The sequence below is a fragment of the Gobio gobio genome, assembly GCF_949357685.1.
Source record: "Gobio gobio genome assembly, chromosome: 13".
Classification (NCBI taxonomy): domain Eukaryota; kingdom Metazoa; phylum Chordata; class Actinopteri; order Cypriniformes; family Gobionidae; genus Gobio; species Gobio gobio.
This window is the reverse complement of record NC_137106.1, coordinates 7225211-7297299: the sequence shown is the minus strand read 5'-3', so window position 1 is coordinate 7297299 and position 72089 is coordinate 7225211. Positions and strand designations below refer to the sequence as shown.

Below are 72089 nucleotides of genomic sequence, written 5' to 3'. Positions count from 1 at the left end.
ATTAAACTGAATCACATTATTCACAAACAGCTTTTCTCTCCCGATGTTCATGTTCGTCAAACAAAATGCATTAGGCCTATTGTCAACTTGAAACAAACTGGTTGAACCGGTCTAAATTTTTAACCTACTTTGTGTTAACCGTGTGAAACCTGCTCAGGTGAAGCATTTTGTGCATTTTTTTAAATAGGTGTCCACATCAAATCTAAATACAAACGCAACTGGATGTTTACAGCAATGCTTTACTTTACCTGTGCTAAGATGACAACAACATGTCTTAAAACTAAGTTACAGCAAGAAAACGAGCTCTGCAGTAATGTATGAGATATGACAAACAACACGATTGTGATATTGCTTTTAAACAGCAGTCAAATAAACACGATATTACTAACTTACTTACATTTTAGACACGTCTATTTTTGTACCATTGACGAAAATATTTCCACATTTGCGCATCTCCGAGCAACACTCAGGTGTTTGTTTCGCGAATGAGTCAATATGGCTGAAAAAATCAGTTGAATCATTGAATCGATCAAATGGTTCATGACTCGCTCATCATGCAGTCACTTGTTACTGGAACACCAGAAAGGACGACTGAAACATTTCACTGACACACCGCGACACTATATAATATCAATATTATATTATTTACTCTCTAATTATGCACCAGAACATATTTTTAAAAATATTAAAAATGTTTTATAATTAAAATATTAAATTAATAATGTTATATATTTTTACAATATTTTGTAACCGCATAAAACATTCAGTTTACATCACCCGTCAGTTATAAACCATAACTTGATTTATTCATACAATTGTTCATCACGACTGGTGTACCTTGGAAAAGTAGCCTATAATGTGACAAAAGCACAATATTACCTAAATTGACCTCTTTATATGCAGTCAAACATGTTATTAATTTCAAAGCTTCTTCAAAAAGTACACCAGGACTAATGCAGATAGAGAGGAGTTATATCACTCATCACAACACAAATTATAATATAAACTATTTAGATCGGGTCTCTAACCTTTGAAACTCCAAGTAGCCTACTTTTCAGAAAAGAAAAGTTCTCTGTATTTATATAATTATAAACTGAAAAGATTAACACAGATATTGGTTCTCAGGACTATAACATTAGTTCACTAACAGTGATTGTGATGAACACAAGTTCACTAACAATCTTATTAAATAAATGTTAAATTATGTGAATATAAATTGTCACGTCCATTTCAATAAGTGGGTGACAGTGACCTCTGGTGGTGAGATGAATGGACTGTATGGACCCCAGCATTCCCACTTGATGGACAGTCACAGCAGTGGAGTCATTCAGGTTCCTTGGGCACCACCCCCTCTCAGGACCTGAAGCAGTGTTGCCAACTCTCGCGAGAAAAATAAGCAACCGCAGCTTCAAAAACAAGCCCAAAACAAGCCCAATATTATTATATTATTTATTATCATCAATATTATTTATAATAAATAATTTTTTAATCAATAAATGAGCCTGCAACATATTAAACTGAAACCTCTCAGAGTTTGAAAAGCAAAAACAGATGTGATTTTACAAAAATCATCAAATTGCAATAAAGGACAATATCCTCCGATCAGCTGTGAACAGAAGAGGTTTGAAGAGTGAAGAGTGACATGGAGGCCAATTATGTTAACCCATAGTCGGAGTTAGTGCACACATATTAGGGGCAGTAAGTGGTGAACACACACACTTGTCTTTGTCACAACCGTGAAAAAGACAAGCCCTGCATCTCATTGTGCACACTATCTGCCCTAAATAGTACTGAAAATTACTAATGTCACACTATTTAGGATGGATAGAGTGCACATTGGGACACAAGCACTAGAGCGCTGCAATATAGCCACATATTTAAAATTAAATAAATTCGAACCATACCAACTGTTATTATTAGTAGACTTGGTTTTTTATAGCCTGTAATTTTAAATACATTACAAAAATATTTTTTTAATTAAATTAGGTGCCTCTCCTCCCTCTTTCCTCTCCATCTCTGCTTGTGCTATTGTTTGTAAAAATGTATACGTCTATTTAAGTCTACTAACTATCATTACGTGCATTTATAACGTCACATTCCTGCACGTTGAACACGATTTTTCTTCAATGAAGGGGAGAAGGAGGCGGGATATAAAATGACGGATTACTACAGCACTTGTATCGTTGCACTGAATGCCTATTAGCTGTGAGAAGACAGTGTCAGTCAATGTATTGGACAAAACAGCGACCATAAATGTAAAGAAACAAAGTTGCTTATTATATTTTCCTAACAAGCAACCACATTTTTTAAAATAAGCCCAAAAAACCGCAACCCGCGACTCGTGATTTTTTAACGCGACTTGCCAAAAAAAGAAGCCCAAAGTTGCTTGTTATACGCGGACTTGGCAACTATGACCTGAAGTGGGAGTTCCACATATACTCCATTGTCAAAAAAGGCCCAGCAGTGACTGTATTTCCTTAGCCAGCTGAGGAAGTTCAACCTGCCACAGGAGCTGCTGATGCAGTTCTAGGGACTTTTGAGTGGTACTCAGTGTGTTTGGAACCAGGATCTAAATAAAGTTCAGGGTAAAGATTTCCCCCTCAAAATGGCCCTGTTTGTGAGGTAGTACTTTTTCAAAGCTCAGGAACTTTTGGGGGTGGGACTTGGGCGATGAACATGCTGATTGGTTGAGCTCACGCAGCATTTTATTTCAACATAAAAGTCTGTTGCGGTGCGTGCAGTAAGAATCATTTGCTATTCAAATCATCAATGGAGTTTAAAAAAACAACCGATGGACCAACGACAAGGTTCAGGCTTTATTACATTTGTTTGCAGAGGACGAAATCCAGTGGGCTCTGGAAAGTCGCGCACAGTTCTATGTTACCGGTAACCGGAATAATCTTCACTGTACTTTAGACCGCGATGAAAACGCAGACAGCAGCAGGTCTGGGGGAAAAAGAGTTCCTGGGACAAATTGTTCTGAGTAATTTTGGTGGAAACAGGGCTAAAGTTTGTTTCAGCTGTACAGCTGATCTAGTAGAAAATAGTGTCATTGTCTAGCTTAAAGGGGTGGTTGATTATGATTTCACTTTTTTTTTTTACTTTAGTTAGTGTGTAATGTTGCTGTTTGAGCATAAACAACATCTGCAATGTCACGACGCTCAAAGTTCAAAGCAAAGGGAGATATTTTGTTTTACAAAAATCGCTTTTTAAGGACTACAACAAACGGCTGGTATAGGGACTACAATGAGTGTAACTGTCAAAGGACATCCTTTTTTTGTTGAGATGGGTACTTATGTTTTTGTTATAAATTAATTTCAATTTTGAGTTTATTCAATTTAGAAACAAATTTATTTATAATGTATCCCCTTTGAAATGTTTGAAATTGGGGGTGGGATTTAGGAGACGTAACGTGTCACATGACCCGGTTGAGTTGAGAGCGGGTCTGCGTGATTTTGGCAAGGTCGAGCATGAACACAGAGAAATTACATGTAGCCTGAAGAGAATTGTTTTGTCTGCATGGTCTGAGAGGCGCACTCTATATACTTCATAATGTCTATGGTGTTGTTTTGTATCGTTTTATGTGCGCAATGTGATGTGTTAATGATGTTAATGGATCGTATTTCTGTTGTGACGTTCATTTAAATATCTAAAGACACTGGACGAAAGAAATGTATATTTTGAATATAATTGTTTTATTTCTTGTAGTTTTCACGGTGTCTACTGAAGAGAGAGAGACAAAAATAAAAAGAGAAGACATCTGTATGAAGCGTGGCCATTGTTTTATTAGACCAGTGCAGTTTGAGCTTCTTCCTGGGTTAGTGACATCACAAACCCTAAAATTTAACACACAACAAAGGGGGTGAGGCCATGTTGGGCTACTTTAGAGAAGAGGAAGAGTTATTGTAGTCGAGCACTTTTAGGAGTCTGCTCAAGCGGTCATCCGTCTTTTCACATTTATTGCAATACAGTACGAACACAAATGCAATAGCATGTCATAAAAACAAGATGACAACATAATACTATATATAATAATTAAACTAAACTTAGTCTCAGCCTCAGACGTCATGCCCATGGACCGTTGTATGATCTTTAGATATATCCAGCCAGATAATCTACAAACACACAGAGGAACAGTCAAGATCACATGATCTGTAGAATCAGAACTGATTAATCTTTTGTTTTACTATCTAATTTGACCTGCTGTTGAAGTTTATCTTAAAACTTTTGTTAGTGAGATGTTAGTGAGTTGTTAGTGAGATGTTTTGGTTATTATAAGCCTGTAGGATTGATGAATGCTATGTCAGCGCTGACGGTTAGTTTCATGGCAAAAACATGGAATCAATCAGCCAGTCAATAACCAAATCAATACATATAGATCAAATAAACCAGCCAGTAAAACATTGAAAATGACTGACAGTGCATTTGTGTCACTTGATATCATCCAGGAAAGCAGTCAAGCACTTTAAAAGAGACAGACTTAAGTGAACAAACAATATAAGTCAGTGCATGAAAGTGAATGAGAACGATTGGCTCATTTAAAAGATTTAAACAGCACTACAGGAGTAATAATTGTGTATTAGAAGGCTATCACCTTGGTTTGAATGGGGGAAAACTGTTCAGAACATGGTCTACAGTATTTATGATAGTGGGAAGTGATGCTCCCTGGGGGCGTTTTACCCCATAGACTAGGTCTGAAAAACAAAAAGTTATGTACATTCTGAAAATATAATTATATTTTCCTTAAATAACAAGTACTCACAAACTATAGGCCTTGCTCTTCCCATATCAATATTAAACTGTGATGAAATCCGTTTTCTCACTTCATCAGTGTAAGCTTCGCTGTAAAAACTTCTACATCACTCTGGTCAAAGTAGTACATAGCAACAACAAAAACTTATCTTGAGTTTATCTAGTGGTTATTTCCCCCCACTCAGTGTTCAAACATGGAGCCTATATTATGGAAGCCGTCATAATATAGGTCATAATATGGACGTATTCACTTCATTGAAAGGATTAGACAGACATTTCAGTTGAAATTAAAGTTATTCAATTAAATCTCCTCCTTCAGGTTGTGTTTATTCATCATTGGAGAAACCCTTGAGATGAACGGGAATGATCTCTGCTGTTATAGAGCTCATGAAGATGGTAAAACTATGTTTAAAATGGTTTTCTGAATTTAGGTCATGTATTTATCTGTTTAAATACACATCATTGTAATTATCAATCAGTGTTTTTAAATCCTGTATATCAGTGGTTCTCAAAGTGTGGTACGAGTAAAGTTTGAGAACCACTGCTGTATATTTTAGGTTAGTGCGTCCTCTGCTGGTCACTATGAAAGTCACGAGTAGATCTTTTTTGTTCCACTGAAGGAAGTCAGATCAAATTATTCATGGAGTCAGATTTAAAATTAGATAGCAATAAATTAAGTGAATTTAACAGAAATGCTGAAAAGTCTTACACGCAGAATTCCTTCGAACAAGCTGTTAGATTCCGTTTTTTGGGGGCTAACGGATGGAGTTTACATCCTGATATTGATGTTGTGGTGTGCTTGAACTTTACGTCTCTGAAGTATGAAGTCAAGTCAAGTCAAGTCAACTTTATTTATATAGCGCTTTTAACAATGCAGATTGTTTCAAAGCAGCTTTACAGTGTTAAACAGGAAAATAATGCAGCATAATTTTATTCAGCCGTCTAGCCATTCTGGAGAAAACGGTAATGTCATCAGTTAATTTAAATTATAATCATCAATATCATATCAAATCAAATCAATATCAAATCAATATCATATCAAAGATATGAAGACCCATATCTTTCAACCCTGAATGAGTTCCTGAAATCTGATCATTTTAAAGAGTTAGAAGAAAACATAAATGTGCTTTCTGATGCATCTGTCAGAAAATGGTTCAATGATCCTGATGTAATAAAAAAGATGAGAGAGAACTTATCTCGCTCCAGAGGTTTTTCAGAAGCCAATAAAGAATAAAAGAGAATCAACTTCATTATTTCTGCTTTCTCTGATGCCTCCCATTCAGGCTCCTCTATCTATTTGCACGAAAAAGGGTATCTGACAGACACACAGTTCCAGGCTGTGTCCAAGCCAGACCCACCGATTGTGAAGTATGCCCTTGACCAAACTGTGTCCCTGAAACTGCAGAAGTCTCCAAGTGGAGTAACCGTGTCGTACAGAGTAGAGTACAAGGAGGTAAAAGCAGATTCTGGAGCTGAGGAGAGTGAGTGGCTTGTCATAAACACAGCTGATGAAGACTTTACTCTGACTGGATTGAAATCTGGAATGCGGTACTTGATCCGCTACAGGATAGTGGGTGAAGTATGAGTGAGTGAAGCCAGTGATACTGTCAACATCGTACTGTCTTCAGATAAGTTTTATCTGCACATTTCATGAATAGTTGAATCTAGTTTGGCTAGATTCACACAGTCAGTGTGTATTTACAACTGTATTTAATAATAGGAGTGACTCTCAAACTGTTCCATTCACAGCCTATTTGTATTTGCCACACTTCCTGCTGGCGCTATGACTATAACTACATTTTGGTGTGTAGATGTCTTCAGGCCAGGGCACTTAACGAACACGTGAAGTTTGAGGCAGATTGGACATTGTATGCTTGAGTTACAATAGTTTCCTCTTTCATGACGATAATAGTATGCTTTAAGACTTAGCCAAGTGTTGCATGAATTAATGTGTTTCTAGCGTGTTTTTTACTTCATGGCATATTGTGTTTCAGCGAGTTAATTACAGTGTAAAGCATGCCATTTCCTGTTGCCAACAGGTCGCACTATGACTAAATTAATATAGGCATGTAGATGTCTTCAGGCCAGGACTCTTATCAAACATAATAGTCCCAAGTTTGGGGCACATGAAATTATTGTGTCTCCAGATGCCGAGAAGGCCTTTGATGGATTGAATTAATGGGATTACTCTTCTTTATTCTGGAAAAGTTTGGGTTCAATTCTAGATTTATTTCTTGGATTCGACTTCTTTACTCCTCTCCTAAGACACATGCAAACACTACAGGTGGGCCTCTCTGCCACAGGTCACATAAAATCTCAAAATATGCAGTAATTTCGTCAATTTGCCATGAGTGTGCTTGAGATAGCCTACACTGAAATGAATGGGGTTCAATGCTGGAACTATTATTGGTCACTCCATGACACGCTTTACTTACGCATTAAGTCTATGGGAGTGGTAACTCTGTTTTTCACCGGCTCTGGCCAAAACGTGATTGGTTGGAGCGAGAATGTGCTACGATTGGTCAGCACAATATGGCCGTTATCTGATTGGCTTAAGTAGACGGTGGGTGGAATCTACCTATTTGTGGATTTTTGTGAGTGTAGACTCTAGAAATGTATCAAAATCCATGCGCTGTGCTGCGATTTACAAATGTACAAGAAGAGATCCACCAATGCAGAGGAAGCCATCAACAAATGCACAGGAAGCGATTCATAAATGAATGCAAGGCAGAGTTGTTTGTGACATAAAAACATATGTGTGGATATTTTTTTTATTCACAAATGTCATTATATTTATTTGTGAATCTTATTCATTTTTGTAAAACTCCTGCATATATTTGTGGATCTCATTCTATTTATTTGTGAATTTATTACATTTTTGTGACTCTATTTACATTTATTTGTGGATAACAATCTATTTGTTTGGAATAACGCAACAAATCTACTCCCATACGAGTTCATCTGTCAAGTCTTAATTAATGGACATTGTCTTTAAATGCTTTTTACATTTGTACCTAAGTGTAGAGCTCAGTAAAAATAATGGTAAAGTCTCCAGTGGGAGACAGACACTGATCTAAAACTTTCGGATGAAAAACAGCTTATCTCTGTTTCTGCTGAACCCCTACATGACAACACACAGAGACACACATATGTGCAGTGTGGCTGTCTTGTTGTTTGACTTGACAGACAACTATACTTGTCCAAACAGCGCAGGTTTACCGAAAATGCAGTTGTGAGTCAGTTCAGTTATTGAATTCTGCTGTCACTCTCATTATTAACAGAACTATGTGTGAATTTTTACCATATTTACCACTCTAAAACAGGACGGACCACTGTATTCACTTCAATTACCGTCTGGTACAGCTCAGCTACCAGATCTGACCTCAGGAGGCTACAGAGGGTAGTGCGGTCTGCTGAGCGAATCACTGGTACAACCCTCCCCGTTATCCAGAGTACGTAAAAGGGCTGGCAAAATCACTCTGGACCCCACTCATCCAGCACAGTCCCTCTTCGAACTGTTGCCATCCGGTCGACGCTACAGAGCCCTGAGCACCAGAACGACCAGGCACAGGAGCAGTTTCTTCCCTCAGGCAATCCATCTCATGAACACTTCACAATAAACGAGAAACTCACACACGTACACACACACACACACACACACACACACACACACACACACACACACACACACACACACACACACACACACACACACACACACACACACACACACACACACACACACACACACACACAGAATTGTACATTACTTTTATTCACTTATTTTTAACACACTTATTTACATTTCTAATTTAAACCTAAAATACATGTACATAGTATGTTGCTTATTTAATTTATTTTTAATTTTTATATTGGGTCTATGCTATTTTGCACATTGTCTGTATATTTGTATATTGTAATTTTTATTTTTATTATCTGTCTTGTCACTGTCATTCTGTGCACTGTGGAGCTTCTGTCACTACAACAAATTCCTAGTATGTGTAAACATACCTGGCAATAAAGCTCATTCTCATTCTCTCATTCTCATTCTGCTGCTGTGTGAATGTAGTAATTTGTAGCAAAAAATGTTTTCCTTCTTAATTCCTTTCTCAGCACAAGATGTGGTTGTGGGTGGGAACGGAGGTGATGAATTCTCCTTCAAATCCATTTCCAGCAGCATTTCGAAGATCAGCATTACTTACAGTGAGGTGTGTGAAGATTGTTTTCATTCCATTTTATCTTATATTCCTACTATTTGAATCACCTTATTTTTTATTTAGTTACTTGACTTGAGTGCTTTTTAGATGACACTGAACACAATCCAGGTGATTTTCAATACTGCCCAGATGGTGAAAGTTGGTAATGTAGCAGGATCTAAGGAACAATCATTTGTACTTAACAAAAATGATAAAATTGTTGCTGCAACACTGTGGCCAAATATTGATCATAGCAGATGTGTGGGTTTGGAATTTGTGGTTGCCAAAAACAATGGTGAAAGAATGACATTATCTGTTAAGTGTGATCAACTGGGTGAGCCCGTGCGTGTTGATGTGAAGTCTGGAAAGTGTTACGGCATTAGCGGGAGAAGCGGAGATGAAATTGATGCTCTGGGTTTTTACTTCATTTAGCCTCCAGCTATACACATCTGTTGCTGACAGTATCTAAATATCTGAACATCTAAAAAAAAAGAGAGAGACATCTAAACAGCTATCATATACACATACACCCAGGTTATGATTGGATTGGTTATGATTAGTATTGGTTACGATTGAAGTATCACATTTGAATCAATAAGTAGTATTTAGTATTTAATATGTAATCAAGTGTCAATCAGACAATTAACATATCTTTTGAAATAAACGGAACCATAATAAACAAATAAATGACAAGTTAAAAGTATCAAATTTTGAGTTAGTCAATAAAAAGTGATTGTATTTGAGGATATTCTAGGAGAAAAATGTATTGAATCTTATTCTGTCCATCTTTATATTTCTGTTCTCTATCATCTGTTTGTACCTTTTGGAAGTATCTTGGTGTAATTGTAAAATTACAACGAAGAGTTTAACTTAATTTGGTCTGACACAAGCCTTTTTTTGCTGTTTTTATTTTTATTATTATCATTATTATTATTTTGTCTATTTCATGACCTTTTATTTCACAAATGCTCACAAATGTTATGTTCAAATGTACTAATTATATGTAACAGTGTGTATCAATGTGTGTCCAGGACAAAAGCCAAAGAAAATTATGATTAGAGAAAGAAAATTACCTTGGTCACTGTCATTTAACTTTATGTAATTGAGCAGCGAATGACAGCCAATAGGAGTGACAGCCAATCGCAAGCGACAGCCAATCGCAAGCGACAGCCAATTGAAGTGAAGACTATTAGTGGAGCTCACATCACCAACTCAAGTGCAGGCAAGACAGGACAGAGTTCTGGAGCGATTTCACTGTTTTATTTGATTTAACTGTAACCACATACATGGATATAATAAAATGATGCATGGAAAAGAAACTGACGGTAGTCTTAGTGAGTTTGATTCATACTTTGATAGTTTGTGTCGTTAATTAATTATATGATGCATGAGCGATTTAGCACTGTTGCAATTCAGTATTACGTTTCCCCTGCATTATGTTGATTATTAGGGACAAGAAAATGTATTATTTGTCAAATTTGAATGATGTTTTAGTAATTTTTGGCAATATGAGTTTAATTCATTGATTGATTGATTGTTAATCTTGTTAATGATTTAATGCACTGAGCACAGCTGTAGACACTGTTGGGGAAAGTTACTTTGAAAAGTAATGCATTACAATATTGCGTTACTCCCTTAAAAAGTAACTAATTGAGTTACTTAGTTACTTTTTAAGAAAAGTAATGCGTTACGTTACTTTTGCGTTACTTTTTCTCACCTGGGCTGGGCTTGTTTTTGTTTTTGTTTATAAAAAAAAAGTTATATTTTTGTGCAACGGTAAAGACCTCTTCATACCAAAATTGAAATAAGAAGCCCCAGGCTGAGGTAAAAATGCAAATTCACACATGAACAGTAGAGGGCGCAGCTCTGCTGTGCTGCCATTCTGGATAATGGTAGAATAGGATGCAGGAGAAAAATTTTTTACCAATAAAAACAAAAAATCTAGTAATTTTCATCATCAAAGGTCAGCAGCAAGACATTGGTAAATTAAATATAAAGGTAGATTATGCATAAAAATTGTTGTTTTATTTAACATTTAATTATTGGAGGTTTGCATAGTATTCTCATTTTGCATTTGACTGATTTTATTCATTTTGAGGAGTACAGAATCTTTATTGTGCATGTGAGATAAATAAATGCTCACATTTAGTCTAGAACTACAATAACCATCATGTTTACACACAACGCCTCTGCACTTATTTTTCTCAACATGGGGGCAGGAGAGCTGTCAGTCAAATTAATGTGAAAAAGTAACTTGCGTTACTTTTTTGAAAAAGTAACTCAGATATTTTGTTGTAAATTTGAAAAGTAATGCGTTACTTTACTAGTTACTTGGAAAAAGTAATATTATTACGTAACTCAAGTTACTTTTAATGCGTTACCCCCAACACTGGCTGTAGATTATATCACAACACTCTTCAACAGCAGAATGCTACTTTTAAAAATGATCATTAATTATTTTAAGTCAAATTAGAATGATACCTTAGTTTTACCTGCAGTAAATGTAATTTGTGATTGTGATTGGTTTCATGCATCAAAAAAATTTAAAGTTTAATACAGCTTAAAAAAACCTGTTCATTAGAATGTGTCCTGTTTGATTTTATATTTTCCTGAGCAAAAAATAATGACTATCATACATTTTTACCAGTGCTGTCAATCGGATTAATCACACTTTTGTTCTATGATTAATCACAATTAATCACACACTTATCATGAAATTAAGCCATTTATCTCTTTTAACACATTCATTTGGTCATAATTTGCTACATCTAGCAAAGTAAAAAATCAGATTGAAGAGCAATTCTGTTTGGAATTTGTGGTTGCCAAAAACAATGGTGAAAGAATGACATTATCTGTTAAGTGTGATCAACTGGGTGAGCCCGTGCGTGTTGATGTGAAGTCTGGAAAGTGTTACGGCATTAGCGGGAGAAGCGGAGATGAAATTGATGCTCTGGGTTTTTACTTCATTTAGCCTCCAGCTATACACATCTGTTGCTGACAGTATCTAAATATCTGAACATCTAAAAAAAAAGAGAGAGACATCTAAACAGCTATCATATACACATACACCCAGGTTATGATTGGATTGGTTATGATTAGTATTGGTTACGATTGAAGTATCACATTTGAATCAATAAGTAGTATTTAGTATTTAATATGTAATCAAGTGTCAATCAGACAATTAACATATCTTTTGAAATAAACGGAACCATAATAAACAAATAAATGACAAGTTAAAAGTATCAAATTTTGAGTTAGTCAATAAAAAGTGATTGTATTTGAGGATATTCTAGGAGAAAAATGTATTGAATCTTATTCTGTCCATCTTTATATTTCTGTTCTCTATCATCTGTTTGTACCTTTTGGAAGTATCTTGGTGTAATTGTAAAATTACAACGAAGAGTTTAACTTAATTTGGTCTGACACAAGCCTTTTTTTGCTGTTTTTATTTTTATTATTATCATTATTATTATTTTGTCTATTTCATGACCTTTTATTTCACAAATGCTCACAAATGTTATGTTCAAATGTACTAATTATATGTAACAGTGTGTATCAATGTGTGTCCAGGACAAAAGCCAAAGAAAATTATGATTAGAGAAAGAAAATTACCTTGGTCACTGTCATTTAACTTTATGTAATTGAGCAGCGAATGACAGCCAATAGGAGTGACAGCCAATCGCAAGCGACAGCCAATCGCAAGCGACAGCCAATTGAAGTGAAGACTATTAGTGGAGCTCACATCACCAACTCAAGTGCAGGCAAGACAGGACAGAGTTCTGGAGCGATTTCACTGTTTTATTTGATTTAACTGTAACCACATACATGGATATAATAAAATGATGCATGGAAAAGAAACTGACGGTAGTCTTAGTGAGCAATTCTCACAAAACTGTATTTTCTGCAAGCTTCAAGGATCCTTTAGACTACAAAAGGACCTCAAATAACCAAATATAAGGTGTCCATATAATTCTATTATATAATAAATGTATGCACACCTAAGCACCCATGAAAAAAAACATTAAAGAAACAAATTTTCTAGAGAATTCACAGTGTATAGTACACTCTATAAAATGCTGGGTTAAAAATAACCCAAGTTGGGTTGAAAATGGACTAACCCAGCAATTGGGTTGTTTTAACCCAGCATTTGGGTTGTTTTAACCCAGCGGTTGGATTAAATGTTTGCTTAAAACAACCCAATTGCTGAGTTAGTCCATTTTAAACCCAACTTGGGTTATTTTTAACCCAGCATTTTTTAGAGTGTATGTGAACAGAGCAAAAACAATGAGATTGTTTTTCATTTTAGACGAGTCAAGCTGCGATACCGAACAGGACTACTCAGAGACACGGAAAAAAAACCCTCCTAAATAATGATGAAGACGGGCTCGGTGTGACTGGGACTCATGTTTATTCAGAACTCTCAGATACAAACACAATAAACTCGCGCTGACAGACAGCGCTCTCACAAATCAGTAGTTACTATAAATAACTCTGTTAGCAATCGCTCCGTCTCTGGTACATTAGTGATGTCCGGTTCGCGAACTAATCATTCTTTTGAACCAGTTCTTTTTAGTGAACCGAATCAGTTCACCAAATCGGACCGAATTGTTCTTAAGGGTTCGCGTCTCGAGTCAGCGCTGATCCATAATTTACTAAAGTTACTAACTTTCTGACATGAGTGACAGCCCCTCCAAATAGAAATAAACGAATAACCTGAAGTATATTCTAGTAACTACAACAGTTCACTGAACTGAGACGTGCTGAGAACTGATGTGAAGTGAACTCAGGTCCATCCGTCTCTCTGGCAGCAGCTCGTGCCTGGTAGACCTCATTAAACCACGCCCCCTCCGCTCATTTCAAATGCAAAGATGTCAGCCAATTACAACAGTGGGCGTTTTTTACTGAAGTCTCACAGCTGACACGCCACTTGAAACAGGGCATTCAGCCACAGGGCAAACATCAGTATTGAAAAAATTCCTTTTATTTCTAAATTATGACATTTTATGATGTAAAAATCATACTAAAAATATAAGTACACCTCAGGAAACATTATAAAATAATAGAAAAATGCAATGCCATGGGACCTTTAAGAGAGCAAAAACTGGCCGTTTTTTTTTTTCACCTACACCGGGCATGATTTAAATAAACATTCAGTCTTTTCAGCTTGCCGCTATAAATCACAATTTTTCTGCACTACACAAGTGATTTTTGCCAAGATATTTTTAGAAATGATAGACAAGATGTTATAGAATAATAATTTAATGAAAACCCAATTTTGACAAAAAATGGACATTCAACCTATTCTTCGACTTTGCTGAAAACGTTCCAGCGCAACATCCGAGGGGTTTTCCCAGATCGCATCACATATGCGTTCTTGTCTGTACTTGTGTTCTCGTGGACTTGTGAATCGTCATCAGTCGCTGCCCAAGTACTGTTCCAATTCAAAGTTCACATCTAGCCAAGTACAGTTCAAATCCCCGGATGTGTCCTTGATCCGCCCTTTTTATCGAGGATGCATCGAGAGGTGACTTGAAAGACCCAGGTATCCCAGAATGCATCTCACACCCAATAGCGGATGAGAAAACCAGCATAATTTAAAAAATACTACTGTTATTGTGTCAAAAAATGTAGATTTAAGACTTTTTCAGGCAGGAATGTACTTGTTTAAAGCTCAAATCTGTGGTTTATTTATAAAGAGAGCGCCGATGTGAACATTTTATCTGGTGTTTTCGTAGTTGTGAGATCCAGTCGATCAGCGGGCGCTCAGCGCTCATTAACCACAGCGAGAGCAGCCTTTCCTCTGCTAGTTCTTCTGATGTCTGCCGCTGACTCTGACGTCTCTGTAGTGGTTAAACATGAGATATAATTAGTCTTGTGTAGATCTAACGGCCGATCTTTGGTCTCATGAATCTATAATTTGTTCCCTTGCAAATCGTTTCAGCTGAGGGCAAAGTGAAGTTTCATAATTTAATTTTTTTAGGCTATTTTTTACCTTTACCATTGTAGCCAACAAGCGCTGAATTTGTATGTATGACTGAATTTCTGCTTTATTTATTTTACTTGTAATTTTATAATGGCCATTATTGATAATTAAAACTAACATTTAACAAAAAGAGACTGGGTTGTGTTTTATGTCATATTTAATTTTATTACAGTGAAGATAATCATATATATATGAACCACATATTAATATGTTTAATATTTTTTAAAATGTAAACGAAGAGGCAGAGACGTTTTGACAAAAAAGGGAGAGATGTTGTCATTGTTCCCAAAATTGCAATGGTTTTAGTATTAGTCTGTATCATTAAATTAGTTTTAATTATATTTCTGAGTAAATGACGGCAGAAGCAGATATTGAAAAATAAGCATTTTTTTCCTAATGTTCTGATGCTCCCTACCATGCTTGCTTAGCTTGTCACTTGCCCCAAAAATTACTGCTTGCCGCTTTATTTATAAATACTTTTATTTATAATACTTATAAATAACTTGTGACCAGCACTGCTGCTCCCTAAATGCAGAGTGTGTAGTTTGCGTGGTGAACCAACTCCCTGGGGGGCATCATTATCATCGCTCAAAAAATCAGTTCATTCTATATTAATATTAACATAAATATAAAAAAAAAATGCATTTTACAGTGAATGCAGTAAGCACACACAACACAGCATTCATTCCAGCATACGCGCCTTTCCCCACCTCATCTTGGCTGACAAGTTGTGACATCTACGAAGAAGACAATGTTGCTGTCTGGCGCTAAGAAGTGAAAAAGAAAAAAAGTGCAAGATAAATCCTGTGCATCACTTTCAGGTAGCCTAGCTTGAAGTTAATGGTGAGATTAATTATATGTGTTTAACGCCACGTTAATAATTTGACCACCAGCAATGCATCTGTCTGATTTGATACTAATTCAATTTATGTCATATAATTTCAATTATTTTAATGTGTAATGCATTGCGTTTTAAACCATGGTAAAGATGACTGTAAGTCTGTCAATACCGGAAGTGGACGAGAATCCAATAACAGCATTACTAGACATTTTTGAGGCTGCACAATTTATTAAAAACATTTGAGGATGTTGAATGCTTGAATCTGATTGGTTGACGAACGTTCTAAGGTGTGCAATTATTTTTAGGGAAACGCACACGGCTACAGTTCGAGGCAGGTCTTGACCGCATTACAGTTCCATATCACTTCGCCAAACGATTTCAGTTATTTCAAAGGTCTTTACAGCCGACAACAGCAAAAGAATCAAAACCCACAACCACACTGAACAAGCAAATAAATATAGAAAACAATAGGACAAAAATGACAAATTATTTAAATGTTTTTTTTTGCCACCAAAGTATGTTTTATTAGTCTCCCACTCAAACGAGTGGTGACTTACAGTACGGACACACACTCACACAGAAACTTGTTGTTAGCGCTGCTCTGACAAATTTTATCAGTAAAATAGTTTAACAACTTAAAAGCTGCATGACATTTCTCACTAGCGAGGGAATAATGACGCTGTTCTTGAGTAGATAAACGTACAGTTTCGCTATTAGTAAAGACACTGCTGCCAAACAGTTGAGAGACGCACAGACTCACAAACACATACACTTCATCTCTCTCTCTCTCTCTCTCTCTCTCTCTCTCTCTCTCTCTCTCTCTCTCTCTCTAATAACTGCATTAATAACTACATTAGTCTACTATCAGTGGCTGAAGCCTCCATTATGAGCTCTAAAAATTACGTTTTGGAGTTAACAACAGAGCCTTGGGATGAGATGCAAAAGAAATTAGTCATATACATGTTTTAAGGACAAAACCCTGACAAATGTCTTTCAATACATCATCTGAACAATGTTTTGAAGTGTGGTAACCGTAGTATAAGCGGAATAATTGACTGGGGGATCTCTGTCCAGAAAGATCGGTACGCTATTATTCTGACAATAGCAATCCTCAATATTCTTGTTTCCTTACTAAAGGCCCGTTCACACTAAGTACAATAACTATAATGATAAATATATAGGCTAGTTCTAAAAACCATCCTGAATATAAAAAGAATAGAAGAGTCCACACCACAACTATAATGATAACAGCACAGGACTGTTGGAATGATTTTGAGGACTTTTATTTTCCAGTTGAAAATTAAAAACGTTGACAGCCAATCAAAATCCATCCTGCTTTAAAGAGCTTGAGCATTTAAAGCAGTTAGATGACAAAACTGCAGCGCATGCTTAGAATAAACAGAACATTATTGTTTGCTGGTGTGGATGCCAATATATTTTCTCTGTTCATGGGCATTTAAAATGAACCAATAACACAAATAACAATACAAAAATGCATTAAAATATTCAAGTTTATGAAAACAAAATGAAATGAAAATATTCATTTTTAAGTTTACCATGTATTTCTTGTCAGTGCTAAACATTCCCTATTTATCTGTAATATATTAATAGTCCTAATTAACCTCTTAACTTGCACCCCTAGTTTTGAGAATTTTCTGAAAACGACATACCCAAATAAAAATGTCTGCAGCTCTTAAACCCTATGGTCTATGTTCATAAATCTGGTCTTATTTCAAACTAGACACTTGAAATTCTGTTACCCAAGAGTCATAATAACTCAAAGTAGTATAGGAACAGAGTAAAACAAGGTAAAATATACATGTAAGTGACACATTTAAAAAAAAATTGAAATTCACTTAGGGAAAAATGGATGAGACTTTAATTTTAAAGGCCTGAAAATAACCCAAATATAAAACTGAATGTCTGATCATGTTTTGATTCAAAATCGAGGATGATACTCTCAAAAATGTAGCTTCTGTAAGCTTTTATGTCAAGAAAAGTCTAGGCTGCCTTTCAAAAAGGCCATTTATTTCAGAACATTTGTAATTGTAAAGAGTACTTTTTATTCAAATAAATCTGCAACAAACTGCTAATTATAATGAATATACAATTACTGAAAAACTAAAGCAACTATTTACAGAATTTACAAAGTGTAAAAAACTCATTTAGTTGATAAGAACTGTCTGTCATTCAGTCAGCGAGCTGCGCTAAGGTGTGTGCGTAAACTGATAGACGCGCCGGTGTGAATGGAAACATCAGCACTAGTAGTATTCACCAATGCTGCTTACATAACATTGCGCAAGATGACGCCTTTTGATTGGTTACTACGTCCATCCATCAAAACTTTGCTGGTAAGGCAATGACTGGCTTTATCCGACGAAAACCATGGGTGCTATGATTGACACCTCGCCAAGCCTGTCATGCACTTCCTGGATATATCGAGTCACCCAAGCGCCTGTGATTGAAGGAGAGAGACGAGGGAGGGCTCATATTTACATTTACATTTATGCATTTAGCAGACACTTTTATCCAAAGCGACTTACAACTTGGGAGTACACAAAGCGATTGGTCATGAAGAGTCGAGTAAGCGGAAGAGTCTAAGCTGCAGGGGAGATTATCAGTATACTGATTAGAATCGATATTTCATTGAAAATGGACATGCTTGATAACTCTAACTCAAAACGCTCAGGCAAACAAAGGAGGATTTTTTAGTTTTTTCCCTATTTTTTTCGTTGTTTTGAATCAAAAATTGGGATGCATTTTGAAGAGTGGACCCTTACATTAAAATGTATGCTGGTGTTTCTTGGATTCATCCAATCTGATCTGCACGATAGGAGATGAAAGATGACTACTGTGTTTATTTTGTTCATGCTTACATGGCCGTTCCTTCAGCATTTCATTTAACCCTTTCCTCTCTGGTGTATTTATTGCAAAAACAACATGAATCTTGAGTGTTTTAGCTTTCAAATGATGCATAGTTTGTGATAGTTAATTTAATATTTTTTATAAAACAAAAGTAAATAAAAGTACAAAGACGCCCGCCCCCGTCCACCCCTGCCCACGCACCATTGGCTAACAGGTTAAACATTTGTAACGAAGTGTGTTTAGAAGATGAGCTCTGACCTGACCCTTAGTTACCACAGTAACAGAGCAAGCGTTTGCTAAGAACTGTTTCCTATGAGCAAGACACTAAATCTTCCTCCAGGTAGCACTCAGAGACACAGAAAGACAAAACTGTTGAGACACATTCAAATGTCTTGATAAAAACACAATAGAAGTCTGAAGTGTGTCTCATTTAGACTGAACTGTGTGTTTCTATATACACACACACAGAAATTAAGATCAGAAGAGAGTGTTTCCAGCTGTGCGAGTTAAAGAGAGAGATAATGTGTGTTTCTTTCACTTAACTGTGTGTCTCAGTTGTTTTTTTACAGGAAGCACAGAGACACTGAGGAGCCATAATCAAAACCAAATCCAGCATAGAGGGGTTCAGTGAATGTGCTGTTGAACGTGTGTAAGTGTGTGAGTGTGAGTGTGTCAGAGACGCTGTAGAAGGACAGAGTGCCGGCCAGCCAGTTCAGATACACTCCTACTCTGTTAGAGCGACAAGAAGGGACAGATATGTCTGTGATCTTATTATTGTGCCTGACGTTGAAACTGTCATTAAAACAGTTCAGACTCCAGGACTTTTCACTGTATCCAAACCTACAGTCATTACTCCATACTTTCCTGTTGATTCCTTTATATGTCACTGATATACAAACATTCCCGCTCCATTCAGCCTCCCAGTAACAGCGTCCAGACAGACTCTCTCTACACAGAACCTGAAGACACTCATCAAATCTCTCTGGATGATCAGGATATGGCATCTTCTCTTTCACATATGTCACCTTTCTGTTCCTCTCAGACATAGTTAGTTTTGCGTTTGCTGTGTTTAAATCCAGTGTGAGATCACATGCATCTGAACACAAGAAGAGAGATTCTAACATTTATAACACAACAAAACAATGATTTGGTGTGTGTGAGAGAGAGAGAGAGAGAGAGAGAGAGAGAGACCTACATTTCTGTGGCCCTGTTGTAATCCTGATCTCTCCTGCATGATCCACACTATAAAAACAAAAATGTAATACTCAATTTACATATTTAAGAAAGTAAAAACAATCAAATCACATTATTACTTTTTTTAGTTGGCAAATTAGTGACTTTTGATTGTTGTTCAGAAACATTTGTTCATGCACATTTTCTGTTGATCTATTATATACAGTGGTTGAAGATCATCTGGGAGTTCGATCCAATTTATTTTCTAAAGCAGCAACAACCTCTGAATTTATGTTTTAAGATCAGAGACTTGAGTCTGTTTCTCAGAGTCACAAGCAGCTGTTGATCTGAATCAAGATCATCTTCAGTCACAGAGTTCAAGACATGTCCTTATTTTCCTGTGCAGTTTGTATGTGTGTATATGTGCTGTATGCAGAGATCTACTGTATGTACATATGAGTTTATAATAAACACATGTACAAACACACATGACAGGATGATTGTCAGAGTTGAACATACTTGAGTTTGTCCAGTCTGTAGTTTGGATCAGAGAGCAGCTTGACTAATGATTGTCCTGGGTTATTGTAGCTCAGATCCAGCTCTCTCAGGTGTGAGGGGTTTGAACTCAGAGCTGAAGCCAGATAACAACAGCCTTCCTCTGTCACCATACAGCCAGATAATCTACAAACACAGAGACAAACATTCAACATCATATCATCTGGGACTTGAGATCATCAGATAACTTCTTTAAACAAAATGATTAATTGATTCCATGTGTCATTTTTATTAACAGATCACTGATTACAGGTTCAGTTCAGCTAAAATAACTTTGGGTTCAGTGTTTTACTCAATGTTACAGTGTTGATGGAGCAGAATCTCAGTAACAGTTTCATCTCCACTCTTCACAAATATTAAATATTTTAAAAACAGACTGGAGCAAATACAAACCCCCATGAGATCAGGATCAGAGCAGAGAGCATATGTAATTTCATAATCAAGTGAACCTGTTTTTCTTACCTCAATATGTTGAGTTGACATTTTAGACTCTTCAGTCCATCAGAGAGCAGCTTCACTCCTGAATCCTGCAGGTCATTGTTACTCAGGTCCAGCTCTCTCAGTGAAGAGTTTGAAGATTGTAGAGATAAAGACAAACTTTCACAGCACGGACCAGTGAAATTACAATGTGTCAATCTAAATAGAACAAAGTAAAAATACCTTAATGTATCTTCCCTGAAAATGCAATTTCTAACTATTTTTCCACTTTGTCTCAAATTAGCCACTGCGACATAATACTGTATGAAAATAATTTCACTAACACTTAAATGTCGATTCATTGTCTGGAAAATTGTATTTATAGTAAACCCCAAACCTCAGTATTTTGAGTTGACAGTGTGAACTCTTCAGTCCATCAGAGAGCAGATTCACTCCGAAATGCTGTAGGTCATTGCTACTCAGGTCCAGCTCTCTCAGTGAGGAGTTTGATGATTGTAGACATGAAGACAAACTTTCACAGAGCTGACCAGTGAGATTACAGTCAGCAAATCTATAACAGAGGATGAAATATGGTTTAATAAAGAGATGGTAGGGCAAAATGTTTTCTGTGTTCTGCACATGGTATTGATAACATTGATCACATTACTAATATTGAATTAGTCTGAATATTGAATATCGACTGACAATAATCTTACACATTTCAAATAGTTTTTGACACTATGAAATTATCATACTGTATAACTGATTCAAGATCAGTTCAGTATTTGAGACATGACTGATACACTTTGATTTATATTCTACATCAACTGGTTCTACACAACAGTGCAGTAAAGTGTATAAATTAAATTTGATTAAATACATTAAATAAGAGAACACATAATTATTCTAATCATTTGTCTTCACAGTTTAACACTCTCTTTTTCTGCACTGGCACTATTCATGTTTTGTAAGTTCATGGTTTAGATTTTATTTACTTAATTCTAGCTGTTATTATTTGATTCCTGCCCAAGTAATTTCGATAACAAATTTGTTAGGACAGATACTATTGCCTAAACACCAAAAGAAGAAAATAAAAAACAATTACTTAGGACAATGTTATTCATCATAATTGATTTTTGGCTACCAACGATTATGAGAACAAGATAATAGAGGTAAAACTTTAAAATTGTGCCGCTGACGCATTCAGTCCCGCGCACCCTCCTTTCCTTCACATCGGTGTGCTTTCATTTCTCCCTAAAAGCCCAAACTTAACACCCAAATCAGCCAAATAAGCAAGTGTTGTAAAATGCAATGCATTGTTGCTAAACTTCCGGACATGTTTGATTTTAAACAGTGTTATTAAAAGAGCATTAAGCCACAAAAGAGACTGCACTCTGAGTCCGAGCCGAACATGGATAAGAAAACGGGCTTCGCAAATGCGCCAAAAAGCATACAAAATGCTTTTTGGATGCTTAAGTACACAGTTAAGAAAGAAAATGTGTGTGTAACAGTATATTGGATCCGTGCATTAGATGTTAAAGAAACAGCAGTCTAGTATAGCCTACCTGCTGCAGTCTGTCATTGATGGTAACCAAATGAAAAAGGAAAAATCACTGACTGATCTTGACTGATTAACTTAAGTAGCTTTAATAAGGATTAATCTACATTTATTGTGCACAGTAAGACTATGCAGTGTTATATGCAATGTTACTTTATTTTACATTAGTTATCCTAGAATTTGTTTTTGCTGAAGTATCGAAAATTGTGAAATTTCACTGATATTTAATATTTAATTTCCAAACGTTACTCATATCATGAAATGTCCAAACATTGTTCTATTTCTTACTGTGGTGTTGCACACGCGTGTCAGAATAACATTAGAAATGAGTGTCTAAAATTATATACAATAAAAATACTTGATCTCAATCAGATTTCATTCTGATGAGCTTTACAGTCTGTGTAACTCAGAAACGAGGGAGAGTAGGATCCAAAGGCAGTATTTTAATAATACACTGATCAGGCATTACATTATGAACTTATTAGTGAATAACACTGATTTTCTCTTCATCACAGCACCTGTTAGTGGGTGGGATATATTAGGCAGCAAGTGAAAATTTTTTCCAAGGGTCAGAGCATTTCCAAAACTGCAGCTCTTGTGGGGTGTTCCCAGTCTGCAGTGGTCAGTATCTATCAAAAGTGGTCCAAGAAAGGAACAGTGGAGAACAGGCGACAGGGTCATGGGCCGCCAAGGCTCATCAATGCACGTGGGGATCGAAGGCTGGCTGATGTGGTCCGATCAAACAGATGAGCTACTGAAGCTCAAATTGCTCAGAAGTTAATGCTGGTTCTGATAGAAAGGTGTCAGAATACACAGAGCATCGCAGTTTGTTGCGTATGGAGCTGCATACCCACAGACCAGTCAGGGTACCCATGCTGACCCATGTCCACTGCAGAAAGCTACAACACTGGCCACATGAGCATCAGAACTGGACCACGGAGCAATGGAAGAAAGTTTCTTTTACATCACATGGATGGTCGGGTGCGTGTGCGTCACTTACCTGGGGAACACATGGCACCAGGATGCACTATGGGAAGAAGGCAAGCCAGCAGAGGCTTTGGGCAATCTTCTGCAGGGAAACCTTGGGTCCTGCCATCCATGTGGATGTTACTTTGACACGTACCACCTACCTAAGCATTGTTGCAGACCATGTACACCCTTTCATGGAAACAGTATTCCCTGATGGCTGTGGCCTCTTTCAGTAGGATAATGCGCCCTGCCACCAGGGCCGGCCCTGGCCAATTTGCTGCCCTAGGCAAGATTTTACTTGGTGCCCCTTGTATCAAGGTTTAGCACTACATGTTTTCAGTCTAAGTTGCGGAAACACTGGTACTGTTTTATTTTTTTAATGCATTGATGTTTTTATATGTGTTGGAGTTTACCCCGGTGAACGTGAGGGTCGTTTCCCTGCGGCTTCGGCTCGGGGATAGGTCTCTCACTGTTGTGTGTGCCTACGGGCCGAACAGCAGTGCAGAGTACCCGACCTTCTTGGTGTCCCTGGGAGGGGTGCTGGAGAGTGCTCCGACTGGGGACTCCGTCGTTCTACTGGGGGACTTCAACGCCCACGTGGGCAATGACAGTGAAACCTGGAGGGGCGTGATTGGGAGGAACGGCCCCCCTGATCTGAACCCGAGTGGTGTTCAGTTATTGGACTTCTGTGCTAGTTACAGTTTGTCCATAACGAACACCATGTTCAAGCATAAGGGTGTCCATCAGTGCACATGGCACCAGGACACCCTAAGTCGTAGGTCATTGATCGACTTTGTGGTCGTTTCATCTGACCTGCGGCCGTATGTCTTGGACACTCGGGTGAAGAGAGGGGCGGAGCTGTCAACTGATCACCACCTGGTGGTGAGTTGGATCCGATGGCGGGGGAGGAAGCTGGATAGACTCGGTAGACCCAAACGTACTGTGAGGGTCTGCTGGGAACGTTTGGCCGAGTCTCCTGTCAGAGAGATCTTCAACTCCTGCCTCCGGCAGAGCTTCGACCAGATCCCGAGGGAGGCTGGAGATATTGAGTCCGAGTGGACCATGTTCTCCACCTCCATTGTCAAAGCGGCTGCTCGGAGCTGTGGACGCAAGGTCTCCGGTGCCTGTCGAGGCGGCAATCCCCGAACCCGGTGGTGGACACCGGAAGTAAGGGATGCCGTCAAGCTGAAGAAGGATTCCTATCGGGCCTGGCTGGCTTGTGGGACTCCTGAGGCAGCTGACAGGTACCGGCAGGCTAAACGGACTGTAGCCCGGGTGGTTGTGGAGGCAAAAACTCGGGCCTGGGAGGAGTTCGGTGAGGCCATGGAAAAGGACTATCGGCTGGCCTCGAAGAGATTCTGGCAAACCGTCCGGCGCCTCAGGAGGGGGAAGCAGTGCCCTACCAACGCTGTTTACAGTGGCGATGGGCGGCTGTTGACCTCAACTGGGGATGTTGTCAGACGGTGGAAAGAATACTTCGAGGATCTCCTCAATCCCGCCGTCACGTCTTCCATTGGGGAAGCAGAGGCTGGGGGCTCAGAGGAGGACTCGTCCATCACCCAAGCTGAAGTCACCGAGGTGGTCAAGAAACTCCTCGGTGGCAAGGCACCGGGGGTGGATGAGATCCGCCCTGAGTACCTCAAGTCTCTGGATGTTGTGGGGCTGTCTTGGCTGACACGCCTCTGCAGCATCGCGTGGCGGTCGGGGACAGTGCCTCTGGCATGGCAGACCGGGGTGGTGGTCCCTCTTTTTAAGAAGGGGGACCGGAGGGTGTGTTCCAACTATAGGGGGATCACACTTCTCAGCCTCCCCGGGAAAGTCTATGCCAGGGTACTGGAGAGGAGAATTCGGCCAATAGTGGAACCTCGGATTCAGGAGGAACAGTGTGGTTTTCGTCCTGGTCGTGGAACACTGGACCAGCTCTATACCCTCTACAGGGTGCTGGAGGGTTCATGGGAGTTTGCCCAACCAGTCCACATTTGTTTTGTGGATTTGGAGAAGGCATTCGACTGTGTCCCTCGCAGCATCCTGTGGAGGGTGCTGAGGGAATATGGGGTCCGGGGTCCTTTGCTGAGGGCTGTCCGGTCCCTGTATGACCGAAGCAGGAGTTTGGTCCGCATTGCCGGCAGTAAGTCAGACTTGTTCCCGGTGCATGTTGGACTCCGGCAGGGCTGCCCTTTGTCGCCGGTTCTGTTCATAATTTTTATGGACAGAATTTCTAGGCGCAGCCAAGGGCCGGAGGGTGTCAGGTTTGGGGACCACACGGTTTCGTCTCTGCTCTTTGCGGATGACGTTGTCGTGTTGGCCCCTTCTAACCAGGACCTTCAGCATGCACTGGGACGGTTTGCAGCCGAGTGTGAAGCGGCTGGGATGGGGATCAGCACCTCCAAATCCGAGGCCATGGTCCTCAGTCGGAAAAGGGTGGCTTGCCCACTTCAGGTTGGTGGAGAGTTCCTGCCCCAAGTGGAGGAGTTCAAGTATCTAGGGGTCTTGTTCACGAGTGAGGGGAGGATGGAACGGGAGATTGACAGACGGATCGGTGCAGCTTCTGCAGTAATGCGGTCGATGTACCGGTCTGTTGTGGTGAAGAAAGAGCTAAGCCGTAAGGCGAAGCTCTCGATTTACCGGTCAATCTACGTTCCTACTCTCACCTATGGTCATGAGCTTTGGGTCATGACCGAAAGGACAAGATCCCGGATACAGGCGGCCGAAATGAGCTTTCTCCGCAGGGTGGCTGGGCGCTCCCTTAGAGATAGGGTGAGAAGCTCAGTCACTCGGGAGGAACTCGGAGTAGAGCCGCTGCTCCTCCACATCGAGAGGGGACAGCTGAGGTGGCTCGGGCATCTGTTCCGGATGCCTCCTGAACGCCTTCCCGGGAAGGTGTTTCGGGCATGTCCAACCGGGAGGAGGCCCCGGGGAAGACCGAGGACACGCTGGAGGGACTATGTCTCCCGGCTGGCCTTGGAACGCCTCGGTGTCCCCCCGGAAGAGCTAGAGGAAGTGTCTAGGGAGAGGGAAGTCTGGGCATCTCTGCTTAGACTGCTGCCCCCGCGACCCGGCCCCAGATAAGCGGAAGAAGATGGATGGATGGATGGATGATGTTTTTATATTTTTATTGTTGTTGTTTTATATGATGTCCAATCCATTCTACCCCATCATTATGTTCATGATATTATTATTATTATTTTTTTTTAAAGTCTGGTGATAGTTAAACTATACAAAAATAGCACCTACGCCACATAACAGCCTAAACACAAATAACAAGTACAAGCACAAACTATTGAGAACTAGCAAAAGTGTTTGTTTTCCAGTAGATAGCAGCAAACTTCCACTAATATGCACATTCATGTTTTCACCATGAATTAAACTGAGAAATTTAGTGTTAGTTTAGATTTTTAGTTTAGATATTTAATGTGAAATTTACATAAAATGTTGCTATTTTAAATAAACCTGTATATAAATATCATTACTAATTTCGGCAAATACATTTTAAAATGTCCAAATGTCCCCTTAAAACTGCACAACTGTAGAGTAAAAACATTAGGCTATTAAAAAAGTGATATTACATGCGTTTAAAAAAACAGATATGATTTTTTTTGACAAAATACACTGTCTGTAGCCACTGGAGAACCCAGAACAGCTGCTTGCATATAGTTTAAGGTAAAACTGGAATTTATTAGCGTACATTAGTATTTTACTAATATGCAATTAAATAAACTGTTCATTCATTACATCACTTTACCTCTGTCTTTAAACTGCAAAAAATGCTCTTCTTATTTAGTAATTTTTTCTTGTGTCCAATCCAAACATCAAAAAACAAGATGTATTTACTAGTAAAATAACATTAGATAATTTTTTCCTTGTTTTCTGGGGGAAAAATCTAAATGAAGTGAGTTCTAGCTTAAAACTAGCACAATTATCTGCCAAATGGGGTGAGAAAAATTTTCTTATTTCTGTTTGGGACAGAAACAAGATTTCAATCAGAAACAAGATTATTTTCCTCACCCCTTTGGCAGATAATTTAGCTTGTTTTAAGCATAAACTCACTTAAGAAAATATATAATTTTACTTATCTAGTAAATGCATCTTGGTTTAAGAATGTTTAGATATTTAGACTAGAAACAAGACAAAAATACTAAATAAGAAGAGCATTTTTGCAGTGTTTCCCTTATCTTGCCTGCATCAGAGGGCTTCTGTTTTTTATGACACTACAATTCGGCCATCCGTCATACATTATCAGGCAACTTTCACCGTGTCTACACCTGGAGCGAGTGGCCAAGCACCATAAAAAATGAAAGCAATCCTGTCTACATTAGATGAGGCGAGAGGTGACACGACACAACAAATTCCCAACGTTAAACTGATTGCGCATTCAATTTCTGAGTCACTTCAAGTAGCTTGGCGGGGGAGATTGATGAGGCGGACCCGGAAAATGCGGGGGACTTAGTTAAGTTTTTTTGCGCTTTATTTGGTAATATTTCAAATGAATATGAATAAAACAATATTAGTAATGAATTTTGGCGCCCCTATGGATGAGTGGCGCCCCTAGCATTTGCCTATTCCGCCTATGCCACGGGCCGGCCCTGCCTGCCACAAAGCAAAAATGGTTCAGGAATGGTTTGAGGAGCACAACAACTTGGCCTCCAAATTCCCCAGATCTCAATCGAATTGAGCATCTGTGGGATGTGCTGAACAAAGTCCGATCCATGGAGGCCCCACCTCGCAACTTACAGGACTTAAAAGATCTGCTGCTAACATCTTGGTGCCAGATACCACAACACACCTTCAGGGGTCTAGTGGAGTCTATGCCTTGACAGGTCAAGGGACAAGAAAGAACTACAAACTGACACATGACAAAAGACCAAGTTGATCGATTTTCTATCACTCTCCTGTCCTCTTTCTGTTGTCAAGTTTCAGTTTCAGTTTATTCATTTAAAAAGCACTATTATTAACAACGGAGCTTTGACCAAAGTGCTGTACAGTAGTAGGCAAGGCAAGGCAAGGCAAGTTTATTTGTATAGCACATTTCATACACAGTGGCAATTCAAAGTGCTTTACACAGAAATGAAATAAAAATATTACAGTTATAATAGGAATTTAAAGAAATAAAAAATAAAGAAAATATTGAAAGATAAAAATAAAGAGTATAATTAAAAATAAAAATAAAAACAGGGTTAAATTTAAGCATATAAATTAAAATGCAAGCAGTTCGGACAAAGCACGTACAGTGGCACAGCTCATTCAGTAAATGCACAGCTAAACAGATGTGTTTTGAGTCTGGATTTGAAAGTGGCTACTGTTGGAGCACATCTGATCTGTTCAGGAAGCTGGTTCCAGCTACGGCTGGCATAATAGCTAAAAGCAGACTCTCCTTGCTTTGAGTGAACCCTTGGTATTTCTAATTGACTTGATCCTGATGATCTGAGTGATCTGTTGGGTTTGTATTTAATCAGCATATCTGCAATGTATTGAGGTCCTAGGTCATTGAGTGATTTATATACAAGTAATAGCACTTTAAAATCGATCCTAAATGTAACTGGAAGCCAGTGTAAAGATCTGAGGACTGGTGTGATATGGTCATATTTTCTGGTTCGGCTCAGGATCCTGGCAGCAGCGTTCTGTATGAGCTGCAGCTGTCTAATGGTCTTTTTGGGAAGGCCGGTGAGAAGACCATTACAATAGTCCACCCTACTGGTAATAAAAGCATGAACGAGTTTCTCTAAGTCTTGCCTGGAAACAAAGCATCTAATTCTTGATATATTTTTGAGATGATAGTAAGCGGATTTAGTTATTGCTTTGACATGACTATTGAAACTCAGGTCTGACTCCAAAATCACACCAAGATTCCTGACTTGATTTTTTGATTTCAGGCCTTTAGCCTCAAGATATGCATTCACCTTCAGAATTTCATCTTTGTTTCCAAATGTAGTAATTTCAGTTTTGTCTTTGTTTAACTGAAGAAAGTTTTGGCACATCCAACTGTTAACTTCATCAATGCATTTACATAGAGAGTCAATGGGGCTGTAGTCATTAGGTGATAGGGCTAAGTAGATCTGGGTGTCGTCAGCATAGCTGTGGTAAGCCATTTTGTTATTTTTCATTATTTGGCTGAGTGGCAGCATGTACAGGTTGAATAGGAGTGGTGCAAGAATTGACCCTTGTGGGACTCCGCATGTCATGGATGTCCACTCAGACTTATGGTCACCTATACTCACATAATAACCTCTCCCTTCTAAGTATGACCTGAACCATTTGAGGACCATTCCAGAAAGCCCAACCCAATTTTCTAGCCTGTCAAGAAGTATTTTGTGGTCAACAGTGTCGAATGCAGCACTGAGGTCCAGTAGTACCAGAATTGATGTTTTGCCTGTATCTGTATTGAGGCGAATATCATTTATTATCTTAATGAGGGCCGTCTCTGTGCTGTGATGCGGTCGGAAACCAGATTGAAAATTGTCAAAGTATCCGTTTGAGCTTAAGAATTTGTTCAGCTGACTGAAAACAACTTTTTCAATGATCTTGCCTATGAAGGGGAGATTTGAGATTGGTCTGTAGTTGCTCAATATGGAGTTATCCAGATTTCTCTTTTTCAGGAGAGGCTTAACTACTGCGGTTTTAAGGGAGTTTGGAAAAGTCCCAGAAAGAAGTGAGGCGTTTACCACTTCTAGGAGATCTGCTTCTAAACAGTTAAACACACTTTTGAAAAAAGAAGTGGGGAGTGTGTCAAGGGCGCAGGTTGATGTTTTAAGGTGCTGTACTGTTTCTTCTAAAATTTTACCATCAATTGCTTCGAAATCAGTCATAGTAACTTTCTGAGGCTGTGGTCTGATCTGATTCACCCCAGAGCAACTGAACGATGTGCTGATCGCATTTCTGATATTAATGATTTTCTCGGAGAAGAAGGAAGCAAACTCACTGCATTTGCTGTCTGAGAGCATTTCACTGGGAATGTGACTCGGGGGGTTTGTTAGTCTCTCTACAGTAGCAAAAAGAGTGCGCGTGTTGTTTATGTTTCTGTTTATAATATTTGAAAAGAAGGTCTGTCTAGCTTTGCCTAGTTCCACATTGAAAGCACGAAGACTGTCTTTATAGATCTTATAATGGACTACAAGTTTTGTCTTTCGCCACATGCGTTCCGATTTCCTGCATTGTCTTTTCATTAATTGCACTTCTGTTGAGTTTCTCCAAGGTGCTTTTTGTTTGCCACTCTTTTTCCTGGCTTTTACAGGAGCAATATCATCAATTACACCCTTAACTTTTGAGTTAAAAGAGTCAAGGAGAAAATCAACAGAGTCTGCAGATATGCTTGGTGTTAGAGATATAGCCTTCATAAACAGCACACTAGTGTTCTCATTTAAGCATCTCTTTTTGATAGAGACAGATCTGGTTTCAATGGCAGGAGAGATTGATATATCAAAGAAAATACAGAAATGATCAGACATTGCCACATCCTTAATAACTATTGATGAAATGTTTAGCCCCTTACTGATAAGTAAATCTAGAGTGTGTCCACGATCATGTGTGGGTCCGTGAACATGTTGTGTCAAATCAAAAGTGTTAAGAACAGTCATGAGATCTTTTGTTGTACTGGATTCAGCATTGTCAATGTGAATGTTAAAATCCCCAGCAATAGCAAAACAGTCATACTCAGATGAGATTGCTGATAACAGCTCTGTAAAGTCATCAATAAAGGCCGGAGAATATTTCGGAGGCCTATAAATAATGATAAGCAGGATGCGTGGAGCACCTTTTAGCACAATGCCCAGATATTCTAGAGACAAATAGTCACCAAACGATACTTGCTTACATTGATAGACATCTTTAAATAGTGCTGCGACCCCCCCGCCCCTTCTGACTGGTCTGCAGACACTCATAAAAGTAAAGTTAGGAGGGGCTGTTTCATTGAGGACTGTTGCACTGCAGCTGTCTTCTAGCCACGTTTCATTTAGCAGCAAAAAATCTAGGTTGTTTGTGGATATTAAGTCGTTGACTAGAAATGATTTGTTTTTAAGTGAACGGATGTTTAAGAGTGCTAACTTAACAGTATTAATTTTAATTTTTTCCCCCATAGTAATCTTAGTTTGACAATTAACAGGCAGCAGATTAGATGGGTTTGCCATACGGCCTGAGAAAGCCTTGGACTTTCTATCACGTAACAGAACAGAAATAGAGAAAGATAGAGGCACACTGGATTCACGCATGTTTTGTAAACATTTGATAAGATTGCTGTTGACGTTGCGAGGACCCAGACCACGTCACTGAGAGCTGGTATCAGTTGTTTTTGGTGCAGATGGAGGAGGGTGTGTGCCCTGGCGTTGTGACCGAAGAAATCTCACAGGAGGAGGGGCAGAGCGAGCTGGGCCCACAGTCTTTGGTGGTTGTGGGGCTCGACGCTCTTTGGTTGATATCTGGGGGCTCGCAGTGATCGAGTATGATTGTCTGTTTCCAGTATAAACAAAATCCATTTTCTCTGTGAAGCTCAGAGGCGGGGATGCTGTAGAGCGGGATAACATGTCTGGTGAGGGGGGCTGTTTCTCTGGTGTTACCGGAAACTGCAATATGTTATCGTCCGGTTCAAGGAGTGACATTTCTTCCAGCCTATTGCTTATATTACATATAAGTTTTAAAAGTTCACCAGTGTCACTCCTGATGGTCCCCATTTTTACCAGTGCCTCCACAGACTCCACAGTATGGGCTGAGATGTTACTGTTTAGTGGCTCAATCTGTGTCACTTCGAGCTGTTCTAATCCATCACAGTCTATCTGTGGTGAGCTCTGAGGGCGGGGTTCAGCTGGGAGTGTGTCCATGAGAAGTGGTTGTTGTGGCTGCGTGGTGTTATCATTGTCCTTGTGGGGTGTATCAACCGCATGTCCATTCAGATGCTGAAATGAAGTCCTGTGATCGTACTTTACTGGTGTGTGTGTGCTATCCAGGTTGAGTGGGTTAGCACACACAGCTGAAGGATGATGAAGGGAAAAATAAATATTGTCCTTTAGCACTCTTGCACCGAGTTTGTTTGGGTGGAGGCCATTTGATGTAAACAGTTGTCTCTGACTCCAGAAGAGATTAAAGTTGTCGATAAAGTTCACTCCCTTCATGTTGCAGGTTTTTTGCAGCCATGTATTAAGCCCAAGTAGCCGTGAGAACCTATTTGTTCCTCTTGCTGGAAGTGGTCCACTGATGAACGGCTGAACTTTCAGTTTTCTAAGTGTTTCAAAAAGTTCATTAAAATCCCTCTTTAGAAGTTCTGACTCCTCTCTCTGAATATCGTTCTTTCCCACATGAATGATAAGTCGATTTGCAGTCTTATGTTTCATCAGAATGTTCTTAAGTTCCCTGTTTACATCAGAGACTGTTGCTTGTGGAAGGCAGCATGTAGTTGTATCCCTGCTGCTAATGTTTCTGATTGTTGAGTCCCCCACTATGAGAGTCCTGGGCTCGGCTGCGCTCTGAGCTGAGGGCCGCTGTCTGCTTGACCTTGAGCGCCTGTTAGCAGTGTTAGCTGCGGGCTGATTCAATCTGTGTTCGGTCATATTCATCACATTTGGGGATTCCTCACCCACATTCATTAGCACTTCAAATCTGTTTTCAAGATGTATATTTGGTGGTAGAAAACTAGTGTTTGCAATCCTTGTGTCTGGGGTAGAGCATGCTACTGCGGCAATATGTGATGCTCGTGACAATCTGATGTCTCGAGTGCCTTTGGGTCTTGCTCCCTGTTTGTTCCATTGATTAGTGTGTTGATCAGTTACTTGTTTCTCTACATGTTGAGTAGCACTACATTTATGGGACTCACCGGCAGTGTGCAGAGGGCGATCATGATGAAGCTCTGCTGTGTGATTCGTCTGGTTGGATGGTTCCGCAAATAACTTTGTTTCAAGAACTGCAATCCTTTGTAAAAGTCTGTGGCAGTTTGTGCAGCAAGTAGATTCTAGAAGAGGCATTTTCTTATCCTTTTGAATGTAGGCAGCTGTGTTTTCCCTTCTCCGGAATGTAAGCTGAAGGCAGTGGGAGGCTGGTCGGTTGAAATATTCCGCTTTTTGTTTAGGAATTCAGTCACCAGAGTTTCTAATTTTATCATTGGAGTCAAGCTTTGTCAATGTGCTGATTTGCTGAAGTTGTAAAATATAGAAGCGATAGAGCAAAGCGCGGAGCAGTAAGCAAGAGCGTCCGAACAGTAGCGAAGCAGGAAGTAGAGTAAAATTATTGGTAACACTTTAGATTACAGCCCAGAAAGTACTGCGTAAGTAAAGCAAATTTACAGCGTAACGTTCTGTAATTATAGTGTAACAATAAAGTACGTACGTGTAGGTATAAGGGAACAATATGTAATATTTGGGGAATAAAGGGGTAACTATCAGAAAAAAATAACAAAACATTTATACATTTAAGTATTTTTAAAAGCCGCAGTAAGATCTAAAAGCATAAGAAGCACAGAATTGCCAGAATCACTTAATAATAAAATATAATTTTGTACTTTTAATAGCACAGACTCTGTACTTTAAAACCTGACTGAAAAATCTCAAACACCGCATTCTGGTCCGAAAAACTGCAGTTGGTTGAGGACAATTTTCTCTAAGACCTTAGATAAAAATGGAAGTTTTGAAATTGGTCTAAGATGAGAAACACTGACTCGTTGAACTATGCTGATAATGACGGAACTTGCGACCATAGTTGGCTAACGACGCTTTTGGGAAATGGACCCCAGGACAGCAAGCAACCTGGGGATAGTGTTTGACGACCAGCTGAGCTTCAACACCCACATTTCAACAACAGCCCGGTCGTGTAGCTTCTCACTTTACAACCCTCCAAAATCCTTCACCCTCTCAGCACCTCTCGGGTGTAATGAGCTCCCAAACTCCAACTGAACTGATGAGACCATCACAACTTTCAAGAAGCAGCTGATAATCACTCCACAACCTTAAACCAATACAATTAAACACAATTAAACTTTTTTCTTCTCTGCATTTCACTTCTGCTCTAGCTTGTTCCTTATCTAGTTTTCTAATAAACCTAGCATAGTCTACTATGAATACTGTTGACAAATGCTTATGCTCCTATAATGTAAGTCACTTTGGATAGATGCTAAATGCATAAGATGAAAATATAAAAAAAGTTGACAATTGGAAATTATGAAATTAACGTTGTTTGAATGTACGCATTTACAATAATAATTGTAATATAATTACTCTTTCTGTGAAGAAAGTAAAAGTAGCACTGGACCTGTGGGGAAAATCAAATACTAAACTAATTTTTTATAATTAATGCTCTTGATTCTCCTCCTGAGTCTGACTGGTAATACATGTTGTTTGGGAAGGACTAAACAATTCTGACATTAAAAGAGTTTTGTTCTCTTCAAACAGATTCTGATTTTCCTTTCAATTATTGTCATGTCAAAGAAAACAGTTTCATGATTTGATGGAGGAATTACAATGTTACTGTCTCAACAAAACAGACACATTGAGTTACATCTCCAATCACATAAATTAATACTCACAGAGCTTTTCTGCAGTTCAGCACAGATGGTATCAGTCTCCTTCTACCCTCCTCTGATGTGTTGTATTTCTTCAGATCAAACTCATCCAGCACCTCCTCTGATATCTGAAGCATGTAGGCGATTGTTGAGCAGTGAGATGGAGAGAGTCGATTCACTGAGTGTTTCTCTGACTTCACAAACTCCTGAATCTCTCTGTACAGAGTCTGATCCTTCATTTCCAGCAGACAGAGGAACAGATTGATACATCTTTCAGCTGAGTGACGTTCCTCACCTTTGATTTTGACTTTAATGTACTGTGTGATTCTCTTGATGATCTCTGAGCTGTTCACTGTGTGTGTCACTAGATCCTGTAAAAGTCTCTGATTGGACTCCAGTGAGATGCCCAGCAGAAACCGCAGGAAAAGATCCAGGTGTCCATTTTCACTCTGTAGGGACTTATCAACTGCTGCTTTAAGTAGCTCATACAGAGAGATATCCTGACTGTACAACTGATGTTCATGATCTTGAAACAACTTCTGTAATTTCATTTTCTTGACTATGTGGGAATAAAACTCATAGAAAGCAGCTAGAAACTCCTGAAAGCTCAGATGAATGAAGCAGTAGACTTTCCTCTGATGAATCACAGATTCCTCTTTAAAGATCTCAGTGCAAATCCCAGAATACACTGAGGCGTCAGCGACATCTATGTCACTCTCAATCAGGTCCTCCTCATAGAACATCACATTGCCCTTCATCAGCTGTTTGTAAGCCAGTTTAGCAAATTTCACAATCCCGTCTCTGATGGACTTCAGGAGTTTCTGTGGATTTCTCTCATCATATTTCTGATTCCTCATGTAGATCTGAGTCAGCAGGAAGTGGATGTACATTTCAGTCAGAGTTTGAGGGATTTCTGCACTGTTATCTTGTTTCAGGAGGTTTTCAAGCACAGTGGCTGAGATCCAGCAGAAGACGGGTATGTGACACATGATGTGGAGGCTTCTTGATCTTCTAATGTGTGAGATTATTCTGCTGGCTTGATGCTTATGGCTCATTCTCTTCCTGAAATATTCCTCCTTCTGAGGCTCATTGAATCCCTGAATTTCTGTCACACGGTTGATGTATCCTGAGGGGATCTGAATGGCTGCTGCTGGTCTGGAGGTGATCCAGATGAGAGCAGAGGGAAGCAGCTCTCCTCTGATGAGGTTTGAAATCAACACTTCCACTGATGAAAACTCATTCACATCACGAACTTTCTCATAATCTGAAAACATCAGTGTAATTCTGCTTTCATCCAGACCATCAAAGATGAGCACAACTTTACACTCCTCATAAATCTTTGAGTCCAGAGCTTGAAGTTCAGGATGAAAGTCCAGCAGAAGTCTGTGAAGACTGTACTGGTGATCTTTAATCAAGTTCAGCTCTCGAAATGGAAGCACAAACATGAAATCTACATCCTGATTGGCTTTTCCCTCAGTCCAGTCCAGAATGAACTTCTGCACAGAGACGGTTTTTCCGATTCCAGCGATGCCTTTAGTAAGAACAGTCTTGATTTGGTCTTTCTCTACATATCCTGGTTGATGTAAGGGTTTAAAGATGTCATTGCAGTGGATTGAAGTGTCTTGTGTTCTGGCTGTTTTCTCCATCTGTAAAACCTCATGTTCTTCATTTACCGCTTCACTCTCTCCCTCTAAGATGTAGAGCTCTGTGTAGATCCTGTTCAGGAGGGTTTGGTTCTCTAGTTTGAGTCCCTCAAATAAGCGCTCATACTTTTTCTTCATGCTGGTTTTGTGTTGGTCTTTGACACTCTGCCTGATGATGGTATGACAGCTGGAGTCAGTGCTGGTCAGATGGCGCTTCACTGATCTGATCACCTCATCTCTCTTTACTCTGCAGAAACAATTACATCAAACTCTGAACTCTACTTTGAAATGACACCACATTCACACATAAATGTCAGTTCATAACTCATTATGGTAGAGGATGTCACACATTCTACGGCTATTTCATCTAGGCTACATTGATTATGAAAAGTGAAAAAATGCGCAATATGTCAGAAGACAGAAAGTCAGAAATTATTTTGAAAGAAATTTTGTATGATTTTGCTTAGAAAGCCTTTCTTTAATGTGAATTTCATTTTGTAAAAATTGTATCTTAATTTTAATCAACGTTTAATTAGATAATTGCCTGGATTTAATAAATAAGAAGCAAATAATCTATAGCAGACAATAATTGCGGGAGCGATCACATGCTTTGTACATGAACTGGAACGCGTCTCAAATAAACCGAAGCTCAGCAGGCTACTCGTCTCACAAACATGAGAAATATGTGTATATAAAGCTTGAAAAGTCCACTTTTAAATGTAATGAAAAGAAAATAGTCAGCAATGTGCACTGTTCAATAGTGGCAACGATATGCGTCCTTTCATTCATTCTTGTCAAAGACGCTGACGTCAGACGCACGTCCGTTTACAAACCAATCAATATCAAGATGCAGCCCACATAGATGACGGCGAGTGGATGCAAGTGTGTCATGTAAAGTTCTTTAGTCCGCTCGCATAATTGCAATGTGAAACCAAACCAAAACTAACCAAATGTATAAAATGTATCAAAACATGAACTTCGGTTCGGTCCTTGGTGCGGACTTTCAGGTGTGAAAACGCCCTTCGTTTCTACTGAGAGTTTTTCTTTTTTTCTTTTGCAAATACAGAAAAACAGTAACAAAAAAACAGAACTACCTGTGACAATGTGTCTGATTTGATAGTTTAGTAAATCCATAAATATTTTATAAGTGCAGTTTAGACAAGAAAAGAGTAACTACAATTACTGAAATTTGTCATAGACACTGTACAGTACTCTACAGGGTTTTTATAGTGTTTACTGGATACAGCAATTATACTGTGTATGTACAGTAACAGCACAGTGTTTTAGATTAAAGGAATTTTACTGCTCTGTGTGTGCAGAACAAACCTTAAGTAACATTTGTAGTCTTTGGAAATCAATGAACCACTATCAGCATATATTGTATAAATCATCTGAGATTATCATGAGCAGCAGTTAGGGCTGGGACGGTATGGATTTTTTCTTACCGCGGTTGAAAAGCAAGAAATTCCCGCGGTAAACCGCTTTAAACGGCTCCCACTCGACTTTCGCGCACAGCCGCACACACCAGCGCAGGCAATTGAACATAATAAGGAACATGTTTATTTTACATTTATTTTTTTCACGTTTAGAACAGGAACAATTAGAACAGAAATGGAATGATATCTGAAAAAAAAGTGCTGGCAAAACGAAATATAGACTAGGCTATGGTTTACATCCCAGCCTTCATATTTTTTGCTGAGAGAGCAGATCAGATCACGACTGAGAGATCGGAAGATGGAACAGCATAAACAAAGACAAACAAACACATTTTTATTTATCGGTATTGATCAGTAATATATATTTATTTGTTTATTTATTTCCCATATTTTTAATTTCAGATTACAGTCGTCGTCATCAAACAATCACTTTAACTATAACGACTTTCGCGCACACCCGCCCATATAATATAATATATTATTTATAGTATTTATATTTTTATATTACATATTTTTAAATATTCAGGCTATTAATTTACATTTACAATTTACATCTCGTGCGCTTTTGTCTCAGTGGTTAATTTAGAATAACGAAGGCTCAAAGCTATTTAATTTAACAAAGTGTAGTCACTCGCTGCTCACACTACCTTGATTGTACTTTTATTATTTATATTTATTTTTTATATTTTATAACATTTACATATTTATATTATTTTACATATCTCGTGTGGTGTGCGCTTTTGTCTCAGTGGTTCAAGGCTATTTAACGTAGACTTTTTAGGCTAATGATTGTACATATAAATATATATATATGTTATTTATATTACATAAATAATTGTATAGGCTATATGTATATATATATATATATATATATATATATATATATATATATATATATATATATATATATATATATATATATATAATTATTTATATTTATGTTATTTATATTACATAAATAATTTTTACATATTATATTATTATATTATATTAGGCCTATTTTTACATATTTATATATAGGCCTATATGCCTCTCGTGTGCGCTTTTGTCTCAGTGGTACAAATATTTAACGAAGGCTATTTAATTTAACAAAGTGTCGCACACTACTGTGATTGTAAGCCTGCCAGACGGATATCTTTTTCGATAGCCTTTTAATGAAATTGGAATTTCAGAATCACATAGCCAACTTATATTTAATTGCCTACAATAGATTATTTATTTATTATATTGAATGAAATTTCGCAGGCCCAGCTTATTTGTAGGCTCAAAGCTATTTAATTTAACAAAGTGTAGTCACTCGCTGCTCACACTACCTTGATTGTACTTTTATTATTTATATTTATTTTTTATATTTTATAACATTTACATATTTATATTATTTTACATATCTCGTGTGGTGTGCGCTTTTGTCTCAGTGGTTCAAGGCTATTTAACGTAGACTTTTTAGGCTAATGATTGTACATATAAATATATATATATGTTATTTATATTACATAAATAATTGTATAGGCTATATGTATATATATATATATATATATATATATATATATATATATATATATATATATATATATATATATATATATATATATATAATTATTTATATTTATGTTATTTATATTACATAAATAATTTTTACATATTATATTATTATATTATATTAGGCCTATTTTTACATATTTATATATAGGCCTATATGCCTCTCGTGTGCGCTTTTGTCTCAGTGGTACAAATATTTAACGAAGGCTATTTAATTTAACAAAGTGTCGCACACTACTGTGATTGTAAGCCTGCCAGACGGATATCTTTTTCGATAGCCTTTTAATGAAATTGGAATTTCAGAATCACATAGCCAACTTATATTTAATTGCCTACAATAGATTATTTATTTATTATATTGAATGAAATTTCGCAGGCCCAGCTTATTTGTAGTCAATCTTTCCCAAACAGAGTTGGAAGAGAGTTAAAACGTACCAGTACTAAGGAGTGCTGAGGCAGGTCCCGCTCAGTTTGTTCTTTCTGAAGCCGAAATTTAAAAATAACATTATAACATTTAAACATAAACAGGAACTTCCTGTAAATGGTCTGAAAGTACAAACCATACAGAAAATACTTTCACACTAGAAACGAACCGAACCTTTGTTCAGTTTGATCCGGACCGAGACTACCTCTTTTCGTTGGACCAAATTTCGTCTGTTTCGACCGTGGTCCGGGGGAGGTTTCACATCTGTCATTTTGATTCGGACCAAACTGAAAAGTCCGAAAATCCGGACCAAACAAGGTAGGTGTGAAAGCGTCCTAAAACATCTGAAAATAATCTTACATCAAACTCTAAGATCTAACTTGATGCCATGCTTAGGTAGAAATGTCAGTTTAACAAACTTCTTTCAGATTCAGCATGTATCTGTATGTATATGTAGTTGGACGCTTGAACATTTTGAGTTTACTCGCTTCGCTGTAGAATACAAGATGGCGCCACGGATGGCTGCCTCGGTATGGAGCTCTTCAACTATTGTGTCATTTTTGTTTGTTTGTTCTGCGTTTAGTCATTCTTTTCTGATCAGTTTCACCAAAGACGAACTACTGGACATTGCGAAACACACACTAGACAACATTTCTACAGTTTTTGAATATTCTGATGTTTTGTTTGATTTTCTCGTCGGAGCCGCAGCTGTGTTTTTAAAACGCGCGGCCAGACGCAAACGTGGGAAGCGAGCTGGCGCATTGGTTAAACTCCGCGCGCGGCCTCTGCACTGCACTCCCTAGTATTCATCTGGCGAATCTCCGATTCCTTCCTAACAAAACAGACAAACTTCTCCTCACCTGCGTTAACAAGGATTTTTCAAACTCTGCTGCACTGTGCTTCACTGAAACCTGGCTAAGTGAAGCCATACCGGACAACGCACTATATCTGCCGGGCTTCCAGCTGTTCCGAGCGGATCGCATCATGGAACTAACAGGAAAAACGAGAGGTGGTGGATTGTGTTTCTACATTAACGAAAGTTCCGATGTAACAACGCTGAAGAAGATGTGCTCTCCTAATCTAGAGGCGCACTTCATAAACTGTAAACCTTTCTACTCGCCGGGGGAGTTTTCCTCGTTCATTCGCGTGAATGTTTACATTCCTCCAGACGCGTGTGTCAGTGCGGCGCTACAACAGCTGGCTAAACAAATAGCTGAAACTGAACAAATGGATCCAGACTCTCTTTTAATCATTCTTGGGGATTTTAACAAAGGAAATCTCTCTCGTGAACTGCCAAAATACAGACAGCACGTTACATGTCCCACCAGAGACAGTAATATACTGGACCGCTGTTACACAACAATAAAGAATGCATATCACTCCATCCCACGGGCAGCTTTGTGGCTCTCTGATCACTGTGTGGTTCATCTTATACCAACCTACAGGCAGAAACTGAAATCAGCTAAACCTGTAATAAGGACTGTAAAAAAATGGACTAATGAAGCAGAGCTGGACTTACAAGCCTGCTTCGATTGCACTGATTGGACTGATTTTGAACATCTGGATGAGCTCACAGATACTGTAACATCATACATCAGTTTCTGTGAGGATACATGCATTCCTACCAGGACAGTCTTATCATTCACTAATGATAAACCATGGTTTCCTGGGAAACTCAAACAGCTTTGTCATGCCAAAGAGGATGCTTACAGAAGTGGGGATAAGGTCTTGTATAACCAGGCCAGAAACAGACTGACAAAGGAGATCAGAGTTGCTAAAAGAAGCTACTCTGAAAAGCTGAGAAACCAGTTTTCAGCCAACGACCCTGCCTCAGTCTGGACAGTCCTGAGGAACATCACCAACTACAAGTCACCATCCCCCCGTTCTGTAGAGAATCAACAACTGGCTGAGGATCTGAATGCATTCTACTGCAGGTTTGAAAAGCCTAGTTTCACACCACACACCCGCGCTGAGCTGCACTTCACACGTCCCCCATCACATCCTGCACCACCCCACACAGCTTAAGGTCTGTGTGGAGGACGTAGTCAAGTCAAGTCAACTTTATTTATATAGCGCTTTTAACAATGTAGATTGTTTCAAAGCAGCTTTACAGTGTTAAACAGGAAAATAATGCAGCATTATTTTATTCAGCTGTATAGCCATTCTGGAAAAAACGCTGATGTCATCAGTTAATTTCAATTATCATACAGTGACAGTAGCCACGTTTACATGCGCACTTTTTTTTCATTCCGATTAAAATCATTCCGATTGAAAGATTCGGTGGACTGTTTACATGAGACGTTATCTAAACCGATCTGGTGTTTACATGTGCTGACTTTCAGTAGGAATCATTTTGTGACATGCGCACACAGTTTGTCTGCCGCCTCAGATTTGTTACGTATCGTGGATCAAAAGTTCTGTGTTGGTAATTTTTATATTTATTTATTTTTCTGTGGGCGGACATGCAGTAGTTTAACCTAATTTATGTCCTATACAATGGCTATTTCAACAGCTGTGAATGATGAATGCGGAATCAAAAATGAATTCAATTCATTTATTTTGAAAAACACAAAATTAACAATAAAATGCACTCAAATTATTATTAAAAACATAGGATATACGGTGAAACATGAATGAAGCATTCAAGACGTGCTCAGCATCATTAGTACTAAACATATATATTTCAGATGATTAAGGAAAGATACCATAATCACAAAGGTATAAATATTAACAAAATTAATTAAAATAGACTGTGGGTAATGTTACTTAACCAATTTGAAGCAGTTGTTGAATTTTTTTTTATAGCTAACTTAACTGACGAGAAACCGTTCCCCGTTGAAATGGCAGCTCTCAACGGCCACCAGGACTTGTACAGTTTTATAAAAGCTATTTATTATTTGTCGTAAAGTGTAAGAATCACCTCAGAAAAATAAATTATTCTGTCACTACTGTCAGGCGCAGTTGAAGCCTATACAAACGCTGTCAAGATAAGATGGTGTAGCCAGGCTATGTCTGTCATTATTCCAACATCATGTTCATAACATGTTACGAAATAAAAAGTTTAATACCTCAGAAAAATGAACTTTCCTCTCTTGTCAACATTAGCCTTGTGTGAGCGCGGCGCGCGCTGTACTATATCACGTCACAGAAAGACGTGCACTCAAAGTAATCGGATCAGATCGTTTACATGGTGGAATTTTTCGTTTGATCGGTTCATGAAAAGGTTTATCCCACCCCTCTCAAACCGATTACAATTTCATTCGGTTTGGCCATTTTTATTCCGATTGAGGTGTTTATATGGAGTATTTTTATTCGGATTGGACTTTTAAACCGATTACAGTGCTCCATGTAAACGCACCTAGTGTGAGCTTTAGATCAACAATTAGATCAGTAATTTAGTTTAAATGGTTAATTTAGTTTATTAATTAGATTTATTTCGATGTTTAGTTGAAAAATTTAGTGTCCCCAACTGTAAACCAGAGTCTTCAAAAAACAGAAGACTAGGAAAGCTTCAGGCCCAGACGGCATCTCATCTGCCTGTTTGAAAGCCTGCGCTGACCAACCATAGACCGTAAAAAAATATGGACGACGCGACTTCATTGACTTCCGCTGACCAAAGTTGAAGCTTTCATAGGCCCGCTCACGGCGCTGACATCTTGGGACCGAGTCTGCGCAGTAGCGATCTCGGGACCGGAGTTGCGCAGTAGAGAACAGGAAGTAGAGGCGCGATTATCAAAAGCCCGCCCACACTCTCGCAGATGCAGAATAATTAATTATGTTGGTGTGAAATAAACAGTTATGGAAGTGTAGAAATTAAAGCTAAAGCTCCAATCTCCTCCCAAAAATCCAGAAAAAAGTCCGTTAGTGCCTCAGTGACAAGTTCACTCAGAGAAGCCGTCAATCTCAGCTGTCAATCATGACGTCACACCCCCCGTTTTTATAGCATCAAATAACTCACTAAAACTAAACTTATTTAAAAAACGAACACTTGAAATGAAATTATTGTAATAAAAACTGCCTAAAATGACAGAAACCATCTTTAGGAAACAATTATTTGAAGTGTAATTAAATTGTTTAGTGTGTCTCGCGCCCATTCAAATACATGGAGAGGCGGGGTTTAGGAGCTATACTGGGACCGGCCACCAGGGGGCGATCTAGGCGCGAAAGCTTCAATTTCTGACTGGAGCACTACAGGCTTGTGACCAACTGGCCCCAGTCTTCACGCAGATCTTCAACAGATCATTGGAGCAGTGTGAAGTTCCCTGCTGCTTCAAACGCTCCACTTTCATTCCTGTCCCCCAAAAAACCCAAAATCACTGGACTTGATGACTACAGACCTGTCGCTCTCATGTCTGTGGTCATGAAGTCGTTTGAAAGACTGGTTCTGGCCCACCTGAAGGACATGTCAAGTCAACTTTATTTATATAGCGCTTTTAACAATGTAGATTGTTTCAAAGCAGCTTTACAGTGTTAAACAGGAAAATAATGCAGCATAATTTTATTCAGCTGTATAGCCATTCTGGAAAAATTTCAAGTATCATACAGTGACAGTGTGGGCTTTAGATCAATAATTTGATCAGTAATTTATTTTAAATGGTTAATTTAGTTTATTATTTAGATGTATTTCGATGTTTAGTTGAAAAATTTAGTGTCCCCAACTGAGCACGCCAAGCCAGAGGCAACAGTGGCAAGGAAACCAAAACCCCATTAGGTGACCTAATGGAGAAAAATAAACCTTGGGAGAAACCAGGCTCAGTCGGGGTGCCAGTTCTCCTCTGGCCAATTAACAAACAGCGTATTATTATTATTATTCTGGCAGCTCGGAGGTCATAATAGATCAGAATATTCGAGGGACCGGGGGCAACATGCTGGAGACGGGTTTATTGAGGATGATGTTGATTAAATAATTATTAAAGTGCAATATTCGAATGATCGGAGGCAACACGCTGGAGACGGGTTTATTGAGGATGACATATCGATTTAAGTATTCAAGTACATTAAGTACATCACTGGATCCTTGCTGGATCCTCTTCAATTTGCCTACAGAGCAAACAGGTCTGTGGATGATGCAGTCAACATGGGACTGCATTATATCCTGCAACATCTCGACAGACCTGGGAGATATGCAAGGATCTTATTTGTGGACTTCAATACCATCATGCCTGATCTTCTCTCAGCTAAACTGACCCAGCTCTCCATGCCATCCCCAATCTGTCAGTGGATCTCCAGCTTCCTGACAGACCGACAACAGCTTGTGATACTGGGGAAACTCACATCCAGGACTCTCACTACCAGCACTGGCGCCCCCCAGGGGTGTGTTCTCTCCCCACTGCTCTTCTCCCTGTACAGCAATGACTGCACTTCTAAAGACCCCTCTGTGAAGCTCCTGAAATTTGCAGACGACACCACTGTCATCGGCCTCATCCAAAATGGTAATGAGTCTGCTTACAGACTGGAGGTTGAACAGCTGGCTGTCTGGTGCAGTTATAACAACCTTGAGCTCAACAAGCTCAAAACGGTGGAGATGATAGTGGACTTCAGGAGGAACAGCCCATCAGCCCACCATCATGAACAGCACTGTGGAAGCAGTGTAGTCATTCAGCAGTGTAGTCATTCAGGTTCCTGGGCACTACCATCTCTCAGGACCTGAAGTGGGACAATCACATTGACTCCATTGTGAAAAAGGCCCAGCAGAGACTGTACTTCCTTTGTCAGCTGAGGAAGTTCAACCTCCCACAGGAGCTGCTGATTCAGTTCTACTCGGCTGTCATTGAGTCTGTTTTATGCACTTCCATCACTGTCTGGTTTGGTTCAGCTACCAAATCTGACATCAGGAGACCACAACGCACAATCCGGACTGCAGAAAGGATTATTGGTGCCTCCCTGCCAACCCTCCAGGACCTGTACTCTTCCAGAGTGAGGAAGCAGGTAAAATCATCACAGGCTCCACCCATCCTGGACACCTCCTGTTTGAACTGTTACCATCAGGACGGCGACTCCGATCACTGGCCACTAGAACATCTAGGCACAGAAACAGTTTCTTCCCACAGGCCATTTCCCTCTTGAACAGTTAAAAGTTTTTTACAACTTACCAGATTGTCCGACCTCCTCACTCACTTTCTTCCAAGCAAGATCTTTTTTATTCCTGTTTCTATAAAGTATGAAGATTTTATCGTACAGCTCCGGCTATCCACATATGATTTTGTCCTCATTGTTGTCACTACTAGAGCAAGCTCCTGATTGGTTAACGTGGCACGAATATCCGGCAAAGTTCAGATTTTTCAACTCGCTCAATTCATGCCGCGTCATTCGCGTTGCAAAATGTCTATTCACGTCTTTGCATTGACTTAACATGTAAATCATTCGCGCAAAATGCTTAATTCGCGTCTGGTGTGAATGCACCATTACAATCCTTTAGACATACAGTATATGATGATGTTCACATTATTTTTTGAATAAATAAGTCCCTTGCAGCTCTCCAGCATAAAAGGATCAGCATGCTTATTTGATCAATAAACATCATATTCTATGTCTACACATTACTTTAGGAAGAGCTTATGAACAACTGGCGAAGTCTTGCCTTAAAGGTGTCATGAACTGGCTTTTTAAAAAAATGTATACTGTTGTCTGAGGTCAACTTATGACGTTTCTGTGGTTTTTACATTCAAAAACATAATGAATAAGTAATAGGCTATTTTCTACCCTGGTTTTGAGCCTCTCAGAAAAACACTCGGATTTGATGGGCGTGCCGCACTGAAGATGTGGAAGTAAACGACCATGGCTAGGATTGGATAAGATTTGCATATTTAATGAGCTTCAGCTACCATCAGTCCAAGGAATTGTCTGGGGGAAATGCTCGGAGGACTCGCAAAATATCAAACAAACACAATGATTAAATCACACACACACACACACACACTCTCGCGGACACACACACACACACACACACACACACACACACTCACTCACTTGCGCGGGTGGGCGGGCGGACACACACACACACACACACACACACACACACACACACACACACCAGAGGTGGACAAAGTACACAACTCCATTACTTGAGTAAAAGTAAAAGTACTATTGGTTAAATATTACTCCATTACAAGTGAAAGTTGTAAAGATAGATTTTTACTTAAGTAAAAGTACAGAAGTTCTTGCTTCTAAAAGGACTTAAGTATCAAAAGTAAAAGTGAACGCATTATTTTATTATTGTTGCATTGTTGTATGAATGCACGCTGTTCCATCATGGTGGTTTACGCCAGTCATTCTCCATTTAATACTTAACTCATTTAAATACTTGCTTAAAAGTTACAAAGCTCTTATCAAAGTCAAAATCATACTAGAGAAGAAAGGTTTCTACATTGTATTTATTTGATAGGATTATGTAAAAAAAAACATTTCTGAAAGGACTTTAAAGTTTTAAGTTAACATTATTAGCCCAACTACGTTTTTGCATGCTAACTAACATCATTGTCGAACGTTACCTATGCGTTAGCGCTGTATCCACAAGGCTATGGCAACTTGGCGGGTAAATCTATAAAAATCATTTGACCAAACATATTTCATACCAGTGTTAATTTTGACAGCAAATTTTGATTTAGTTTTAGTCATAGTCTTTTGACTATAACATTTTAGGTATCTGAATTGTTTTAGTTTTAGTCTATAATAAGATTTTAGTAGAATTAGTAGAACTAAAATTCAGGTCTGGCATCTGAGAGGCAACTTTCTGTGCGCACTTTCGTGTCGTTGCACTTTTTCAGACTTATCCACGTCTGCTCTTCTTAATTTTAACTTTTAAGTATGACCATGGTTGCTCGCACTGCGTCTGGGAATTGCCACCTTCTATTTTGCCATCAATTGATTGGTGTTAAAAAAATCATTGAGCTTCATGTGATCCTACAAGAGTGATTACTGATAGGCTGTCTGCACAAAAAAAAAAAAAATCCTCCACTGACTTTCAAAGCGGCTACGACTTTCTACTTCGAGGGCCTTGATAGAAATGTAATGGAGTAAAAAGTACTATATTTGTCTTTCAAATGTAGTGAAGTAAAAGTCATAAGTTTCCAGAAAAAATACTACTCAAGGAAAGTACAGATACTCAAAAAGTGTACTTAAGTACAGTACTCAAGTAAATGTACTTAGTTACTGTCCACCTCTGACACACACACACTCACACTCACACTAGAGTTGTTCCGATTCCGATACTAGTATCGGAAATATCACCGATACCACAAAAAAATCTGGCATTGGTATCGGCGAGTACTTGAACCCATGTACCGATCTGATACCATTTTCTTAAACAAGACCTGGTTATGACCGCGAGCTTTGCCTAACCACTACGCGGTTCTTCCTCGGTGCTCAGAATGCATTGCAAACACAGGATGTTGTGCTGTTTTGCCACAAGGAACCACTGTTTAGAGCAGCGAAGAAGAAATTAAAACGTGTTAGCAGTAGGCTATGTCCGCTGTTTACTGGCTGTTTAGCAGTATTTCGTCTCTGTGTGGATGGCGGGTGCCCGCGCGCACACACACGCGCGTGACACTCGCCCGCTGTCTTTGTAATCTCTGCCGTGTGTCACTCAAGCGGCAAACTCCCCCAGTTTCTCTACGTCCATATTCACAGTCTATGGTCACTATATGAGAACACGAACGCATAAACTGTCACTTCATGAGAATTTACCGTTTCATTTTGGGAAAACTTTCATATAAGGAACACAGACACTGAAATATCTTCACGGCTACCCGTCAAAATAAAAGTTCGGTTTAAAACATTTTAAATTGACAGAATATTTTAGGCTACTGCTGTACAGTAGATTTAGCTACGTCTCTATGTAATAATAATACGTCTCTACTACTAATAATAATGCCTAGATGGTTGCTTATTTTTCACTTGTTTTGTTGTAAAGAGATTATTTTCTGATAAATATATATATATATTTTTTTATATTCCTACATTTATTTCTTGCACTGTTTTTTATACAGTTATATTGTACAACTAAAATACCTTTTTCAGTTTGCAGTGTTAGATTTAATAAAAAAAATAATAAAAATAAATAATATTACTGTCAAATGCATGTCAGATCATAAAAATACTGTAATAAATACAATAGTTCACTGTATGTATTTGTTCATGTTTTATTAAGGGATAAGTCTAGCCTGGCTCCGCCCTCCTACGTACTTCCGCTCAATTTTAATTTTCCTTCAGTACTACGTCTGGGACTGCGGTGTATGCTTAGGTTTTCCCCCGAACAATTTTTTACCGGTCCAATCAGCGAACAGAGGGAGTGGCTGAGAGCGATGACGTTGATGTCGTGCGCTAGTTTGAGTTGTAGTTCAGTAATGGCGGCGGTGAAAGATTCGAGTGTGTGGCAGCGCTGACTAATGTCCAGAAGTTAAAACCGGAGTGTGGCGAGGTGGACGAGCGAGCGAGACCGGTGTGCGTGAATGAGACACACCGGTCTCGAGTCCTCTCATGAAGGAGCACGGAGGCATAAGGACGAGCGACACCGGTGAAGGACGAGAGAGGACCAGGCCTGGATTTTAAGTTGTGTTTTGTTATGTTTGTGCGCGGCAGTCGTCCGTGAGGGGCTGCCGCTTTTACTTTCATTTTGTGTTTATTATTTGATTAAAAGTTGTTAAACGTTCGCCGGTTCCCGTCTCCTTCTTCCCTGAACAAACGAACTCCCATTACACGGAGCAAGAACAATCACTGCTGTACTGCTGATGTTGTGGTCCGGGAAAAGTATTTTCCAGCTCGCTCCGTTAGTGGTGAAGGAGTTGCTGAAGCCGTTTGTCTCCCACCACCCGCGAGAAAAACGCAGGCTGAATTATCGACTGCTTTTGACAAACACCAAGGTCGTGTGGTAATGTAATTGCTGTCCGAATCCACATCTCTGAGTTTTCAAGAATATAGCACTTCAAAACTCACTGTTTATATCCTTTATAGACCCTTTCAGAGCACTGTGCGGTTGCGTGAGCTGTAATTTGCATTTCTAGACTTGTATTTCTTTAAATACTGGCAAGAGTTTACAAGAGCAAAATATTTTATCACCGCTCAAAAAATAAAAGAAGAAAAGCACGTAAACATTTGAATTGGGCTGTTATTCACGGCAGCATTTATTCTTATCATACCAAGCATATTACATTTTATTGACAGCATACAATCATGTTATGATTGCACGAGATATGCACCACGAGACTAGCGCGTTCTGATCACAAAACTCTCCACTCCACCGTGAATAAATAACAATCCGAATGCACGAGGTTTTATCACTGATACTGAGGTGGTGTGCGCAGTTAATGTGAGAATCAAAGGCGAACGGAGCGTGACATAAATCACGACCAAACGTTAGCGATTGGTTAGGCAGATCCAGAGTGACTCTTGGCAGATCCAATAGTTTTAAACTTCAACAGAGGACCCACCTTCAAGGAAGTAAACGCTTGTCAATGGAGAGTGGCCAGACTCTATGTACAAATGAAATGTACGAGAGTCTGGTAAAACCAGGCTAGGATAAGTCTGAAGCACACCATAAAATAATTCTAGCAATTCATACAGGGCTAGTAGTATATACAGCTGTATATACAGAAACACACCCAGGTATCGGATCAGTACTCGGTATCGGCCGATACCCTGAGCCCAGGTATCGGAATCGGTATCGGGAAGGGAAAAAGGGTATCGGAACATCTCTAACTCACACTCACTCGTGCGGACACACACACACACACACACACACACACTCACACTCACTCACTCACAATCACTCACACATTTACATTTATGCATTTGGCAGACTTACAGTGCCTTTATTACAGGGACAATCTCCCTGGAGCAACATGGAGTAAAGTGCCTTGCTCAAGGACACACTGGTGGTGACCACTGGGATTGAACCAGCAACCTTCTGCATATCAGTTCCATGGTTTAACCCACTGGACCACCATCTCACACTCACTCACACTCACTCACACTCACTCACACTCACTCACACTCACTCACTCACACACACACACATTCACACACACTCACTTACTCAGTCAATCGCGCGGACGCGGACACACACACACACACACACACACACACACACACACACACACACACACACACACACACACACTCACACACACACTCACACACACACTCACACACACACACACACACACACACACACACACACACACTCACTCACTCACTCACTCGCGCGGACACCCACACTCACTCGCTCGTTTGCTCGCACGCACGGGCGGACACACATTCACTCACTCACTCGCGCGGAGACACACACACACACACGCACACACTCACTCGCTCGCTTGCTCGCACGCCCGCCCGCCCGCACGCATGGGCGGACACACACTCACTCACTCACTCGCGTGGACACACACTCACTCACACACACTCACTCACTTGCGTCGCGCGGACACACACACACACTCGCGCATGGCCCATAACGTTACAAGTCCAATCACGAGTGAACCAATTCAATAACACCTTCTCCACCCTGTTACAGCATGCTAAGGTATGTAATCAATTGATTTCAAACTATCTGTAATGTTATGCAAAACTAACACATATAAAAAAACATGTTTTAGCCTACTCACATAAGTATGTTCAGAAGGAAGCTTATACAGGAACAATCCTTAGCTCACGAGTCGGTGGGCGAGGTTACAGAAGAATATTTATCTGTAGAGGCGGCATCTAGGTCCTATTACATAAGAGATCTGCATATTCTGAGAGCTCTTGTTTGCTGGGCCTGGTGTCAATAAAAGCTTTTCTTTGACTAACAAGGACGTTTTGACCTCTGAAACTTACAGGATATTCTTATATTACCATGGCCTTTTATATATCAAAAGCTCAAGGGAAAGTTGATTTCTCAGTTCATCACCCCTTTAAGAACAAATGGTGCAACTGGATGAAGTATAGACGGCTACACAATGATACTCACTCAGGGTCAGAGGTCACTGCTCCATCAGTGAGTTCAGTAGGGTCATTCATGGATCTGGATCTCTTCATAGACACACAGCTGGGTTCTGGAGATGCTACTTTATGTTTCTGAACAAAACCCCACTCCTTTCTCCGCTCATAGAGGGTCATTTTACAGACAGCACTAGTGAAACACAGAACAGAAATACACTTCATTTAGGACCACTGTCATCAAATATAGATGTGTCTCAATAAAAATCTGAATCCGTTCTGTCAGCGTTGGTAATATGGTTCTGCTCTGGGCAGGGCACTGAACAGGCTCAAGGAACGAAAACAAAAACAAACAAAATTTACAGGAAACAAACAAAAGCGAAAAACTAAATCATGTTATTTGAAATAAATAGTTACCTGTTATTTTATAGCTCTGTTTAAGATTTTAATTTGGCAATCAGCCAATCATGAATACAAATAGTATGGCCTATGCAAAGGTGACATTAATGCATCCAACGTGAGTGAAATGCCTGTGCTCAGTTTTCAGTACACCTATGTAAGTCGCAAGGCAATGTGTCCATTTGAGAATTACTCCTCAGATACCATGTCCATAATTTATAGCAAAAAATCTAGTATGAATTCGATCTCAAACTAATTCATTAAAAGCAGTTATTACTCCACAACCTGCGTGACATCATTAACCAACATGGTTGAACAACAGATTTGCGACAATACGGTTTGGGAAAAAGTCGTGACTAGCTAGTTGATTTCTTCAACGATGCATCGTACATTGGTAGTTTAGCAGTGAGTTACGTCGTTGTACGGGAAACGCACTCCAGGACAGCAAGGAACCTGGGGATAGTGTTTAATGACCAGCTGAGCTTCACCAACCACATTTCAACAACAGCCCGGTCGTTTAGCTTCTCACTTTACAACCCTCCAAAATCCTTCACCCTCTCTGCACCTCTCGGGTGGAATGAGCTCAATGGTTCAAAGTTAAACGGTTTCTCAAAGCTTGGTATAAACGTTCTCTGTCAACGCAGGTTTAATCCAGAGTTTGCAATTAACTCTGAAGCGAATGTACCTGAAAGTTTGACACGTGCGGCAAACAGACAATCACGGTGTCCGTTTGATTAACATCTCGCAAGAGAGACTGCGCAATTCACTTCTCTTCTGAAGATTGAGAGATCTTTCGAAAATTATCATGAAATGAAATGTGTTTACAAAGCAGGAATCAAAGAAATATGCCTGATAATCAGTCCCGTTGCTGGCCATCTTGGTACCCTAAGCGTAATTCCTTTATGGTTCCTCTAGAGTGGTGAATTACGGGGGGCGGTGGGTGGGTGCACGCAGTCTCTTCTTCTTCGTGACTCTCTAGAGCAGTGAATTACCGAGGGGGTGGCGGGGCGCAGTCTCTTCTATTCGTGCCCCCTCAGCACTTGGTGCCCTATGCGCAGCGCCTGATGCGCATGGTGGGAGCGGTGGCGCTGCTAATAATTATATGTTATTATATAATTATATGTATATTTTGTGAAACGGTGATGTCATCACACTACGTCCCGCGCGGGAAAGACTAGAAAGGGATACAGCTACGGGCACTGGGCATGCGCACATCAATATTGCATCATTTAATTACTGTATTTGCATTATTGTAAGGGTAGGTTTAGGGTGTAGGCGTTAATAAAACACATCTGGTAAGAAGCACATTTATTTATTGTTATTTTATTGGGAGATTTTGCCTTTCTTCCTACCATTGCTGTACCCATTCTAGCCACAACTCTTCTTCTCCGTTTTTAGTTTATTTATGTGACAAAATTACAGCACCACATACTGGCCTGGCATGTATACTACATCGTTTTGAGTCGTTTTCATTGCTCTCATGTGTATGTGGATAGTTCTTAAAACGAGCAACAAAAAAAAAGATTGGATAGTTGGATAGCCTTGTTGGAATCCTGTTCTGTTTTTACTAGTCTGGTCCAGCCCTGCAGCTCAGTTTTCCCATCCCTTTTTTGGATTTGCCTTTGGTATCAAGTCTGTGTCTGTGCTTGAATTATTCTCTGCCCTGCACCTTGGATTGTGTAGTTTTGATGGTCCTGAACCTGCCTGCCTCTTGACCACATGCTGACTTTTGCCTGTCCTTGGATTATGTCATCAGCTATTTACCCTTGCTTGGTGGCTCGGCTGCCTGATTAAATATTGTTTCCTTTTACTTTGCTTTTAGTCCAATAAATAGAGTTTGAACTGATCTGATCTGTTTTTTCCACCCAGCCCTCACAGTTACAAGGTTTTTCAATAGTGAATGTAAGGAATTTGTGTTTTGTCGGTCATTAGAACGGAGTAAGATCATCTGAGGGAGTAAGTGTTTCGCATTAAGTTATCATCATCTTACAGGTTACAAAGGTTACTGTAGCTATGTGGGCGCACAGTTTTTTACTGCCGTTTAATATATTTAGCAAAAAGCTTGTGTTATAAAGGACAAAGTGTTGTGCACAGGTTGTATTGGCGATGACAAGACAGCAAATATCAGACTAAAGGCCGGTTCACACCAAGAACGATAACTATAAAGACAACTATAACGATAACTATATTAGCGTCCACACCAGCGGATGATATCATTCTGTTTATTCTAAGTATGTTCTTGTCTGACACTTAAAATGCTTGAGCTCATTACAGCAAGATGGATTCTGATTCGCTGTCAATTTGTTTAGCGTTAAAAAAACATTCAGAAAGTGATTCCATTTATATAATTTCTCTGTGCCATAATCACTATAGCTGTGGTGTGAACTCTGCTGTTCTTTAATATTGAGAATAATTTTTAGAACTATATCTTTATCTTTATTTTGTAGTTATCTCCCTTGGTGTGAATGGGCCTTAAGACACTCTTCTCCGCTCCTCAAATACATAAAACATTAGCCTTTACACGCATCGTGTTTTGAATAAAGAAAATGCACAAGCAAAGACAGCCTCCAAAATTTTTGCAGAACTTTTAGGGAACTTTTTAGAGAACTTTCTGAGGCTGGTGGAGCTTCTGTATGAGGTTTTGCTGACAGTTTGAGGATCCACTCGAGTTACGAGTTTAGTCATAAGCTAAAAAATAAAGTTCATATAAAGTTCAATTCAAGCTTTGGTATTTTAACAGAAAAGTTAAAATACAGATTCTCGTGCACCTTAACATAAGCGCAGTCGCGTGTCTGCTGAAGTGAGCGGTGGTTTACAACAGGTTATTTTACTCTTAAATAATCTTAGACAAACTGTCCAAGATTATTGTTTGCTATATCAGTATGGTTGTATTTTTTCTCTCTTTTTACCATTCTGATTGTTGTTTAATGCATCAACTATATTAATAAAAGATGTGTAGTCCATCTGGATTGTGATGGGTGTTATTTATAACAATAATAGGCCTAATAATAGGCCTAGTAATAATAATAATAATAATAATTTATGTTCCCAAAAATGCTTTAAAAAAAACATATTTACCAGTATTTTGTCTAATGAAGCTGTTTTTGGAAGGATAATGTTACAGAAGGAATGCATGAACAGAAAAGTTAAAATACTGATTCTGCACGTTTTTAAGCCCTGGCTCTGGCCTTCTATCAATGCAGTCATGCTTACAAGGAGAAAGAACAAGAGGAAATATAACTAATGGCCACTAGATGGCACAGTTTTGAGTTCTCTTTGAAGTAGTTTGCCAATTTCACATCCGAGTTTTACTAGCTCTTGTTTGACATCTTATTTATGTTAATTTGGTTTTGAAAGTAATTACTCTTTAGGCGCTGTCTGTAGGCATGTTCGCTGCTGATTAATGCAGATAAAACTGAATAATTCAAGAGCATGTTGAGTTATTTGGTCTCTCTGTCTTTTTTACCAGTTTGCATTTGATCAGAGGTCAGACACACAGAACGTTATAATGACATTTAATATCATAGTGATGAATTAACAGTCGGTAAACTGAGATCAAAGTACAATAACACATTGATTATAAGAGATGGAGTTTGTTAATTCAATGCATAATCAGCCAAAGTCTGCGTATTTATGCGGGGGCCGCATTTTTCAAATACGGCGCACTTTCGCTGCATAAATTGCTGATTTCTGCGGGCAAAATATGCAGGGCTTGCATGATTTCATAATCCCCTCAATTTCGTTGCAAAAAAAGTCAGATATATCTTAGCAGACAGTTGAAAAATGTTGCGTTTACTTCACACAAGAGCAGCCATTTTCCCCTACTGCCATGGGAACGTTATGAAGTGACGTAATTACGCAACGTGAACATCATCGAAAAGCTGCAAACCCCGCAATGAAACCATGATAAAGCACGCAAATCATTCTCATTTGCCAACAAAAATAAGTGCAAAAGACTGCGGCAAAGCAGTTTCCCGGTTTGTTACATGACATTCAGGAGTTGATGCAACTTTACAGTTGTAAGATTGCACTTTTTTGTTACCAGTGGGTTAAATCATACTAGTTTCAAAAACCTTACAGTTGTAAGTAGGCTATTTTTGTAGTATGTAAATTTACGTAACAGTAAGAGATTGCACTTTGTGCACTGGAAGCACTTATTTTAACAGAAGATGTCTGTTCCCTTTCGAAAGGGAACTCGCGCTGCGTCAGTTTGACGCTACGGGGAACGCCTCCAGCGTGACTGGTGCCTGAAATCACATTGAACCACGTCAATCCTATTGACCGGCGACAGCCTATGATGTCATCAAGGTGCGACCAGGAAGTATATAAGGGCGCCTTGCCAACATGACAGTATCTTTTCGTCTTCAGGGACTGTTTTGCCTGTCTTCACGTGAAACGTCTACAAGAAGGATAACAATGAAGTGTGCTGAGAACGCCACTTCTGCAGGTGTGTTTTGAATGTGTATCTTGCGCTTTGGATACACACACACTTTGCGTTTACTGTCTGGGAGAAGAGCATGCATGAGAGGTTTGCGAACCTCTTGTGAAAGTACTTGTGAAAGTATTTGTGAGCGTTGTCCTCTGGAAACGCTCCGCTCTCGGTGGGACCTCTTCTCGAGGGGAGAGGTTTCAGCGTCTGGGAACGGCCACGCTCGAGCTGAGGCTGAGCGGCGTCTAAATACCAAAAGCGCTTCCCAGATGGATCGGGCTCGTCGCTTGGAGACAGTTATGGTTCTTGAGGACGATCCAGATCGCGAGAGGCGGACCTCGGAGGAAGGAGCTGGATTTATGTTCCTCCTCCTCGTCTGCTGCTCTTCCACTCGAGCAGAGGATGGGTGAGTCAGTTAAAAATGCTGAAGCTTTTCTTACCATCCTGTCCCATGTACGGGAGTTGCTGGAGGTCATGGAACGCGCTGCGGGTAGACTGCAGCTGCCTTTTGCGGCGCGTGAGGAGAAAGGCTGAGCGTCCAAAAACAGTTCGGACGATCGGTTTCTCTCCGCCCATGACCTCCCAACTCCTGGGAGTCTTCCATTCCTTCCAGATCTCCATCAGCAGATCTCGAGGGAATGGAAGAAACCATACTCGGCCCCGCATCTGTCGACATCGGCGAGCTAGATGTCGCTGATGTCGAGGGACTGCCTGGCTGGGTATGTGTCGATGCCGCCCGTGGACGAGATGTTATGTTTATCTCGCCTCTAGGCGGCCGGCGACACTGTGGCTCCCACCCTGCCAGTCTAAACACCTGAATGGCAGGGCGTACATGTCAGTGGGTCGCGCTGCAGGCGGACCTGCTGAGGGACCTCGATCAGGGGGGAGGGACCCCCTGAGGCGGTAGTCGAGTCGCGCCGGACCGCGGTTTTCGCTCTCCGGGCCACCGTACAGAAATAGCGCCGATGGCGGCGAGGGTGGCCACGGAGAGACATCTGTGGATTAGGAGTTAAATCGTTTGGACATCAGGGAGAAGGAAAAAATCCTTTCTCCCTGATGCCCCGGTTTCGCCATCTGAACTTTTCGGCACCTCCGTAGAGGCGGTGGTGGGAAAGTTCGGAGAGGCGAAGGCGCGCTCGGCGGCATTCAGGACATGCATTCCGCTGAGGTCCGGGACCGCGCCCAGGCAGTCGGGTGTCCCCGGCCCGTCCCAGTCTGAGGGCTGGAGACGGGAATAGCGAGCCAGCGTCGCCTCTCGAGCGCCCCGCCGCGGAGGACTGGGGCGCAGGGGAGGCGGGACACCCGCAACAGGAAGAGGAAGGAAGCCGGGGCTGGTAACCGGAACCAGCGCAGGCAGCAGACTCCACCCCCTGAGGAGCGCGGAGATGAACGCTGCCTTTTTTCCCTTCCTCTGGTTTTTCCCCCGGGCGCTTTTACATCAGGCCGGTGGCCTATGATGAGCAGAAAATGTAAGATTCTGCCGGCTCGCCTGGCTTGTTTGGTGAAAGCGCCCCCCTCAGGATGGCTGGCGGATACTAGCCTTATGGCTGGCTGGAAGCACCACTGGGAGCGATCGGTGAGTCCCCCTCTCTGAGGGTGAAACATTTTCAAAACTATGTTTTTCAGAACTCCTATACCTTCGCTCGCCTGAGAGGGTTTCTGGGGAAATTTGGATCACCGCTGGATCTTCGCAGGGCCTGCAGCTCCCCGTGAGTAAGCTAAGAACGATCTTCTTTGCAACATTATGTGGTTGTGTGTGAAAACCTCACTTTCTGCTAGTAGAGTCTGCTGCCTCTCCGTGCTATGTTTTCCCCCACTATGTGGGTAACTGAATCGCGCTCTTGCCCGAGGGCTTGTAGTGTAAGAGGCGAGCTGTGTTTTTTCCTAGCGTAAAAGTGGGAAGTAGCTGAAGACCGGGTATGCACTAACGCACGAGCTGTAGTGAGATCTGCGCCCAGCTCTGCGGGGCTTTGGGAAAAGGGTTTTGGGGCCTCATTGTGTATATTAGAGGTGATAATATTTCTTTCCCGGGCCCTGAGTGGATCTAGTGCGGACTTATGTCGCACCACTTGGCCTAGGCTTTGTCAAGGATGGGGGCGTTCCCTTTTAATGAAGTTGTTCGCCCCGGCCTGTCTTTTTATATAAAAACATGGCGTTGTTTGTGCATCCTTGTTTCAGCCTCCTCTGTTTCAGAGTCGTCCGGCCAAGGCCCGCCCCCTTTTTCTGCGTTCTGGGGTCACAAGTAATGCAGTCGAGGTGGTGCAGGAGACAGCGACTTCACCAGTGGTCGTGGGGTAGGACTAAGCGTCTTTTCGCCAGTGGCGATTAGACTTTATCCGCTGTTTTCCGCCTTTCGGAGCTTGGTGGCCGCCATCTGCTGGCGGCCCCCTGCCTTTTCCTGGAGGATGGTACGGCCGGTGGATTTCACATTTCTGTGATATTGTTCCCTTGCTTTATGTCTCTGCTCCATCTCCTTTAGGGCCCGGGTCGAGCTGAACATCGGATAATCCTCTGTCAATACAGCTTGGTCGGATGCTCCCCTGAGGCCCGAGCATTGCCAATGGCTGACGCCCTCGCAATCAAGGTGTGCCGCTGCATGGAAAGAAAGCAGCCGCCCCGATGCAGGTGACGTAAGTTGTACTCCCCTCGCTTTAGAGGGTCTTTGCTTAAGCACTTCTGCTGAGTACACTGCTGTTGGCAATGTGATTAGGTCCATGTTTGTAGGCACTGCCCAAGAGACTGCGCCGTCCTGGGGGCCCTAGGACACGGCGAAGCAGGTTGTCCCTAGCTGCCTCTGGGATGGAGCCAGCCCCAGGTGCGGGCATAGGAGCCAGCTGGCTTTGAGTGGCCAGCTTGGACGGTCTGGGCAGTAGGACTTCAGGACAGGTAGTAGGCGTTAACCGGCCTCCTTGCAGGAAAGTCCCGACACTATGGCCCACGAGTGGGCCTCGGAGGCTCTTCTCCACTGGTGTCGACGTCAGCAGTGACCCGTCATTGGCCCTGGGGATGAGTCCCCAGGTGTTAACTGGATTTCCAGGCCTTCGTCAGCAGCAGACAGCTGCCGTCAGCCCAGGTAGCAGCAGCCAGCCTTCTTAGAAAGTCACGGCAGGATCCTTGGAATCTGCAGACCCCCTATTCGGGGGGGTAGGTCCTGCCAGGCCTCCCTGAGGGGTAGGCTCCCGGTCTGGGTTACTTTCGCTCAGGAGTTAGGCCCTGTCTGGCCTCCCTGAGAGCCTGCTGTGGTCAGCAGGCACCGCCTGGTCTCCCCCGAGGGGGCACCATAGGCATTAAGTCCCTCGACGGCTGGTACGAGCTGCTAAATAGGTGGTAGGCGCTACTGGGCCTCCCTATGGGCCTGCTGTGGGGTAAGCAGGCCCACTTGACCTCCTCTGCGGATGGCGTTCCTGGGCCCCAGTCACTGGATGGCTAGCACGAGTGCTAGTAGGTAGTAGGCCTCATCCGGCCACCCTGAGTGACCTCCCTGGAGGCAAACTCCCGGTTCCCAGCCACTGTGGCGGTGAGCATGAAGTGCTATGAGTAGCACCTTCTGCTATCAGGTGGTAGGCACGGTGGCCTCCCTGACGATGAGCTCACGGTTCCCGGTCGCTGTGGTAATGAGCATGGAGCGCTATGGATAAGCACGTTCTGCCGTTGGTTGGTAGGCACTGTGGCCTCCCTGACGACGAGCTCTCGGTTCCCGGTCGCCGTGGTATGAGCATAGAATGCTACGAGTAGCATGTCCTGCTATCAGTTGGTAGGCACGGTTGCCTCCCTGAGGGCGAGCTCCCGGCTTCCGGTCGACTGTGGCACGTGAAGTGCTACGAGTAGCATGCTCCGCTATCAGGTTGGTAGGCATTGTGGCCTCCCTGAGGGCAAGCTCCCGGTTCCCAGTCACTATGGCAATGAGCGTGAAGTGCTACGAGTAGCACGTTCTGCTTTCAGTTGGTAGGCACGGTTGCCTCCCTGAAAGAGAGCTCCCGATTCTCAGGCGCTGAGACGACTAGCGAAACGAAACGCTAGGCGTGGCGTGCTCTGCTATCAGATGGTAGGCACTATTGCCTCCCTGAAAACGAGCCCTCGTTTCTCAGGCGCGAGAGTGAGACGGTTAGCGAAGCACGACGGACGGCATGCTCTGCTACCAGGCGGAGGCATTGCGCCTCCCTGGAATCGTTCCCCGGTCCCCAGTTTCGGTAACGGATCGTAGCATGGGCTGCTATCAGGCAAAGCTGCACGGGCTTCCCTGAGGGGATTCGCTTTGGAGTAGTAGGCCCACGTGGCCTCCTCTGAGGGCACGCTCTGGTCTCGTGGTTCCTGGATAAGTCCAGTCACTGAGCAGAGGCCGGCTCCCTGGCCGCTGTGGTGAGCGTAAAGTGCTATGAGTGGCACGTTTTGCTATCAGGTGGTAGGCATGGTACCTCCCTGAAAGCGAGCTCCCGGTCCCCAGCCGCTGTGGTGAACTTGAAGTGCTATGAGTAGCACATTCAGCTTGGCTGTGAGTGCCCGATGTCTTGCAGTTGGTAGGCCCGCTTGGCCTCCCTGATTAAGCGAGTCCCTGGTCTTCCCAGCTACCTCGAGGGCTAACACGACTGCGATCAGGTATCAGGCCCGTTTGGCCTTCCTGAGGACGAGCGCTGCTTTGTCAGGTTACCAGGTGGAGGCCTCTCTCGGCCTCCCTGGGGGACGAGTTCCCCAGGCGGGAACACACAACTGGCTTTATGCTGACAGCTAGTGGCCACCCGCTATCAGGCGCCGTTTGCGAGACCTGAAGGCGGTGTTCTTACCCTAGCACGACGAGGTGTCACTGCGGCTATGCGGTCCCGACAGGACGGGACCTTCATAGTGTGCCTACGGCCTGGTTGCCTACCGGGCAGGCTTATGAGCTCCTCTCAAACGAGGGTCTGTTATGAGCTTACGGCCGCTTGGCGCTGATCTGTTGGTGGTAGGTCCCGAGGGGCCCTCCCGATACGTTCAGCCTGTAAGGCCTTTGGCCTCCTGAGCACGTTTTAAAATAAGTGCTTGGTAGATCCGAGGATCGAGCGGCTTAACTCCCCTCGCTAGCAAGGGTTTGAAAGCACTTCGCTGAGCGCTGCTCTCCAGGATAACCCGTCTCTGAGGTCCGGCCTAGTCGGTGACGCTGCCCTTTCTTGCAGCACCCTAGAGGGATGTCTCTTCGGAGACGAGTACCAGAGGCTCTGTACTGTACAGACAGGGTTGACCGTATTACGTGTCCCATACTAGACTGGGTCACCTGGTCAGGTCTCCCTGGTGGCATTCGGTGATAATCTCCCGAATAGTGGCTGGCATAGGGTTCCCTCGTAGTTCCCTTGCCACGCTCCCTTAAAGGAACCCCTTCTAAGTCGAATGGGTTGGTTCCAGGCCTTCGAGCAAGGCCTGGGAGGGAACTCATGTGTGTGAAGGTTTCCTTCTCAGGCGATAAGCTTGGGCTTTGACCGTAGGGAGCGCTGTCACTGACAGCCTAACGTGACCAGAAGGGGAGTGGTTCAGGCATTTCAGCAGAATTTGCTTGTCTTGACAGTTGTCACTGCCATTGGGCATGCACTCCCGTCGGCATGGCGGCGTGGGTATATCGTTCCCCGTAGCGTCAAACTGACGCAGAGCGAGTTCCCTTTCGAAAGGGAACGTCTCAGGTTACGAATGTAACCATTGTTCCCTGAGAACAGGGAACGAGACGCTGCGTCGCTTTGCCATGCCGCAGGGCCTGCCTGCCGAAAAACAGTCCCTTCAGACGATAGATACTGTCATGTTGGCAAGGCGCCCTTATATACTTCCTGGTCGCACCTTGATGACATCATAGGCTGTCGCCGGTCAATAGGATTGACGTGGTTCAATGTGATTTCAGGCACCAGTCACGCTGGAGGCGTTCCCCGTAGCGTCAAACTGAAGCAGCGTCTCGTTCCCTGTTCTCAGGGAACAATGGTTACATTCGTAACCTGAGACGTTTTGTATAGCTACCTCTGTAAAACAGGAAGCACACATTTTATTTTTTTTATATTTTATTTACTCATTTTTACATTCATATTCAAGTTGTAGCATATTCCTTTTGTAAAGCTACAGAACTTGTTTGACTCATCAATGTTTTGTAAGTTTGAGCCATGTGTTTAAGGTCTGAAATAAAACAAGATGAGAACATAAATATTCCCAGCACTTTCTGTGATGTAGTTTGCTTGCTTATCATAGGAAGTAATAAGAAATTACTCTTTACATTAAGGTAGGAGCCTAGTGAGAACAGGGTGTTGGGGAAATTACTTTTTTTTCTCTTTTTCATCAAACCGCAGTTTTTGCAAGTTCCCGCAATTTCATTGCATAAAATTGCATAAATATCTCACATATTTCCATCGCATTTTTTAAGAAAACGTGCAGCAAAATCAAGGTTTTTTGCCCACAACAATCACAAAAAAAAATCAGCATTTTTCTGGACGGACTGCTAATAGCTCTGCCTGTGCCATGTTCCCAACACCTGGCCCCGCCTTGATGCGATGATTGACAGGGCGGGGCGGAGACTTGATCGGCTCGGATTTTCAATTCCACATTGAATTTTGCTACATTCATTGTGGGACATTTAACGAAAATGCTATCGCAAGTATTTTAACTGTGAGTGTAAATGCAATTAAGAAAAATACAATTTAAATGATAATTTTGCTACAATTTTTGCTTGAACATGTTAAAATATATGTTGAAATTATATGTTAAAACTAAGTGTAGGAAATAGCAAATGTTATCATTTTGCTCCAAATTTTGCACACGTTATGTAAAATGTAAATGTAAATATTGAAATGCATTGCCATTTTACGTATTGCATTGCCATTTTGCACATTGCACTTATGCTTCAATAGAAATGTCTCTAGGAGTGAAATCACATTATACTCACTCAGGGTCAGAGGTCACTGCTCCATCACTGAGATTAGGTGGATAGCGCATGGATCCGTCACTCTTCATAGACACACAGCTGGGTTCTGGAGATGCTGCTTTACGTGTCTGAACAAAAACCCCCTCCTTTCTCCCCTCATCGAGACTCATTTTACAGACAGTACTATTGAAACACAGAACAGATATACTTCATTATTGCTCGGACTGGGTGTAGACAGCATAAATCCATCATACACCAGGGGTAACAAAACTGATCCAGCAGAATCACATTATGATGACTATTTTATTTGCATTAGTAAACATTACTGGACACTTACAATAGTGAATAATTAACAGTCGGTAAACTGAGATCAAAGTATAATAACAGCGTTTGTTAAAGCAGCGTGGAACATGCAAAAATGAAATTGTCGAATAAGATCTTCTTCCTCATCTACCTAAACATCTTAGTGATGAGTGGCAATACCCAGCTGTAATTAGTAGTGTCAGCAGATCTGATTGAACAAGTTGTCATACCGAGGTATGCGTTACATCCCTATTTTTCATGCTATAAAAAGTTAAAGATAGGCAAAACATTTATTTTTGCTGCATGTTTGAACAAAACATATGGAGTTTTTCTTTGCTGCAGTTCCTTTGGCTCGTCACTGTGAGTTGTAAATGTAGTTTTCTCTTTTCTTTTAAACAATATGTATTTTGAAAAGCACTTAACAATTAAATGGGACTTCATTCACAATTTTTCAAAATCAAAATTCAAGATCATAAAGTCTCCTTGAAATGTCTTTAGGAGTGAAATCATACTATACTCACTCAGGGTCAGAGGTCACTGCTCCATCACTGAGATCAGGTGGATAGCGCATGGATCCGTCACTCTTCATAGACACACAGCTGTGTTCTGGAGATGCTGCCTTATGTGTCTGAACAGAAACACCCTCCTTTCTCCCCTCATCGAGACTCATTTTACAGGAAGTGCTGTTAAACACACAGGCGGTGTCTGAAATCGCATGCACTCTGAGTAGGTACTTATTTTGAATAAATAATTACTTTGCGATCGTTAAAAAAATATGTTCTATATAGTATAAATGTAAGTTGGACACTCTACAACCATCATGTTGTCATTGTTATGTGACCTACCAGTGTCAGTTGCGTCACTTCACTGTCATTCACAAATCCCTCATGGGGATAGTAAAGTGTCCATTGGATACACACTCCAGGATCTTACTGTAAGTAAAAGATGATCTGGGTACTTACTCTTTTCACATAATGTTTTTGGCCTACTATATAGCAGGGAAGTATGCAATTTCAGATGCTGCCACAGAACACAAATGTGAACAACTTACATCTTTAAATATACAGAATGGAATATTTAATACAAATATTAATGTCTTCAGAATGCTTTATCAGTTTCAGTACGGTTGTGAATTATTTGTGAGTTACACTAATACACACAATATTAAAATAGTAGAAAGTCTTCTTTACTTTGTGGAAAGACAACAAACAAAAATGCTTTGTCAGTCCAATTTACTATTCAATGGAAATTAAAATGGAATAATTCAAAGAAACTGCAAATAGAGGAAACCTGCATATTAATCCATTTAGGCTATGACTGTCAAGCGATTATAAGAAACTAATGAATACATTTTAGCATGGCTCTGTTTTAGGGATGGGCAATTTATTAGATTATATTTTGTTTACACATGGTTAAAATATGTAGTGGTAACCATGGAAATGTACAAATACTAGCTATAGTTGAACTACGGCCACTGTAGCAAAACCATGGTTCATTTTCATAAGGGACTGTCAGTGACAGGCTGTTGCACCAATGCATGCAACCTTTTTATTCTAACAGTGTATGGTTTATATTAACATTAGTTACAGAACAGAACGTGATCAATAAGAACTAGTAACGTTCAATGTAAATGTAATTGCACAAAGTGTATATTTGTGCAAACCGTGTATTTTCAAACAAAAAATTCAATTTGCTGCTTGTGAAATAACAAAAATATTTATTATATATATATATATATATATATATATATATATATATATATATATATATATATATATATATATATATATATATATATATATATATATATATATATATATATATATATATACTGTACTCTGATAAGCATCGTTCTGGGCTGCATTTCCAAAAAGCAAGGGCTAAATCCGAAATCGCCCCTACACCCTCAATTAGGGCAGCTTTCGACTGCGGTGAGAACGCTCTCTGTGATTGATTGGTTCTGACTTGCAGAATTTGTACGTGTTCAGAGCTGGAAAATAGTTATATCCTACACAATTATTTGCTATCATAGGTTATTTGTTCCATTCAATACATTAAATGTCTTGTTAAATAAACGAAAAATATAATTAAAAAAACAAACAAACACCTTAGGCCTACGGATATTTGTATCGATACACCCATCCCTAACGTAGGCTACTCCGTTTCTCTGACCACAGAGGGTGCGTTCCATTCGACCGTAAGTGGACTGCGAAGTGGACTTCAGAGGGTATTCCGCCATCTTAAGTGAGATTCCAATCCAAAGGGAGCGAACATGTTCAGTCCGAAGGGTACTGCGAACGGCGCAGGGAAGAAGGGAACGTCGATACATCACTTCACAGGAAGTGGAGAGTGAAAATCACCCAAATGTCTTTGCGCGTCGCGTGCATCACCTTTCTGAACTAATGATGGTGCAGAGCCTTTGGTTGGAAGAGTTTTTAAACAGCTCTGCGATTAAGGAGTTGCATTTGAATATTAGTTATTATACAAACTAGAGTATTTATGAATGGTTATGGCAATAACTTTTACATTTGTATATTATATTTTATGAATATGTAAACAAATTAAAAGTGTTGAGAAGCACCTGAGGGCTGTCATGTTTTATATTTTACTTTATTTACCTCAGGAATGTTTACTGTGCAGCTGCACTTGGGAAAGAAAGCGCACGAGATGAGACCGCTACAAAGACCATTAGGAATAGCCTACATAGGCCTACATAGTTAACCAAATCAAAGTATTTTCATATTGAATGACAGGTGCAGCTTCAAATCTGTTCATAGTCAATACAGGTTATAAGTCAACTAATAAAATGGACAATGTTTTGATTATATGTTTTAGATAGCCTATACTGTGTGTTTTGTAAATGTATATGCTTATTATATGGTTTTCAATTTGAAAGTAAAGTAAATTACAATATAAATTTATGTTAGGCTATAGCCTATCATAATCTGCACCCGTCGTTGCCTTTCTTTGATGACGTTGCAGGGCGTTCCAAATGAGTGATTATTGTCAGCGAAGTCCACTTCAACTGATATACCGTGCTCAGTAGGGAGTAGGGAGCAGTGAACAGTGCGTAGGGACCCTGTCGAATGGAATGCACCCAGACTGAATTTTATTTGAAAGAAAAACTAATTACAAAGAATCCGGTTGTTATGTCTGACGTCACGCGGCAGCGCTTCCGGGTCCACAAGAGGAACAACAAACGATGCTAATATACACACAAAACGTGTGTAATACTACAAATATATATATATATATATATATATATATATATATATATATATATATATATATATATATATATATATATATATATATGGGTCATTCCTTGGATTCGGTAATATTTCAACTTGTACTTTTTTAATTTTTGAACTACATTTAATTACATTTCTAAATACCCCACATTATTAGGCACATATCAAACTTTTAAAAAATCATTTTTCCCATCTCAGGGATTAAAGACTTTTTATTATTTTGAGTTTTTTTCAGATGTGTACACCTTTTATTCTCAACCCCGTAACGGACAAAATTGAATTAGTTTAAACAGGATTTTACACAAAACTTGTTATAAAATCATCATCTACCTACTGCTCATGTGTCCCTCATACCAATTCAATGACTTCAAATGTAACATTTATTATCATTTTCACATTTGTATGTGATGGAAGTTACAAATATCCAAATTGTTTGTCCGTGGTCTCTTTATTTTAGTAAGAAAAAATTAATTGAAATGTTTCACTAAAACCACAATTTTACTGTGTTAGTCCTTAACATGTCGGGTGGTAATCAGCAAGAAATGCTTTAATTTTTAATTGTCTTCCTTATTTTATTTTCCAAAAATATTAATGTGACAGGGTTGAGAATGCTGTGATGGGGTTGAAAGGACACACTGGCCTACTTTTAATTTGTGTTTGTTTAATACGAAAATCCCTCTTTGAGACTCAAACAAAACACTATTTAATTTTAGGCAACCATGTAATAAAGTCAGTCATATTTAGTTTTTACTTTATTATCTGAACTGCAGTGAGAATTTAAACAAAGAAAACGGCTCGGGTTATGACTATAACCCTTGTTCCCTGAGAAAGGGAATGAGCACTGCGTCGTTCCGACGAATTTGGGGACGCTCCCTTAGCAATAGCGTGTCTGAAGTATGAATTAAACTATTCCAATCCTGATTGATGTAGCGTCATGACGTAGTATGTGACGGCATACCCGGAAGCTACATAAGGGGGGCCGGCGCATAGTAATGTCAGTTATCGCGATGAAGCATGCGCTCCAAGCGTGACGAGGTGTGGCGACGAGACTCAGGGAACAAGGGTTATAGACATAACCCGAGCCGTTCCCTTTCGAGGGAACTCGCACTGCGTCGGAACGACGAATTTGGGGAACGAGTACCCACTAGGCCACACCGAGGGTCACGTCTGCCCTAGTGTGAAGCTGGAGACCAGGCACAACTAGGACTGGAGCATCCTAGCGCCGGGCGTCGCAGGGAGATGCAAGCTGTAAAATCTAATGAAAGTGTGCGGGGTGGGCCACCCAGCCGCCTCGCAGATCTCCTGCATCGGGACTCCAGAAAGGAGGGCCACTGAGGAGGCCATGCCCCTGGTGGAATGAGCCCTCACGGCCATCGGTGAAGGCAAATTGCGCACCTGATAAGCCGTGGCTATAGCCTGGAAAATCCAGTTACTGATTGTCTGAGTCGAAGCAGGCAGCCCTTTCTTGGGTGAACCAAAGCACACTAACAGCTGTTCTGATTTCCTCCACTGCGCAGACATCTCCAAATATATTTTAAGAGCTCTAACCAGGCAGAGCAGGTGAAGTCTCCCTTCTTCCGCTGTCACGTGAGGTGGAGGATGGAAAGCCTGAAGAACCAATGACCTGGCCACACTAAATGGCACCTTGGGCACGTAGCCCGGCTTAGGATGCAAGATGGCCTTAACTCCGCCAGGGGCAAACTCCAGGCAAGTCAGCGTCACCGCCAAGGCCTGGAGGTCCCCCACTCTCCTCAGAGAAGTGATAGCCAGGAGAAAAGCCACCTTAAGGGTCTGGTTCTTTGCCTCAGCCAACTCCAGTGGCTCAAAGGGGGCCTCAGCCGAACCTTCAAGTACCACCGCCAGAACGAGCCGCAGGCCTCATCCTCCGAGCCCCACAGAGGAACCGTACAACCAGATGGTGCCTACCCAAAGGCCCATCACTCACAGGAGTGTGGAAAGCCCCAATGGCAGCAACGTACACCTTGAGTGTGGACGGGGTTAGACCCGCAAAGAAGCGATTTTGGAGGAACTCCAGCACTGAAGCCACCGGGCAGTTAACTGGGTCCACCTCACGCTCTCTACACCAAACGCAGAAAACATTCCATTTAAGTCTCCTTGCAGACGTAGCCCTGGAGCTGAGCAAGGTCTCAATCACATCTGCCGACAGGCCGGCCTCTAGGTATCTGGCCCCCCCAGGGGCCAGACACACAGGTTCCAAATATCTGGCCGGGGGTGAAATATCGTGCCCCCCGCCTGAGATAGAAGATCCCTCCTGAGAGGGACCTGCCACGGGGGACCCGCCAGCAGAGCTATGATGTCCGAAAACCAAACTCGAGTCGGCCAACGAGGTGAGGTGAGGCACCAAGAGCAGGCTGACCCCTTGTTGACGGACCCTCTACAGGAGAGCGATCGGGGGAAAGCGTACAGACGCAGCCTCGGCCACGTCTGCACCATGGCATCCAACCCCAGCTTTTTTCTGGGTCAGCATCTCTGCGTGCACGAAACTGCCTTTGCCTGTCTGCTGTTGATGCGGGTGCCATTTCTGACTAGGATGCCCGTTGAAGTTTAAGTGGAAACATTACATCAAATATTTTATCTATAACAAAAATATGAGTTATGATTTTGGTAATAATATATTTATTGAAATTACATTTTTAAATTGAAATAATTGATTAAATTAAGTGAATAACTCAACCCTGTCACAAAGTTTACAACCCCGAAACAATGACAAATATGACGGGGTTGAGTGTGATGGGGTTGAGTTGTTTTGCTCAAAATGGCCACTGCTCTTAATGTGGTGTAGAAGAGTGGGCCACATGGCAGCCAATTAAATAAGTATATTTTAGATTTTTATGGATTAAAATAAAATTTTGAAAAGTCATAATTTTCCATCTTAAATGTATGTGATGGGGTTGAGTTGTTAAGCTTGACAGTACCCTCCCTGACTATAAAACACCTAAAAAAATGAATAAAAAGTGTAATATCAATCACCTTCTTCTGCACCATGCTGTTAAAGAGAGCTGAATGATGCAACTTTCTGTGAATGATGTCACATATGGGTGGAGTCTAAATTATTATGGGCGGAGAATGGTTGGCGTGACGGGGTTGAGTTCAGACTGAGGGACATAACTTTATAAGTTGTTTTTTATCAAATATCTTGCATTTTTTTAATTTTTTTCTTTTCAAAAGCAAAGAACACAAATAAATACTTGCATTATTGCTGAAAATTATAGACACTGTGCATATTTTATTAATTATTTTCCAAGTACAAATTCAGCGAAGAACCTCAGGGACATGACAAAATGCTTGCTGTAAGACATAAATAAGATTTTTTTTAATGATAAAAATTATTTAAATGCAATAATTATTTGTATTCATTATAAAGGACATACCAAAGTATTGTGAAAAGCTTTTAACATTTAATTTTGGTGAACCACCACTTTCAAAGATCTAGGGGACTGAAATATTACCGAATCCCAGGAATGACCCATATATATATATATATATATATATATATATATATATATATATATATATATATATATATATATATATATATATATATATATATATATATATATATATATAATCATAATCATAACCTCATACCAAAATTCCAGATGGCCATGACAGTGATTCGTCTTTTATAAATCGTTAAAATATGAATAGGCTATCTGACGCTAGCACAGAGACTGTTGTGTAGACTAAAGTATTTCAAAAATTGGAAAAAGTTAAATACGTGATGTTTAATGAATAAATAGCGCTCATAAACGGCCGTCGATGGCATTCTCAAGTGAAACGAGTTGAGGCTTGCCTTGGACCCAGAAACGGTGTTCCTTACGGCAAGACTTAACAAACGGATAAAACATCAAAACAGACTGACATTACATATTATAACAGCAATGTTCACATGCTTAAATGATGCATGAGAATGAATATGAATTGTGTTTGTTCAAACCTACCTCTGTCTAAAAAATGAAGAACATCAAACACAAACTTCATTCAGTTCATGAATCCATGTCTCTAGATAACAGCATTAAACTGATCTGTTCCCAAATTGAATCACATTATTCACAAGCTGCTCTCCTGATGTTGTTCATGTTCTTCCTTTCACAAAATGGAGTCTAAGTTTCACTTTCGACATAACGTTACCTGTAAGTGAGGAAAACAACGTTGGGCGTGTGTAAAACACCTGCGCTTTTGAAACAGGTTTCTTCTTTTCTAAACATAGGCTAACAGAACTGTGAGATAATGTAAAAAGATGTGATGTTTCGAGATTTTTTCTCCAACTTTAAATTACTTGAAATGTGACCTTTAAAGCATATAAAATAAAAGCATTATTCAAAGTACTCAACGTCACAATACGGTTAAATGATCATGCAGTCAATACTATCTGCTATTTCATAAGCAGGGCTAACATAACCCATTAAAAACTCAAAGTGTCTGCTCTATTACAAATAATTTATATATAAAAAATACCCAAAAACAGCAGCATTACAAGATGGAAATATAGAGAAATGATTGCTCTGACCGTCTATGTGCGTTTACATGGAGCACTGTAATGGTTTAAAAGTACAATCCGAATGAAAATGCTCCATATAAACACCTCAATCGGAATAAAAATGGCCAAACTGAATGAAATTAAAATCGGTTTGAGAGGGGTGGTATAAACCTTTTCATGAACCGATCAAACGAAAAATTCCACCATGTAAACAACCTGCACCGATTATTTGAACTTTTTATTTCGTAACTTGTTATCAACATGACGTTGATAGCATCTCATCTTGACAGCGTTTGTCCTAGGCTTCAACTGCGCCTGACAGAATAATTTATTTTTCTGAGGTGATTCTTCTTTACAACAAATAATTAATAGCTTTTATAAAACTGTATAACACCAAGTCCTGGTGGCCGTTGAGAGTTGCCGCTTCAACAACATTCAAGCTGTTGGAGAGGACGTGTTGACATTTCTCTGTTTCTCGTAAGTTAGATATTTAAAAAAAGTTCAACAACTGCTTCAAATTGGTTAAGTAACTACCCACAGTCTATCTTACTTTAATTACTTTTGTTAATATGTATACCTCTGTGATTATCTTTCCTTAATC

General features: G+C 40.5%; 1 protein-coding gene across 1 annotated transcript; it reads right to left on the bottom strand.

The window, feature by feature from the left end:
• Window positions 1–17041: 17041 nt before the first annotated feature.
• Window positions 17042–71141, bottom strand: LOC307135787 (protein NLRC3-like). The gene is made up of 11 exons (XM_079832455.1): window positions 70950–71141; window positions 64582–64668; window positions 64258–64419; window positions 63455–63616; window positions 51769–51930; window positions 34807–36672; window positions 21180–21353; window positions 20828–21001; window positions 20330–20491; window positions 19833–19879; window positions 17042–19733 (listed from the first exon to the last, which is right to left on the bottom strand). Exons 3-11 carry the CDS (start codon window positions 64404–64406, stop codon window positions 19201–19203), a joined length of 3429 nt encoding a protein of 1142 aa, XP_079688581.1. The 5' UTR covers window positions 64407–64419; window positions 64582–64668; window positions 70950–71141; the 3' UTR covers window positions 17042–19200.
• Window positions 71142–72089: the final 948 nt, after the last annotated feature.

Bases quoted from the DNA above. Each gene is read 5' to 3' on its own strand.
- LOC307135787 (XM_079832455.1), bottom strand. From the start codon at position 64,406: ATGAGTCTCGATGAGGGGAGAAAGGAGGGTGTTTCTGTTCAGACACAT. The intron at 63,617-64,257 runs GTGAGTATAGTA...GTGTTTCAATAG, and splicing joins GCAGTGACCTCTGACCCTGA to TACTGTCTGTAAAATGAGTC. The intron at 19,880-20,329 runs GTATGTTCAACT...TTGTTTTTATAG, and splicing joins TACAGACTGGACAAACTCAA to TGTGGATCATGCAGGAGAGA.